This window comes from Chiloscyllium plagiosum, unplaced genomic scaffold (assembly GCF_037043375.1).
Source record: "Chiloscyllium plagiosum isolate Xiang-an unplaced genomic scaffold, Cpla_swu_hap1 HiC_scaffold_31, whole genome shotgun sequence".
NCBI lineage: Eukaryota > Metazoa > Chordata > Chondrichthyes > Orectolobiformes > Hemiscylliidae > Chiloscyllium > Chiloscyllium plagiosum.
In genome coordinates, this window is record NW_028270169.1 from 84,640,912 (window position 1) to 84,713,000 (window position 72,089).

At 42.7% G+C, this 72,089-nt stretch overlaps 1 protein-coding gene across 1 annotated transcript; it reads right to left on the reverse strand.

Annotated features, from left to right (window-relative positions):
* Window positions 1-22,821: 22,821 nt before the first annotated feature.
* LOC148142112 (putative G protein-coupled receptor 139) lies at window positions 22,822-50,868 on the reverse strand. The gene is made up of 2 exons (XM_087977046.1): window positions 50,736-50,868; window positions 22,822-23,777 (listed from the first exon to the last, which is right to left on the reverse strand). The coding sequence occupies exons 1-2, from the start codon at window positions 50,866-50,868 to the stop codon at window positions 22,822-22,824; spliced, it is 1,089 nt and encodes a 362-aa protein (XP_087833172.1).
* Window positions 50,869-72,089: the final 21,221 nt, after the last annotated feature.

A 72,089-nucleotide genomic window follows, 5' to 3' on the forward strand; every position in this document is an offset into this window, starting at 1 on the left:
TCGCGTAGTCGTCTCAGAAAGAAAGAAAGCAAGAAAGAAGGAAGGAAGGAAGAAAAGAAGGACGTAAGAAAGAAACAAAGGAAGAAAGGAATAAAAACGAAATGAAAAAAAGAAACAAAGAAATAAGGAAAGAAAAAAAAGAAGAAAAAAAAGAGTGAAAGAAGGAGAAAGAAAGAAACCAATAACAAACAAGCAAAGGAAGGGAGAAATCAGTAAATAAAGAAATAAAGCAAGAAAGAAAGTAAGAAAGAAAAGAAGAAAGAAAAAAGAAAGAAAGAGTGAAAGAAGGAGAAAAAATGAAACGAATAAACAAACAAGCAAAGGAAGGAATAAAGAAATAAAGATATAAATTAATAAAGAAATAAAGATAGACAGAAAGAAAGAAAGAAAGAAAGAAAGAAAGAAAGAAAGAAAGAAAGAAAGAAAGATAGAAAGAAAGAAAGAAAGAAAGAAAGAAAGAAAGAAAGAAAGAAAGAAAGAAAGAAAGAAAGAAAGAAAGACAGAAAGAAATAAAGGAAGGAAGAAAGGAAGGAAGAAAGAAAAGAAGAAAGGAAGGAAGAAAGGAAGGAAGGAAGGAAGCAAAAAATGAGGGAAGCAAAGGTTTCTTTATTTAATTCTTCCATTCTTTCTCCTTCTTTCTCTCTTCAATTATTTCTTCCTTTTTTTCCTTTCTTCATTGAATACAACTTCTGATATTGCATTCCACGCACCCAACACTCCCTTTGTAAACAACCGACAAGTTGACTGTCTTGTGCAAACACACACGCTCTCGTGTGCACTTCCATTTTCTCTCACGCACGCAATTTCTATGGCACACACTCTTGTGCACACAAACTCTTTCACTCACACACATATATGGTTAAATAAATGTACACGTATTCCTTCACGCGGAAACACTCTCACAAGCTCTCTGACAGACAAGATGAAATGCATACACGTCTGTGCACTTTTGAGCTATGCAATCCCAGAAAAAAAGCACATCTAAGATCTGCAGTTCTGCTACATTCAGTCATGAATGTTATTGGACGATAAAACAACTCATTGGAGCAGCATGCTCCACGATGATCTTCAGTCTCAATAATGGAGGAGCCCAGCACGTAAGTGCAAAAGATAAGGTTGATGCATTTTCAACAATCTTCAGTCAGAACTGCTGAGTGCTTGATTCATCTTGGTCTCCTCCAGGGGTCCCCAACATCACAGGTGCCAGTGTCCAGCCAATTTGGTTCACTCCAAGTGAAATTAGGAATCAACAAAAGCAAGCAGATACGACAAAGACAATGGGCCCTGATAACATGCTGGCGATTGTATTTACGATGTGTGCTCCAGACCATTCTGCTTCCCCCAGCCAAGCTCTTCTCGTGCCGTGATTAGACTGGCACGACGTGACATGTGGAAATTTGCCCAGTTATGCCACATAGACAGAAAGCAGGACAAATCTAACTCAACCAATTAATGTCCACGCAGACTCCTCTCCATCATCATTAAAATGATCGGAGGGATCGTCAAGAGTGTTATTGAGCAACACCTCGTCAGCAACATCCTGCTTGGTGACGCCCCCTTTGGAGTTTGGCCAGGGTCACTGAGCTCATGATCTCATTACAGTCTTGGTTCAAACATGGACAAAGAGCAGAATTATTGTTTTGAAGCGAGAATGACAGTCCTTGGTATTATTGCCGCAAGTGACTGAGTTTGGCATCAAGGAACCCAGGCAAAACTGGAATCACTGGATATCAGAACAAAATACTCTGCTGGTTATATTCATTCCAGGTACCATGGAAGAGCTTGGCTGTTTTCCCTCTGTCATAAGCTCAGAAGTGTTGATGATCGCCGATGCTTGTACAGTGACTCGCACCAATCGCGAGTCTGCAGATAATGCAGCAGTCCGTGCTCAAATGAAACACTTTCTGCACAGGTTCCAGGATTGGACCAACAATGGCAAGTTAGATTTGTATCGAATAAATGCCAGGCCATCGCTATCACCAATAAGAGACACTCTAACCATCGCGTCTTGACACTCAACAGTATGATCATCAGTAAGTCCCTCACTGTCAACATGCTTGGGGTTAGTATTGACGAGAAACACAATTCAACTCACATATTATTGCGTATTGCCTCTCTCACGTGCACTCTTTGTCTCACGTGCACTTTGTCTGGTGCACGCACTCGTTCTCTTATTTAAACTGTCTCTTTCACGTGTTCGATTTTAGGCACACACTCCATCGCATGCACACTCTCTCACAAACTCTCTTCCAAACCTGACTTTTGTTGTGCACACTGTCTATCATTCGTATTCTCTCCAACATGCACTCACTCGCATGCGTACTCTGTTATTCACGTGCACAGTCTCTCTCACACACACTCTCTCTCATTCGTTCTCTCTACCACACACTTTCTTTTGTTTACTCCCTCTCTAACTGAGTTGGGTTTGATTGTTTTGTGTAAATATTTGCTTATGACGACTTTTATTCTCCCGTTTTCCCCATTTACTGAGGACATTGAGGCCCTTTTTATATTCCAACTGTACACTGCATCGAATGCGTCTCATTAATCCTCATTCGTGGGTTAGTCGAATGAACTCAGTGCGCACAGAATCTCACACTAATTCAAAGTCAGTTTATACACTCATATACTCTAACAAACTTTCTACACTTTAATAAACTGCTTACACTCTCACACAATCACATAGACACTCTCTCACTCATGCACACGTACACTGACAGTCACTCTCATTCACTGGCACACTGTGTCACACAACCTCTCTCATGTTCCCTCTTTCTCTGTCACACTCACACTAAAATACTCGTTGTTTCTTACATACACATACACACACTCGAAGATGCTCACGCTGTTTCTCATATACACAAATACACAAATCTGTCGGCTCAATCATTCTGTCCAATGCTTTTCTTCTATTAAAGATACATTTTATTTTGTACAAGTAAAAAAAAAACTAAACTTGTGTCGCAGTGGGTTAGTGTAGCATTTTGCAAATTCCCAATTTTGAAATAAAACCAGCCTGATACCAATTTTAAATTGTGAGGAAAATTCTGAACACTTCCTCAACTGAGAATTCAGAGTGTGACATGTCACCTTCTATACATTCCTATTTCTCTGCCTGATGGAAGTTTGGAAAATTAGTAAGACCAATGCTGGAAACATTTAATTATCTCAGGGCACTCACCTCAGATGGTTTCTGGAATTTGTATCTTAATCAATTGAAAATTGCAAATCCTTTTTAACAGAGTTCTCCATATGCTGCTACTACAATGTTTACAATGCAGGCATGTATGAATGATGAAAAATGGAACACGAGTCAATATTTCGACCATTTTAGTTATTTTTTCGATGCAGCCAATTCCAGTAAGCACAGCAATGATATTGACTTCATAAGTAGGGAAATTCAAAAAAGAGTGAAGACTTCACAGTGCGTGTCATTGCGTCACTCTCAATGCCATATCTATTCTGCCCCTCTTATCCATTGTATCTCCAGTGACTCCAGTCTGCCATCACAATTCACGCCACACTATCCATTTTCCCAGCTAACTACAGTGGACGACATCGAAGATTCAAAGTGAACAAACTGTCTGATGTAAACCTCGTCGAGGAGGTGAAGAATGGAGTTGGATACAAAGTAAACATGTCTCTTCAGCATGCATGTCAGAAACTCCCAGTGCGGAGATATCTCTCAATAGTGTCACAACCAAGATTTGAAGGATAGGCGTCATCCAAACAGAGATGAAGCGTTTAACCAAAGCTGAACTCTCTCCATCTCACCCCCAAATACAGATACACGCATACAACGGCTCAATGTTCAATTTCAACTGTGACACAAAAGGGTCCACATGTCGCTGGCTAAACATCTAGAAAAGAATTAAACTTTACCATAATTCAAGTTCTTAGTTTGATTCTCCCTGATCTGATCCCCTGTAAGTTTCCTTTGTGTTATCATCCAACGAACGGTCGTCCAAACACCACCTGTCAGGTCCAATTCTCTAAGGTGGCATCTGATTCCAATATCGTTATACCGTAGCCTCTCAGTGTCTGCAGGAGGTAGACTCTTTCATATACAACCTCAATATTTCTCTCATGTCCGACCGTGGTTCCATTATTGTGTCAAAAGAAACCAAACAATACTGAGATGGTAAGGATTCCGGGGTATGGGTGGGTGTGATTAAGGAAATTGTTAAATGATGATCCTTGATCATATTGAAAGCGGGAGCAGCCTCAAGGTGCTGCACAGACTACATAACTTCTGTCTTCTGTACTTCTATGTAATGTCACCCGTTTCACTGACAACACAGAAGCTGAGTGGGAGAGAAGGGAGGAACAAAGAGGCTGTCGAGATATATGGGCACCTTCACTCATTGGGGGCAAGTATTCGCTGATGGATTATAATGTGGGGATTTGACCATTTGGAGCAGTCAACTGGCTCACCGACGGTCACACTCGTTCCCAATCTATCATTCACATACTTTCACTGTCACTGTCACTTTCACACAGACCGGCTCACATCCTTACTTTCCCACCCACCCGCTCGCAGTCTCAGTCGCTCCACTGCAGTTGATCTCTCGCTCTCACAAAGTAACACTGACTCACCGGTATTCACACTATTTTCATTGCAGTCACACTCGCATCCCCACCCCCACAGTCACACTCGTTTAATAAAATTCACACTCACTCCCTCATAGTCACAACCACTTTCTCATAGTCAGGCTGATTCTCCCTCGTTCACAGGCACACACTCGCTTTCACATCCACAACTTCACTTTCACACTCACTCCCCGCATCCAAAGTCACCCCGAAGTCATATTCACTCGCCCACAGTTGCACTCGCACCACAAAATTCACACTCGCACTCTCATAGTCACACGCACTACTGCACAGATGCACCGTCTCATCCACTGTCACACTCACTCCCCATGGTCACAATCACTGCTCACTGTTGCGCTCACTTCCCCACTGTCACGCACACTCCCTCACAGTTAGAGTCGTTCCGGCAAATTCACACATACTCCCTCACATTCACTCTCACTCCCTTACAGTAACACGCACTCCCCCACTTTCACACAACCTCTACTGTTGTCATACTCAGTCTCTGTCACACTCACCTCTCCACTATCACACCGTTCCCCACGTTCACACTGAGGGTCCCACTGTCAGGCTTGCTCCCGCTGAGTTACACTCGCGTATTCACAGTCACACTCAGACAATCACAATCATACTCGCTCCCGCATTCAGACTCGCTCACCCCACTGACACATTTGCTCCCCCATGATCACACTCTCTCACCACACCCCCCCCCCCACTGCCACGCTCACTCCCAAAATGTCACACCCTCTCCCACAATGTCACACCCACTCCCGCTACGGTCACACTTTCTCCCCCACTATTACACTCGCTCCCCGACTTTCACAATCGGTTGCCCCACTTGTCACATTCACGCTGACACAGGCACATTGAAACATGTAACGCACGTGCAGCAGACGGCCATTTGGCCTTCTAAGTCTGCACCACCATTCAACATGTCAGATATGAAAGTATTATTATTATTATTGTTATTATTATTATTCTGTGACTCCTTGTTATCGAGTTGCCCACCAACATGAACAATCTTCCCACATCTACCTTACCCCATCCCATCAGGATTTTATATATTTCTATGAGGTCCACCCCACACACTGAATACTTCTAACTTCTAGAAAATATGATGCCAGTCAATCTTTTCTCGTATGTCATTCGTGCCATCCCTGGAATTATTTCCAATTCAGCCATATATGTAAGTATCTGCTGAGAACTGATTTCTGTTCGAACAAAGAACCATCATATTTTCCTGATGCCTTTGAGTCTAATTTAGCCTTTCTGTCCCTGTGGGCTTCCGCCGAATACGAAACTCCGCTTTTTTTATTCTTAAAAGAAAGATTTCTAAGGAACATGACATATACTCACGAAATAGTATTTGAAAATGCATTACTTTGCCTCGCCTATGTAAAAGATAAACCCAAAAGCGTGTTATCACTCAACTCACCGTTTTCAAAGTTCATGTTATCACTGAGTGTGAAATTATTGAAAGTCCATTAAACAGATTAAGGTTCTTCATGGTGAAATCGGAATGTTTGCTCTTTTGACGTGCAATGTATTCATTCAGGCTTCTTTGCCCTAGGACTTCCATGGCTGATTGTGTTGTCAGGAGAACTTGATACAGACCTTCCCACTTGGCACCCAGTAGTTCTTTGCAAATTTTTAAAATATAGATCCAGCTGCCAGGGACTATGTCGTGTCCACCTTCGGGATGGTGATCCCACCGCTAACGTTTTTTGCAGACATAACTAACAGCACTTCTCAGATCGTAAGTTATTTCACATTCTCCTGCTGAATTTTCTGCCTGACATATACTATCTCATCTTGGAGAAATATTGCCTTCTTAATGATTGTTTTTTGGCCACTACAATGGAAAATCGAGTCCGTCACTGAATCGTCAGTATGCTAGATTTGCACCGTTGTCTCATAGAAAATCGATTTCCTTATTGGCCACACCCATCACAACATACCAGCTGTTAAGACGGCTTACTAGCGCAGCTGAAAATATGGTTAAAAATTGGCTGATTAGTTTTTTTGCGAGATTTTTAAGTTCTTTTGGCTGAGATTCTTATACAGCCCTGGAGCTGCTCCAACAGTGTAATAACCCCCTTTAAAGACAATGTACCCTATCCAGTCACTTCCTTATCTGACTCGGGAGCTGGTTTTCTACTCAGAATTTGTTTTTGAATCGATAGTTTGTGAACAATGGCACTCCCTTCCACAAATGTATCACTTCCGAGAGGGTTTTTCACTATTGGGAGCACTTACAAGCTGTATAATTCTGAGGTTCAATTTTGCATTTCCCTCTCAGTGCTTTGCCTCCCGTATCACATTACTAAAAGTGCACGAACTTCTTTTAAAATTGTTCTGTCTTTAACATTTGTTACCAGTTTGTGCTTCAAGACTGCTATGAACGTCTGTTTTTTTTTTAATCGAGCAAAGGTTTGACCTTCTAATTCTTTTGGACTGCATGAAGAGCTCGGTCAAATTGCTCGATCCAGACCTCACCGAATCATTCTGCAAAGTTTCTAACTGCTTCAATCACCTTCTGTTGCCATGCCATTAGAGGAAGTCAATCAATTTTAAATGGGCCGTATTCATGAAGCCAAGTCTGGATTGCCAGCCATCAATCTTTTAAATCCTACCTGACCTCTGCTCTACGGACCTTAACTCTGAAACGTAACTTTTCTGCAGCATTGCCATCCACGATGGCAGACAGCATTTGAACTCCATCCATACGGTGTAACGTTAGATGTTTTCGAGTTATTTTTCTAACTCATTACATGCTCTTATACCTCCCTACTATAGCTGGGGAAATTATGTGGACGATTGTTTAAGTAATTGTGGGTCGGGGGACTCATGGATTTCCCATGAGATTATTCAGATCTGGCTACCGTGGTCCCTTTGTTCACCTTCTTTTCAGCCTTTTCAGTTTTAATGTTCTCATGGCAGCAAAGGGACCCTCATCACCTTCTAAGCTGCTGTAGGTCTTCGTGCAACACTACGCGAATTGAGTCCTACTTGTAACTCGGATTCTACCGGTCCCACATCTCGAGGTGCTGTGTCAAGTACAGAAATAGGATACAACTGGTCATTCGTATACGGAGCTGCAAAGGGTGATGCATTTTTGAGATGTTATACTTCCTTCGTAGCCTTATGCAATTCCTCCTTAGTAGTTTTCAGTTCTGCGTGAACTGTTTTAAGTTGTACGTTTAGGTTGTTGACTTCTCAATAATGATTCGTTTTGTAACATTTTTACCTCAGCTGTTACATTAGACGCAGAGAGCATTGAATACTTTATTTCGCTTTGAGACAAATACTTTTTGTCCAAACTCTTCTTGTATCATCCAGGCACAACTATCCCGTGGATATTCCATACTTGCGACGAATTTTGCTAAGGGTGTTAAAGAGATCAAATTGATTCTCAACACGATTTTTAAAATTTCTGCAAGACTTGATCGTCTAAAACGGCAGGTGTCCGTTGCCTACATTGGACTGTGGTAGGTAATTACGATATAGACATTCTGCTTGGCTTTCCATCCAGATTTGAAGCGAAATAGACATGCTAAGAGTGGTAGACAAAGAACCCGCTCCTGTTCTTAGCCGTCACAGTTGTGTGTGCACGTTTCAATTCAAAAAGAAATCGTTTAGCATTTTAAGACAGTGGAAATTTTCGGACTGTCAGTTCCACTCGAGGACTTTTAATCCAACAGTAGCCATTTGTCTCTAGACACCGATTAAAGTGGTTTCCTTCCACTTGGTCTACTTGCAATCCTGCCGCCTATACCAGAATGGTTGGGTACTCGATTTAGTCCCGTTAATAGGAAACTCCACGAAATCTTCTTTCAGTCATTAGTGCAGAAGTATAACAGTTACATGGATAGTACAAAAGTAAAATACGTGACAACTGAGAAACAGGTAATTGGCAGCTGCACTGATGTCATAAGGCAGATGCTCTGATGTTAAAAGTCAGATGAACAAGCGGAATAGGGTTTAATTTTCTGTGCAATTGTGGCTCAAATTCCGATACCATTGCGCCTTTTTTGTGGTTTTATACGGAACTCTATACGTTCGGTCCACAGAAATTTCAATTTATAAACAAACGTCAATTTCTATAACAATGGAAATTTGTGTAGCAATAGCAAATTCTATACCAAAAAGAAAACCCACTTTTCCTGTCTGAACAACAACCGCTTAGAGCTCCTTACTGACCAACTGAAGTTTGATTATGTTTCCCAATGCACAACAACTATTCCTTTACCTGTGACCATCTGGTAAGAACTCATTGTTATCTAATCACGTCTCATTATGCTTTCTGTGATTTTGTTAAGTCCAATTTAACATTTTCTTGTTCTGTGAGCTTCTATACATTTTAGCGCACACACATGGTTGAAATTCGTATCTAATGAAAGATGTGCTGCTGTTAGAGGTGTCCAAAGTCGTTTTCGAAGATTGATTGAAGGGATGCAGTGCTTATCTTATGAAAATTTTAAAGACCTTATGTGATAGAAACAATTGCGTTCATCTGTTTTTTTTTATCATTATGAAGATTGTCGAGGCATTCATAACAAGGAGATCAGGAAGGAAAAGAGATGATATGAGATAGTCGTGGAAAAGAAATTGTGGATAATTCATATGATCTCTAAAAGTACATTAGGAGCAAGAGAGCAATTAGTGATCGAGGCCGCGAAAAGGTAAAAGAGGTCATCATTGCATCGAACCTCAGAAGGTGAGTGAGGTATTAGATGAATATTTAATTTCAGCTTTCACAGTGGCGGAATAAAATGTATGCTAGAGAAGTCACGGAAATCAATATTGATGTTTTGGAAACAGTTGACACTGTGGAAGCAGTGCAGAACGCCTTCCAAAATATAAAGGTGCACAAACTTCAAGGTTCTGATCCAGTGTCCCCCAGGACTTTGTGAGAATGTTGCAGGGAACTTGGAAGGGCTCTTGCAGAAATATTTGTAGAATCCATGAGGTGCCAGACATTTTTAGCATGGCATTTGTTTAAAAAGAAATGTAAGGCGAAACCCTGGCACGAAAGTCCTGTGACTCTATATCTTTTTATTAGCTACGTTATTGAAAGTGATTCTGAAAGATTAGTTTAATATGCATTTCAGGACGCAACAAATTATTAGTGATATAGAGCATGGTTTTGAGCAAGAGAAATCATGACTCACTAATTTAGTTGAGTTTCATTTCTGAGTAAGCACCTAAGAAAGTTGATGATGGCAGAGCAATACATATTGTTTACTTGGGGTTTATTAAAGCCTTTAAAAAGTTTCGAAATGGGAGGCAAATTAGTAAAGTTAGATTATTTGGACATCAGGTTGCGTGCTCCAACCTCCCCGGTGCAGGTCGGCGCAACATCGAGAGCCGATGGACCTGTACTGCGCTGTAATATTCTATGTTCTACAAATCCCACCTTAGCCTTCTTCTTTCCAATGAGAACAGATCCAAGTCCCTCAGCCTTTCCTCATAAGACGTTCCCTCCAGAAGAGGCAACATACTGGTAAATCTCCTCTGCATCTTTTCCAATGCTTCCACATCCTTTCTGTAATGGGGCGACCAGAACTGTACAAAATATTTCAAGTGTGGCCGCACCAGCGTTTTGTATAATTGCAGCATGATATTGCGGTTCTGGAACTCAATCCCTCTACCAATGAAACCTAAGACACCGTATGCCTGCTTAACAGCACTATCCACCTGGGTGGCAACTTTTAGGGATCTATGTACATGGTCTCCAAGATCCCTCTGCATATCCACACCTCCAAGAATCTTTCCATTGAGCAAGTACTCTGCCATCCTGTTTTTCTTCCCAAAGTGCATCACCTCACATTTAGCTGCATTGAACTCCATTTTCCACCTCTCAGCCCAATTCTGCAGTTTATCCAAATCCCCTTGCAACCTGTAACATTCTTCCAAACTGTCCACGACTCCACAGACTTTAGAGTCAACTGCAAATTTACTAATCGATCACCCGATGTATGTGTCTCAGTCACTTATACAAATGACAAACAGCAGTGGTCCGAGCACTGATTCTTGTGGAACACCACTAGTAACTGGACTCCAGACTAAATATTTTCCATCAACCACCACTCGCTGTCTTCTTCCAGAAAGCCAGTTTCTAATCCAAACTGAAGAATCACCCTCAATTCCATGCCTTTGCATTTTCCCCAACAGCCTACCATATGGAACATAATCAAAGGCTTTACTGAAATCCAAGTATACCACGTGAACTGCGCTACTGTCATCTACGCGTTTGGCCACCTTCTCAAAAAACTCAATGAGGTTTGTGAAACACGACCTGCCCTTGACGAAACCATGTTGAGTATCTGAAATCATATTGTTGCATGCTAGATGATTATAAATCTTATCTCTCATAATCCTTTCCAAAACCATTCCTACAATAGAAGGAAGGCTCTCTGGTCTATAATTACCTGGGTCATCTCTGGTATCCTTCTTGAACAAGGGCACAACATTTGCAACACTCCAATCCTCAGTTCCTAAACCCGTAGACAATGATGACTCAAATATCAAAGCCACAGTTTTTGCTATTTCCTCACGACCTTCCCAGAGAATTCTCGGATACATCACATCTGGTCCAGGGGACTTGTCTACTTTCACTCCTTCTGGAATTGATAGCACCTGTGCGTCACTAACCTCAATCCTTTTTAGTCTAATAACTCGTACCTCATTCGTCTCCTCCACAATATTCCCCTGTTTCTGAGTGAACATCGATGAGAAATGTTCATTTAACATCTCTCCGATCTCTGCAGGGTCCACACTCAACTTCCCACTTTTGTCTTTCACTGGCCCTATTACTATTCTAATCATCCTTAATTTCTCACAGACCTACACAAAGCTTTATGGTTGTCCTTTATTCTATTTGCTAAAGACTGCTTGTGTCCTCTCTTTGCTCTGTTGACTCTCTCTTTAAATCCTTCCTCGATGATCTGTAACTCTCCATCGCATCATCTGTACCATCTTACCTCATCAACACATATGCCACTTTCTACTTCTTAACAAGAGATGTAATTTCTCTTGTAAACCACGGTTCCCTTACCTTATCACTTCCTCCCTGCCTGACAGGGACCGAACTATCAAGGACACGCAATATCTGTTCCTTCAACTAGCTCCACATTTCGATTGTCTGCATACCCTGCATTTTGCTACCCCATTCAATGCATCTTAATTCTTGCTAAATCGCATTATAATTGCGCCTGCCCCATCGAGAATTTTGACCTGTGGCATGTACCGATCCCTTTCCATCGCTAAACTAAACGTAACTGAATTATGGTCACTCTGTCCAAAGTGTATCCCCTTCAACTAAATCAAACACCTAGCCTGGTTCATTACCAAGCACCAGATCCAGTGTGGCCTCCTCTCTTGCCAGCCATTCGACATACTGTGTCAGGAAACACTCCTGTACACATTGGACAAAAACTGATCCATCTGACGTACGAGAGCTATAATATTTCCAATGAATGTTGGGGCAGTTAAAGTCCCCCGTGATGACCACCCTGTTCCTTTCACTCCTACCCAGGAAAAGGTTGCTAATCCTCTGTTCCACCTCCCTGGAACTCTGCGGAGGTCTATAAAAAACTTCAAGAAGTGAGAACTCTCCTCTCCTGTCTGTAAGCTCAGCCCACACTTCTTCAGTCGACGAGTCCTCATTAAAGTCCTCTCAGCCACCATTATACGATCTTTGAATAACAAGGCCACTCCTCCCCCTCTTTTACCGCCTCGCCTGCTTTAATGAAAGATCTAAACCCTGGAACCTGCAACATCAATTCCTCACCCTACGCTATCCATGTCTCTGAAATGGCCACAACTTCGGGGTACCAGGTATCTATCCATACCGCAAGATCACATACCTTATTTCGGATAGTTCTGGCGTTGAAATAGACACACTTCAAACCACTTCGCTGTCTGCAAACGTATTCCTGTGACCCTGAAATCCTGTCCCTGTCCTTCCTACTCTCATCCTCCTGTACACTGTAGCTACACCTCCTGTTCCCATTCCCCTGCTGAGATAGGTTAAATCCACCTGAATAGGACCAGCAAATTTCCCACCCAGGATATTAGTACCACTCTGGTTCAAGTGAAGACGGCCCTTTTTGTACAATTCACACCTTCCCAAGAATGAGCCCCAAATATCCAAAAACCTGAAACTCTCCCTCCTGCACCATCCTTGCAGCCAAGTGTTTACCTGATATCTCTCCCTTTTCCTTGCCTCTCTATCACGTGGCACGGGTAACAATCCAAAGGTAACAACTCTGTTTGTTCGAGCTCTCAACTTCCACCCTAGCTCCCTGAAATCCTGCCTTACATCCCTATTCCTCTTTCTACCGATGCTGTTCCCTACATGGGCAACGACTTGAGGCTGGTCACCATGTCCCTTCAGGACCCCAAAGTTACGATTCGAGACATCACGGACCCTGGCACTTGGGAGGCAACAATCCAAATGCGAGTCTCGTTCGTTTCCTACAAACCATCTATCTGAGCCTCTAACTATTGAGTCCCCAATGACTAACACTCTCCTCCTTTTCCTCATTCCCTTCTGCAACAGGGACAGGCTCTGTGCCAGAGACCTGGGCCACACTGCTTGCCCCGGTAAGTCGTCCACCTCAACAGTATCCAAAACGGTATGCATGTTTTTCAGTGGAACGACCACAGGTGATCCCTCCACTGACTGTTTTTCCACCTTTCGAACAGTCACCGAAATTTCTTCTTGCCTAGGAGGGGTACGACATCCCTGTAACTTCTATCTATGACAGCCTCAGCCTCCCGAATGATCCGACGTTCATCCAGCTCCCGCTCCAGTTCCCAAACACGGTCTTGGAGGAGCGAGAGTTTACTGCACTTCCTGCAGTTGCACTTGGATGGGGCACTATTGACATCCCTGATCTCAATCATCCTGCAGGAGGCACATTGCTCTCCCTGCTACTCCCCTAGTCACAAAGTAAAAAAAGAGACGCTTACCTGATATGTCCCTGATCTTCAAGGCTAGAGGAGGTGGTTGGGTGCGAGGCCCTACAAAGGTAAGGTCTCGGGTTGAGAAGACACTGACTAAGACAGCAGGACGGAAATAAAAATAACAAGTCCCTCCTTTCCCAGAAACCGCTGCTCTCTGATTTTCAATGGAAAAACACAAATCAGTGACTCACCGCTCTCGGCAGTCCCCTGGTGCAAGCTCCTGCCCTTCGAGTTGCTGCTGCTGCTGAAAAACAGGAATGGAGGACTCCAGAACATTGGGACTACAGTATCGGGGAAAGTATCCTTGGCTATTTTAATCTGAAGCAAAATCTCTTTCTGCAAGACAGATGCTTGTAGATTCAGGGAGGATCTGTTCAAGTGAAACGTTCCAATTATCAAGAAAAATGCTGCAAATATTCAACTCATGAAGGCGCATCTGCACAGAGAGAAACGTAAGTACTAGTTTAGATTGTGACCTTTCTTATAAGGCTGAAACTGCATTGAATTAAATTGCAAAAACGGCTTTTATCTCATTATATGTTATTCAATTGCTTGCAAACACACACACGCCATACAGTAATCTAAAACTCTGATATTTACCGGTAATATATGACATTGTGATCAGGCTCGAGTTTATCTCGAGTAATAAGGCAAAAGCAGGGAAGTGGATTGAGGTTTAACAGATCAGCGGTGATACCATTGAATAGCTAAACAGAGGCGATGGGCTGAACATCCTCCTACTGTTCTTCCGTGATTTAATGTTCTCTTCTGGTGGGTATGATAAATTTGACCGCAGCAATAGTGACATCAGCAGAACACGGAGAACGGTGGCAATGTCAATCCTGCAGTGGATGCTGCGCCTTCTCTGCAGTCATCTCGTCAATCCCTCAGAAATTGTCCGAGAGTCACCTGCACTTTCCTATGTAACTGCAAATTGCACATTCCCTCATGCAGGCTGCTCTTGAGGTTGTTTCACATCACCTCTCTGAAGCTGAAGGAAGGTAAACAGAATATTCCTGAAATGATCAGTAGGCCAGCAGCACTTCCAGCTCTGATAACATGTTAAAGCTTACACCTAAACTCTGCTTTTCTTCTCTGCAAATGCTGCAAGGTCTGCTGTGTTTTGTGGGATTTTTTTTTTCCGAAATCTCACATAACCGGCTTCTTCAGTCTCTTGTCTTTGAATGATGCTCGGGGACATCTGAAGACATATTGAAACTAAAGCTGAGAGAGTTTGTGCAGAGACAGAACGGAGAACCGATCTGACCTTCACTGTGTCCCAACGACAAATGCTTTCATAAGGGTTTTATTCCAATTTTGGGTGATTTTCATATTTCTGATTTAGAGTCTTGTTCTGTTGTTCTGGCAATACACCCGCATGATATTTAATCCCTGGAGACTTTGTCGGTAATTCCGAGAACAAACAGGAAGCGGACAGCATCAAACAACATTGGAACTGAATTGATATCCGCCAATGGATTTTACCAATGCCGTTATAAATTCACCCTCGTCATTAATATGAAGAGGGGCCGTGGGACTGCAGTTTCCTTTCATGTTGTTGAATAAAGATCATGCCACCCGTGAGACGAAAGTAATTGTTGTTGATTAGGAACATTTCTTTTCGAACTCACTCTCAGCTGCTTTAACAGGCGGAGCTGGAAACTCCGGATAGATTGAAACATAAAGTTGTGTGTTTACAGACAAAGTGGAACAATACGAATATAATGTTGGCATCACGGCGCTGTCACCAACTGAACGCCATGACGAACAGTTTGTGTTTGGGCCTGCCACCTCACAGCAATACTGATTCGAATGAAAACTGACAGAATAGCGTCACATGTACCTGAAAGCTGCTGACCAGTTAGCAGCCCAGAGAGCAAGCTCTGTAATGATAAAAGCCAAGAGCGATATACTGGCGCCATACACAATTAATCTGACACAATTTGATCACGAAACTTGTGGAGATGCCGTGAACACGTTACCATTACGCGCAAGCTTGCAGCCGACGGTCATTGCTGTGTAGGATGAAGGGAAGTGAGAAATTATGACTGACAAAGGAAGGCCAAAAATCATGTACGTCCTGTCTCTCTCCTCCCCGTGCTTTCTGCCTCTCTCCAATTCTCTTCTTTCTCTCTCCACCTTGTTACTTGTCCCTTTGTCTCCCTCACGCCGCCCTTTTCCACTTCAATGTTTCAGCATCTCATTTCTCGCCCTCTGTCTTTCTCGTTCATACATCCTGGAATGAACTGGGGAGATTGAGTCCCGTCCGTATGTCACAGGAAGGAACCAGGAATTATGCTCGCCCCTTCTACAGACACAACGAAAGACAGACAATTTGGTTCTTGGTTGGGGTGTGTGGAATAGATTCCAATCTAGATATGCTTAGGCATCTCACAACAAAATTCTTGCAAACTCATTGGCAGAACAAGTGACTGACTGTGTTACTGCACTTAGATCATTAGCAACTTAATGTTTTCTCTTACAACCAAGCCTGCTTCACTTCTCTCAGCTCCGTATGGGGTAGTGCATTGGATAACACGTCTGACTGGCACACTCGAGCTTCTGGGTTAATCTCTGACTGAAGTGCAATTTACAACTTGTTTATACTTCTAAATTAACCTTTCCCATTGCCCTGAACCATTGATGAAGGTTGAATTCTTGTTCTGCAGAAATGATATTCATTTCACTGTTTCACATCGGTGAATGTCCCCGAGAGCATCAGAGGCCATGTCACAGCTCTGTCAGCGGAGGGGACACTGAAATATTTCCACCCGCTGCTCAAAGGTACTGTTCCATTCCCCAAACCCACCCACCCAATGACTGAGTCGCCGAGGAATGGAAAGGAGACAAAAAATAAAACCGTGTCGCCAGCTTTGTGCACCTTTCGAAACATTTTACGAAAAGGAATTGGTGGGGAATGAAAGGTGAACAATCCGACTGTACAGGGACTGTGGAGGCACCTTCCCTTCCTTTTAGACGCCGGGGCACTTTCTCTGATGTTTTTGCTGTGATTAACTGATCCGAGACATTGAAAGGATTCCTGTCAGAGCTGCTCTGTTTCTGCTGTTGTCACTATCAGGAACAATATTTCCTGATTCCCTGACGGAAATTCGAAGCCAGGCTGTGGCGGTGAACGCGCCGAATCGTCACCACGAGCCGAAAGGATTAATTTGCCATTCAATGATTATTTCTTCTGATTAAATTTTATCAAACTTCCGCTCTTTCATATGTCTCCGTTGTAAGTTAGAATAGTAAATCCGATCATCCAACCACTCGGAAAAAGAACGAAAATGTAACTCCAGCGAAATTCGAGTTCATAACATTGGACTACCACTTCGAAAATGGGCTAGAACTCCACCGCGCTCTTTGTTGTGCCACAGAGCCGCGCACAACATGCCGAACTGTCCCTTAGAGCAAAGCAAGCTGTCCCTCGGCCGATTGTTTTCACAGTTTCCATCGTTTGCCCTTGCCCAAACTTTCAGCATTGAATCAGCTATGCCGATTCAATTCATCATCTGAAAACTTCTGATATATTCGGATAGTTGACCGCTTTACCACACATTGAGCAGAGAGTTTCAGATTCAATACTGACTGTGATTAAGAAGTATTCCATTGATTGCAACGCTCATTAGAATCTCTTGCGTTTGTGACAATTCTTGGAATGGAAACATTCATTTATTTTTCGAGAAGTTGTGCACAATGTAGAGTTGTCCCTTTCCCTCTCTTTCCCACTCTGCTGCACACGGTTCAGTCTGATCTCAAGGGTTAATATTTAGGAGTTTACAGTCTGTCTACCACAGAGCGAGTAAGAACCCATTTCCTGCTCCTGTTAACCACCTTCACGGAACACAAGAACAAAACCCTGTGGATGCTGGAAATATGCAAAACAGGCAGAGAGTGTTGGGCTGACTAAGGCTCCACAGTCTCTGGGGCAACAAATTCCAAAGTTTCACCCCACACTATGTTCCCTCATCGAAGTTCGATCTTTGGCAAGTGCTTCTGTTGTGGGCGATCCAGATTTCTGTGAATGTGGTGCTAACCCTGGTGTGCACTCTGGCGCTGCAGTCATTACCCCTTTTGACACTTGCTGCTGAGAAAAACCGAGGTTTGGAAACGCAAGCCGACAGAGTTTTCATGGTGGATTTCTTGGATGAGATCAAAAAGTATTAAATGGACTCACAATCTTGTAAAAGATGGTCAATTTGTTCCGGCACTGGTAAGAGAATGGAATTGCATCTCCGAGAGATGGTTTGCTTCGTAATTGTTAGGGTATAACTTTCATTTCCAACTAAAACAAATCTCGGTTCCATTGACAATGCTACATAGTGAATAATTTGCTGCACGTTTCCAAACCATGTGACCTTTGTCGTCGATGCTCTTCAGCTGCACGTGTTCACGAAATTTACTTCCGTCTAAATTGCCTCTATTTTTTTAAAAAAACAAGTCTTGATCTGTTGCTTCGCAGTTTACAATGGGCTTCACTTTGCATAGTAAGCTGCATTTCTCAAAACCATAAATGATTTCATACTCAGTTTTAATCATCTGTTCAGGAAGTAACTTTGCACATTAAGTCATTCCAAATCCAATTTGGTTTCCCCGCCCTGCCCATCTCTGCACTGCTCTGCCGTCCACCGTCCCTCCCAGTCAGACCCTTCCACAAACGCTCTTCCCCAATTACGTTCACTCCCTGTTTGCCCAGTCATATATCATTAAAACATTCTTGAATCAGTTTCTACATTTGTTTCTGGGAAATCGATCATTTGGAATCTCTGATCTTGTTTCACTCGAAAGGGGGAAATTTCTTCCTACTTAGACATTCTGAACCTCTCATCTTCTCGAAAATCTCTGTTAGTTCACCTCCCAAACTTCCAGAGCTCAGGTGCAGCTTTTCCAATTTTTCCAGCATCTCATGAATATAATCCTGCATACTTTCCACCGTCCTGATAAATTATTATGTGCCCTTTCCAATTTGGTGCAGTGAGGGCAAGGATTACGTACAATGCTCCATGAGTTCGACTGGGACAACACTACTATTATAGGACAAGCCAAACAGAGAACAGCCAGGGAATTCCTAGAAGCATGGCACTCATACACAGATTCAATCAATAAGCACATTGACGTGGAGCCAATATACCGACCACTGCAACGGACAGCTGGAACTGACAACCAGAAGCGGCAGATTCAAACCACGACAAATGCCGGAGGAAAGATCAAAGATCACTGTCGTCTCCCAAAAACTGAGGATGTCACCTAGACAGTGTATGAAACGTCTGCAACACAATTTCCCAGCTCGCCGAACACAAATACAACATGTACCACAACACCCACATTTCCCTGCACATCAATTTTCCACAGAGCTTTTCCATTCACCGTATAGTTCGCTCTTGAAATGGATATCCCAAAATGCATTTCGTCGCATTTGCCTGGATTGAACTCCATCTGCCTATCCTCCGCCAAACTGTCCAATGTACTTATACTCTGCTGCATTCTCTAAAAGTTCTGTACACTTTCTGCAACTCCACCAATATTAGTGTCATCTGCAAACTTGCTAATCAGACCACCTATACCTTCCTTCAGATCTTTTATGCATTTCAGAAACAACGGTGGTCCCAGGACCGATCCCTGTGGAACACCACTGGTGATAGTTCTTCATTTTGAGAAACTCCCTTCTGCTACTACTCGCTTTCTCCTGTTACACAGCTATGTCTCTTCCAAGTAACTAGTACAAACTGGACGTCATGCGACTTCACTATCTCCATTAGCCTACCATGGCAAACTTTATCGCATGTCTTACTCATGTCCATGTATTTGACATCTGCAGCCTTATCAATCATATTTGCCACTTCTTCAAACAATTGTATTAATTTGGTGATATATGACCTTGCCTACACAAAATCATGTTGCCTGACGCTTATCATCCTGCTTTATTTCAGATGGGAACAGATCCTATCCCTCAGTATTTTTTTCCAGTAGCTTCCCTACCACTGAAGTCAGGCTCACCAGTCAATGATTACCTGGTATATCCCTGCTACAGTTTTTAAACAAGAGGACGACATTAGGAATTCTACAGGTCTTCCGGGACCACACTGCTGTTCAAGGATGCTGCAAAAGTATTTGTTAAGGTCCTATCTATTTCCTCTCCCACTGCCCTCAGTAGCCCAGGATAAATCCCATCCAACCTCGGACTAAATCCTTTCAGAATACCCAATACTTCCTCTCTCCTTCTGCTGACGTTACGCAGAGTAATCAAACATCTATACCTAACCTCAACAACCATCTTGTCCCTCTGCTCGAAGGATGCCAATGCAAAATTCTCAGTAAGATACTTACCAATTTTCTCTGACTCCAATCATAACTTTCCTCCTTTGCCTTGAGTGGGGAAACCCTTTCTCTTGTACTCCCCTTGCTTCTTATGTACGATTTTGAAGAAAAGGCATTGGAGAACTATTTAACTGTGTTTGCTAAAGATATTTCATAAACACTATTCGCCCTCTGAATTCTTCGATTCAATTGGTCTCACTTGCACAATATTCATCTAAAGCTTCGTCTGTTTTCTGTCGCTTGGACCATATGCATGCTTCCTTCGTCCTTTTAGCTAGTCTCACCATTACACCTCAGCGAAAGTGAGGACTGCAGATGCTAGAGATTAGAGTCAATATTAGAGTGGTGGTGCAGAAGCACAGCAGGTCAGGCAGAATCCGAGATGCAGGAAAATCGACGTTACGGGCAGGAGCCCTTCATCAGGAATCATCCTCCTTCTCCCCGGATGCTGCCTGACCTGCTGTGCCTTTCCAGCACCACTCTAAATTTGACTAACCATTACATGTATGTTTCATGGTTCTGTAATTTTGACAATTGTATCCGTCATTTTCAGAGGGACATGCCTGTCTGAACTCCAATCAACTTGTCTTTAAAAGCCTCCCACATATCCCCAATTTAGCACACTACCTTTGAGAACAGGCTTGTCTTTGTTCATGAATATTCAAAAGCTTACAGAATTGTTACTACGATTCCTGTGTGAAAACGCTTTTTCTCATTTGACTTTTGTTTATTTTCTTAATGACTTTACATCACTGACGAATATCTCTCTTTCGTTTCACTACCTTATTTCTCTGTCACGACCCGTCATGAATTGAAAAGATTCATTCAGAGGAGTTTTCAGTCCTTTGTTCTCCAAGGACAACTGTCGCAACTTTCCACTCTACCTCCAATGCTAACGTTCCTCATACACAATAACATTGATGTCAATATCGCCACGCTGTCTCCAATCGCTTCACTTCCCCACTTCCGTTGACGTCCGACACTGTGTACTGACGCAGATGGAGAATCCATTTAACGTCTGACTGTGTGGTTAAACATCATGAAACAGTTACTTTCGCTTTTAACATGTGCGCTGTTGTGCCATGCTCGCTGCAGTGACACCACTGTTCCCGGATCTCAATCTGACCTCAAGAGGCCACAGCAGTTTTTTTTTTTCCGGGAAAGCTGATCAGCCGATTTGGCAGTAATGAAGACAAAGAAAAAGAAACACGGCGTTTGTGTAGGGTTACAACCCAGGACCTCTCGCAGATATGCATGGTTTAATCCCCACAGTGAGCCATTACCGTAAACTCAGACTTGCTGAAAAATACTGTTTTTGAGATGCTGGATTTGACATCCTCAGGAATCATACGACACCAGGTTATGGTTTTCCGATTTATTTGAAATCACAAGCTTTCTGTGTGCTGCTCCTTCGTCAGGTGAAGTGTGGAGAAGCGCACAACACAGGCACACAATTTATATGAAGAGAGATCAAAATATCATGCTAAAGGTGTGCGTGGAGTATCCGCAGGCCGAACAAATACTCCCTTTGAATGGTAAAAGTATCAGACGGTGAGCGTAACGTGTCAACAGCTAAGTACCAACATCTGGTTAATTTCGGCAGAGAAGTTAATTCCAATAATAAGCATAGGGTGATGCTGGAGACAAACCAATTGCCTGGATTGGCACGATACGTATAACAGTCATATACAGAAAGTCTGACCAAAGTAACAAGTACTTTAAATCTGCACAAACTAACTAAGGTAGAGAGATTATAACAAGTTATCAAGTGATGGTGTTAAAGCGGGACAGTAAAGGAGAATTTACAGAATAGTATGACAGTTTTACATGGAGTGAGGCATGAAGCCAAGATCAGAGTTGAGGCTTTCTTCCTGTGTACAGAACTTGGCTATCAGCTTCTGCTCGGCGATTCTGCGTTGTTGTTTATCTGGAAGGTTGCCTTGGGGGACGCTAACCTGAAGATGGAACGCTGAATATCCATGACTGCTGAAGTTTTCTCCATTTGGGAAGGAATATTCCTGTCTGGTGATTTTGGCACTGTGTCCATTCATCAGTTGTCCTGGCGGCGGCATGGCCTCACCAATGTGCTCTGCCTCGGGGCATCATTGCCTGCAGCATATGAGATCAACAACATTTGCCGAGTCACATGAATATCTGCCGTACACCTTGTGCAGTGCCATCCCAGATTGTTGAATTGCAGTAATGTGCATGTAGTGATGCTACATCCGCGTTGTTCTCCTAATAATGACTTGCTGACCGACATCTGCAGTTTACATAAGAAATGATTTTGTTCTCACTGACACTATCGCCCCAATCAGCATCCTGAGACTTCACACCATCGTGTTACCTTAAAAATGGAAAGAGAACGAGGACTAGAGAAAGAGAGGCATGGAGAGTGTGATGAGTAGGTAAAGAGTGCAAGGGAGGAACAGAGGGACTGATGGAAAGTGGGGAGGGAGAGACATTGAAAAAAGCGAAAATAGGTGTGTGGGGAGGGAGAAGGACATTGTGAGAGTGCGAAAGAGATATGGAGCGAAAGAGAGCAAGGAAGAGAGATGATTCTTTTGAGGCTTGGTCGGAGGGTGCGGCCCGGATGTGAATGCAAGGACAGAGTGATTTAACCCCAACTCTGAACTCATGGCCCTGGTTCCTCCCTTCCCTGAGGACCATGACTTGGGGTCGACTCTCTCTGTTTCCAACCCAGATTCTTCAACACAAAGTCAAACAACAATAGAGTTCACTCTGCTGCTCGGCAATTTTCGATGAATATTTTTATTTTTTTAGAAGATGGCGTTACAGACACAATCATTACAATGGTGCCTGTTCTCACTGTACCCTGAGTTGTGAGAAACATTGCGATGTGTCCTTGTAATCGCCAGTGGGATAAAGCTTGGATCAACCAGGAATACCCTCAGTCTGCTCCCATAGCGAAAGGTTGCTTCATCGCTCAAATATTGAGCTGAAATGAGAAAATACTGGATGTATTAATAAATGAGTGAATTTGATTGACTGATGAATTTGGGTAAAGGGATATTTCAGCATATTCTTCAGCTGCTGTCTGAACTTAGTCTGGGTGATGGCATAAATTGCAGTGTTTGTGCAGCAACTGAGGAGCTGGAGCATGAAGCCCAATTCGCGCACAAAGTAATGTAGATAGACAGACTGGTATCCAATAAACCACATCTGGTACCATATAAAGTAAACCATTAACGTGGACCATAATATGATGAAATTGGCCGAGATCACAAACAATAAAATTATGGATTTTTTTCGATTTCTCATTTCTGCGTCACACTGATCATTCCCAATGGTACGAGCGTGGAGTCTCCTGCGGGCTCTGCTGGTCATTAAAATATGTCTCACGGTGAAAGCATTGAGCAGCAGAATCAGGAAAAATGGGCGTGTTGGGTTAAGAATGTGGTGGAGGAACTCAATTGTGACCCAAACACGAGAGTAATAAACATCTGTTGCTACATTACAAAACCAGGGGCGGTTCCACAGCGAATACCAAGCGGAGAGCATAAAATACCAGAAAATGTTCTTTAAACAGGTCAGCACAGTTATCGCTCCCAGAACCACAGCTGCAGTTTTCTCATTGCAATGTTTACTTTTCAACTTCTGGCAGCAAATGGCAACAAATCGATCGAAAGTGAAAGTGACAGTGAACCAGACAGAACAGTCAGTGGCTGCATAAAACAGGACAGCGTGGGTATTACACACGCGGATGGACTGCAGGAAATAAAACTGCTCCCGATAAACAATGGGAATGTGTCTCAATGTCAAATCAAGAATGATAACCAGTAGATCTGCCACTGCCATGGCCCCCAGGTAAAGTCTGACACATGGAGACAATCCACAATCTTTATAAAGCAGGACAAAGATCGTCACTAAGTTAACTGTGAGGAAGGAAAACAAACAAATTATATATTAGCCAGGAGGCAAAGTTACCAGTTTAATCGAAGACCCAATATGATAATCAAGTGTGTCACGTTATTCAGATACTCATTGAAGTATTAGAAGCAGAAAGAACAAACGACAATTAGTGAATTACTCACAAAACTGTGACATACAACAAAATAAATGATCACTTCCCAAATATGCAGGCATATATTCATAACAACAGATGATTTCGAGAACATTCCCACACACTCGTTCATTCGAGTACAGATGCAGTCGCTTCTTTGCATTTCCGAATACGAAGAGGGAAAACATTGCCCACCTGAAGAATTGTTCCCCAGTTCTTGAAAGCAACAAATAATTGGCCATTTCTGTCTTTTTTTTCTGAATTTCAGTGGATCGTCTGTCATCAAGAAAGGTAAACACAGGGAAAACATATTCACCAATTTAACTGCCGTCAAAGAAAGGTACTTCAGAACAAAATCTCTGTCTGTCTGGAACAGGATTTCTTCCCTCAGGAGCTTATCATATTCAAATTAATTAATATCCGCCGTTCACAAATGATGTCGGTTACAGAATGTTCCGCGGGTTTTGGTTTTAGAATGTTCTGGAAAATATTAAGTACAGAATGTGGTAGAGGCATAAACCCCACATCAAAAATGTCCTTCTGTCCAGTAAGTTTGTGGAGATTCACACGGCCTCACGGTGGAAATTTCTCCACAAACTCGATTCACTTGGCGCTTTTCATAATATAATCCACAAGATTTAGACAATCCCTTGATCATTTGATGCCAGGTCCTCTTTTACGGTTACACAGATACCATCTCTTACTCAGCGATCTCCCCCAATTCCTTTTCATTTTTAGATAACACTCATGAATATGAAATATCCGGAATATCTAATTCCGAACATAGATCATCCTGTCGTCATGTCTCTCTAATGCTGTTCAATCGTATCCATTTCCGACAATGTACAAAGTGAATTCCTGATGCTTTGTTGAGAAGACAGTACACATTCACATAGAGTGTCTTTTATTCAGTTTTTTTAAACTGTTATTCCTGCTCCATTTTTACTTTTATTCCCAAATGTGACTGGTCAGGAAACAGTCTGACATCATCGTATTCACAGAATCGGACCTGATTTGTAATGTTTCATGAAGAATGGTCACCATCCCTGTGTTAATCTTGTTGTCCCACCTTGTCCCCGAAATGACAAGTGATTTTATCTGGGCGAGGGTAGTCCAGAACGAAAGGACATTGGTTCAAGGTGAGGGAAAAGTTTTAAAAGGGACTTAAAGGATACAATTTTCATGCAGAGATTGGTGCATGCATTGAATGAGCTGCCAGAGGAAGTGGTGGAGGGGGCCCAATTACAACATGAATAAAATATGTTGGGATGGATATGGGCCATGTGCGGGAAAATGGGGCTGGATTAAGTTCGGAAATCTGGTAAGCATGGCCAAGTTGGACAAAAGGACCTATTTCCGTGCTGTACATCTCTGTGACTCTGAAACAGAACCACAAATGTTGCTGGCACCGTTGTACACAGTCAGGACAGGAGTGACCTTGGAATTTCCAATACTGCTTCCAGAAAGCAAGAAATCACCTGATAACAGGTCACAGATGGTCAGGAAATCGCCTAATGGCCTTCTACTGGCCTTCACACCATGCCTCCATGATAGGTCATTTCTCCTCAATGTTGAAAACAACGGAAGGAAGCAATGAAGTTGACACGTACACAGAGCACACAAGTAATTCTCATATAAAACATATTTCAGCAGTGCGATTTGGCTTTAAAATCAATGAAAAATTAGGGAAGAGTATGTTTGAAGACATTTCTCTATGTGTGCAATAGCGTGAATCCAGTAGCAAATGTTTGGCGCACTTCTTTTGGTGCATGTGCCAAAGTCTCCACACAATTCTGTGCACGTAGCAATATGTGCAACAATCGATGCTAACAGTGACGTCTCCGCACTTTTCTGTAAATGCGCCAATGTCAACAGCGAAGTCCTCTGCACTATTCTCTGCAAATGTGCCAATGTCAAAGGCAAAGCCTCCTCACAGTTCTGTGAAAGTTCCGATGTCAACGGTGTAATATCTGCACTGATCTCTGCAAATGCACTGATGTGAATGGCAAAATATCTACACCATTCTGCACATGCGCTGGTTCCATCGCCTATGTCTCCGACCTGTTCTGCACAGGCAATGATGTCAGCTGCCATCAGAGGATATGAGAGGTACTGAATTTCACTTCAGGACTGAAACAGAGGAAAAGAGAGCGGAGAATAATCTGGGAATGGAAGAGATTCTGGTTGAAACAGGTTTCGACTGAGACGAAACTGCAAAGTGATGTCACAGGAGTACTGTGATTTGATTGGCTAATATGGAGTCCGCCAAATATGAACCTGTGCTGAATTGCATCTTGTTAATTTATTGTTTAAAACGTGCATTCAGACTGAGAAAACAAGTAGAGAAACAAAAGAATTACAAGTTAAAATAAGAATAAATACAAAACAGATCTAAAAATGATGGAGGGTCAGGTGATGTGTTGTTTCTGCATGATGTGAGAGCTGCTGTCGCCTCTTCTGTTTAGCAATGACCATATGTGTAACAAATATTGGTTGCTGGCAGAGTCCCGGCTTAGAGTCGATGAGTTGGAGACTGAACTTCAAACATTGCGACACATCAGAGAGGGGGAGAGCTACCTGGACAATGGTCAGGATCAGGAAGTTGTTGCTGTGAGTGTGGCAGGTAGAGTGGTCCAGGAGGTAGTTACTTGTCCAACAGGTTCAAGTACATTGCACACAGTGCAGACGGGAAAGGCCATTGCAGGGATGATGAGTCCAATGACTACAGCACCATGGTGCAGGGAAGTGGGAGAAGAGAAGTGAAATGTTGTTATAATTGGGGTCATTATAGTTAGAGGCCGAGACACTGTTCTCTGTGCCTCCGATCGAGAGACCCGAAAGGTTTGTTGCGTGCCTGGTGCCTTGATTCTGGATATTTCATCTGGGCTGCAGAGGATCTTGGAGTGGGATTGAAACAATCCAGTGGCCGTAGTACACATGGGTACCAACGACAGAGCTAAACCTCTGGCAGAACTTCTGCAAAGAGAGCATGAACAGCTCGGAGCTAAGTTAAAAATCAGAACCAAAAAGGTAACTATCTCTGTATTACTACCTGTGCCACGAGCTACTTGACACAGGGTCAAGGAGATTAAGCAGATAAATTCTTGGTGGGACAAATGGGTTTGAATTCATGGAAACTTGGCATCAACACTGGGGAAGAAGGGACATGTTCAAGTCGAACGGTCTTCATCTGAACCATGCTGGGAACAGAGCCCTAATTATTTGAATACCTCGGGCTGAAGACAGGGCTATAAAGTAAACGTTGGAGGGGGAAGCGTTAACTTATAGGGGAAATTAGAAAATCCAAATTAAATGAGGAGGGAAGACTGCAGACCTCAGAAGAGTTTAGTAACGTTTACAGCACAGACACAAATAGAAAAGAATGTTTGGAACGAGTTCACAGTCAAGCTTCAACCTCACTGGATAAACGGCTGCCACTGAGAAGTGGGTCGGTGAACACAGCACTGAAGGTGTTATATCTGATTGCACGAAGTATAAGGAATAAAGTAAATGAGCTTGTATAAAAAAATAAAATTGGCAGGTCTGACGTGACAGGCATCACAGATGCGTGGCTGCAATGGGATCACGATCGGGAGCTGAGTATTCAAGGATATACATCCATTCTAAATGGTCGACAAGTGTGCAGAGAGGTTCGTATGTCTGATGATAAGAAATGAAATTAAGCCGATAATAAGAAACAAAGTATGGTCAGATGGTGTAGAACGTGCGTGGGTAAAATTGAGGAATTGCAAAGGTGGAGTTCTGGAAAGGACTTCAAACTGTAGTCTGGAGTTGAGGCACACGATAGACTAAGAAAGAGAGAATATGTGTAGGAAAGACAAAGTTATAATGATCGTTTGGGAATTTCAATATGCACATAAACTTGGAAAATCAGGTTGAGAATGGATTGCAAAAAAATGAATTCGTAAAGTGTCTATGAGATTGCTTTTTGAAGCAGCTTTTGGTGGCGCCCACTAGGGACCAAACAATACTGGATTTAGTGCTGTGCAATGAGGTAGAATTGATGAGGAACCACACAGTGGAGGAAGCCTTGGGAAGCAGTGATCGTACCATGACTGAATGAACCTGCGATTTGAGAGGGACAAGATGTAATCAGATGTTACCGTATGACAACTGCATAAAATCTACTTCAGAGACATGAGGGAGATGATGGATATACTTGACTGAGTGAGGGGACGAGCAGGAAAGATAGTGGTTAAGCAATGGTAGGAGTTTCTTGGAGAAATTCAGGAGATTCATCCCGAGAAAATAAATAACTATTCTCCAAGGAGGATGCAGCAAACATGGCTGAGTAAGGAAATAAGGATGAACATTTAAAAAAAGGAGAAAGACTGCAATGTGGCGAAGGGTAGTGGGAAACCAGCGAATTGGGAAGCTTACAAAGACCAACAGAGTCCTGCAAAAAATAAAAGAAATAAGGAGAAAGAAGATCAAATATGCAGCTAAGCTAGCCCGTAATATAAAGCAAGCCTGCTAATGAGACGGAAGATTGTATAAAGGAGAAAAAAGATCTGCAGTCCTCACTTTCTCCTTAAAGGGGAAAACAAGGCAAAAGTGGAGATCAGACCGCTGTAACATGCCTCTGGATTGATAATATTTTGGAACAAGAAAGTGGCTGAGGAACTGAGTAATCAGGGCATATCAGTCTTCACGACGGAAGTTATGAGAAATATCCCAAAATTCAAGAGAGTGAGGGGGCACAGATGAGTATGGTGGCAATACAGAGGAGAAAGTGCTGCAAAAACTGTATGGCTTGAGGTGAATACATCATCTGTAACGGATGGACTGCACGCCAGCGTTCGAAGAGTTATCACTGAAAACAAAGTGGAGGCGTTAATGGGATCTTCCCAGTATCGTTAGAGTCATGGAGGGTCCCAAAGGACTGCAAAATAGCTAAGGTGGCACCCCTTTTTTAAAGGGAGTAAGGAAAAGGAGGGAAAATTACAGACTGATTACCTTAACCTCTGTCATGTTGAAGATCCTGGAATCCATTGTTAACGCTGACATTTCTGAATACTGCAACATATATGGTTAAGTAGGGTGAAGTCTGCATGGTTTCAACAACACGAGGTCATTTCGCTTAAATCTACTTGAATACTTTGAGGAAGTAATGAGCATGTTAAACGAAGGAGAACCAATAGATGTTATTACCTGGACCTCAAGAATGCTTTGACAAGGTTTCACACTGGAAACTTCTGAGTTAGACAAGGGCCCATGGTGACAGACGCAAAGTACGAGCATGTACGGAAGCTTGGCCGCCTGGCAGAAAGCAGAAAATGGGGATGAACGGGTCCTTTTCAGTGTGGCAACAAGTGGTGTTCCGCAGAACTAGATGTTGACACGACAACTTTTCATTTTGTACATTAATGAACTCAAGGCATTCTCGCTAGGTTGGCAGACTACACAAATTTATTAAGAGGGACAGGCAGCACTGGGGAGGCGGGCACGCTGCAGAACGATTTGGAAAAATTAGGAGACTGGACAAAAATGTGGCAATTGAAGATCAACGTTGGAAAGTCTGAGGTCATTCACTTCGGTAGGAAGAATATAGGCATTGACGGTTTTCTAAATGCGGAGAAAATTCAGAGGGATGAAGTACAAAAAGGCTTCAGTGTTCTTCTCCAGGATTCTGTCGAGGGAACCTTGCATTTGGAGTCAGAAGTGAAAAAGGCAAATATTATGTTGCTATTTATTTTGAGAGGAATGGAATAGAGAAAAACAAGGAGGTTCTTCTGAGGATCAATAAGACTCCGATCTGGCCATATTTGGAGTATTGATCGCAGTTTCCTGGCTCATGTCTCTGGGAGAGAGCACTGCCCTTGGAGCGTATTCAGAGGAGATTCACAAGAATGTCGATTAGAACGAGCATCTTAACACCTGAGGAAGTTTTCAAGAGCTTGAGTCTATATTGGATGTGGTTGACGAGGAAGAGCGGGCTTCTAATGGAAACTTACAGAATATTAAATAGACTGGACAGGCCATTCTAGAGTAACGGGAGGATATCAGAAACATAGGTAAGGATAAACGTCTTCAGCCAGAGAATGGTGAATCTATGGAATTCATTGCCACAGAAGGGTGTGGCGGCTAGGACATTGAATAAATTTAAGACTGAGATAGATAGGTTGTTGAGTAACAGAAAGACAGATGAAATTACACGAGCCACCACGAGCGCCACCGTTCCATCCATGGACTTGATTTGCTCAGCTCGCTGCCACGGGAAGGCTGTCAAAATCATTAAAGACCAATCACACTCTACTACTTACGTCCTACAACATCTTACGTCGGGAAGATATACAGCAGCCATAATACACACAACAGCAGGTTCGGGAACAGCTTTTTTCTCAATAGCTATTTAACTGCAGAACGGATTCTCCAGCCTGAAATAATACTGATCTAGCCAGCGTTGGTCTCACTTGTACTGCCTGTGCAATGTAACCTGTGTGCCTACGTCCAAATCGTTTGCTCGGTATATCCTATTGTACATGCAGACAGCCTTGGTACGCCTGAGGGCCACACACGACCAGACCTGCAAGGGACTTCTGCTGTTATATATCCTTTGAAGAATTCAGACGCAGAACAAAATGAACTTTATCCATCATGGCGGACATAAAAGAACGTAAATTAAGCAAACTTGCATATGTTTACCTCAATACTTGGGGCTCCTGGCCCCTGGCTTCTGAAGCCTGGCCCGTGGCCTCTGAAATTGCTCAGATGGCGTTAGCCACGTGGCCACTTATTGCTACACTCCCGCAGTGAATTTTCCAGTTACTTCCGTCCTCGCCACCCCACGGACCTCAGCCACTGCCGAACGCATCATTTCTGTGATCGCTGTCCAGAAAGCCACTTCAGCGATTGCCAGGAAAACGAATGCATGAATTCAGTGCCTCCAGCACAGACAGGATACATACTCTGTACGTCACCTCCGCTTCCACATTCGCCACCGCCCCAGCCACTTACATCCCAACACATCAGTCACCTGGAAATCGCTGATTCCATCAACTGGGTCCTCTCCTCAGTCAGGGGCGTCACAGGCAAAACCAGTCGGCAATTTCACGGCCACTGCACTTGACGTCACTTCTGCCATCACAGGCACAACTGTTTGCCCAGCTTTCCACTCCATTGTGGTTGTCACTTCTGCTGATGACGCCATTTTTGATCAGATAATTGCATTCAGTCAAGAGGCAGTTTCTGCCAACACACAGCTCCAGTCCTTCCCAAGGTTATTGCTCCTAGCCTCGCTGTGTATTCCCTGTTCCCCCGACTTCTCCCAAAGTGGGGTTTAGTCGTCAGCAAAGATCTCACCTCCATCCCTCTACGCTCCTGGATTAATGAGTTTGAAATGCCTCACAACCTTTGAGTATTTCTTCCGCTGCCTCGACCCCGGGCTCACTTTTTAAATCAAGTCTCCCGCTTACTCAATGAGGATCCCTTGTCTCACCTCCAACACAAACCATAAAGCTGGGCTCCCGTCGTCTGTTCCGCCATCGCTAAACGGTACCCACCACCAAGTATATATTTCCCTCCCCTCCCCTATCAGCCTTCGGAAAAGCCCACTCCCTCCGTGACTCCCTCGTCAGGTCCACACTCCCACCAACCCAACCTCCACTCCCGGCACCTTCCACTGCAACCGCAAGAAATGCAAAACCTGCGCCCACACCTACCCCCTTACTTCCCTCCAAGGCCCCAAGGGATAATTCCATATCCGCCACAAATTCACCTGCATCTCCACACACATCGTTTAAAGCATCCGCTGCACACGATGTGGCCTCCTCTATATTGGGGAGACAGGCTGCCTACTTACATAACGTTTCAGAGAACACCTCTGGGACATCCAGACCAACCAACCCAACCATCCCGTGGCTCAACACTTCAACTCCCCCTCCCGCTCCACCAAGGACATGCAGGTCCTTGGACTCCTCCATCGCCAGACCATAGCAACACGACGGTTGGAGGAAGAGCGCCTCATCTTCCGCCTAGGAACCCTCCAACCACAAGGGATGAACTCAGATTTCTCCAGTTTCTTCTTTTCCCCTCCCCCCACCTTGTCTCTGTCAAATCCCTCGAACTCAGCACCGCCTTCCTAACCTGCAATCTTCTTCCTGACCTCTCCGACCCCACCCCTACTCCGGCCTATCACCCTCACCTTGACCTCCTTCCACCTATCACATTTCCAACGCCCCTCCCCCAAGTCCCTCCTCCCTATCTTTTATCTTAGCCTGCTGGACACACTTTCCTCATTCCTAAAAAAGGGCTCATGCCCGAAACGTCGATTCTCCTGCTCCTTGGATGCTGCCTGACCTGCTGTGCTTTTCCAGCAACACATTTTCAGCTCTGATCTCCAGCATCTGCAGTCCTCACTTTCTCCTCCCCTGTTACATGCCTGTTACCCACCCTTGACCTCATCATTTGTAACTGCCACTGCGTCATTAACCGTCTCAACCTGTCCACCCCACCAACCTGCTGCCCTCACAAAGCGCAGACATCCCCTCTCTCCTCTCAAACCCCAACCTCACCATCCAAGTCACAGGTGGGCGCAGTGGTAGTTTGGCTAAGTGACGTCTACACCACTGAAGCCAGGCGCCAAGACATCCTCCTGCTGCCCCGTTGAGGACATCCTCACCTGCCATCACCAAACCATCATTTCCAAGACAATTCACAATCTCATCATCTGTGGAAATCCCGCAGCAAAAGCGTCCAACCTGATCGTTCATGCACCCTTCATTGCCAGATTCTACCTTCTACTGAAGATTAACAAACCTGAATTCCCTGATCGACCCATTGTTTCAGACTTCCTATTCCACTGAGTTCATCTCTGCATTTCCTGACACTTTCCTGTCCCCCTTAATCCAGGTGTTCACTGCCTACTTTTGAGACACCGGCCACACTCTTCACCTCCTCCAAGAAATTGATTTCCCTGGTCCCTGACTCCTGAGCTTCACCATCGACATCCAATCCCTGTAAACATCTATCTGCCAGGACGAATGCCTCCTCACACTCCTTTTCTTACTGTCACGCTGCCTCAAACGATGCCCTTTCACTGAGATACCCATCTGCCTGGCTGAACTCGTCCTCACTCTTAAAAACTTCCTCTTCCAATCCACTGATTTCCTCCAAACCAATTGAGTATCAACAGCTACATGGGCTTCAGCTATGTCCTTCGCTTGTTCTATCACAGATACACCGGCACCGCCCCCAACTGTTATTCCACTTGATTGATGAAGGTATCGGAACTAACTCGTGCTCACACGAGGAGGCTGAACAATTCATCAACTTCACGAAGAGCTTTCATGGAGACCTCAACTTCACCTGGAACATCTTGGTCACTTCCCCACCCTTCTGGGATTTCTCCATTTCTATATCCGACGACCGACCAATTGCAGACATCTACAACAAACTCTCCAACTCCCAGAGCTACACCACCTTGCACCCGATGTCTTTTAAACTGCCATCCCTCATTCCCAATTCCTCAGCTTCTGCCGCACCTGTTCCCAGGATGACCAATAGCAACACAGAAAATCCTAGATTTCCCTCTTCCAAGATCTGAATTTTCCTTCCCACGTCATCGCAGATGCCCTCCAGAGCATATCCTTTATATCTGCCCTTGAAGCACACTAATCCCAACGCAACCAGGGCATATCGTCTGGTTCTAATCATCTACCCTCAGCAACCTCTGTGTACGTTTCGTCATCCTCCAATACTTCCACCATGTACAACCGGACCACCTCACCCCTCACAGTGGTCCGAAGGGACCACTCTCTCCATGACTCCCTCATAAGATCCATACCCACCACCACCCTATACCCCACTCCCGATAACTTCACTTGCCACCGCTGGAAGTGGAAAACCTGCGCCCACACCTCTCCACTAACTACCGTCCAAGGGCCCGAATATCCTTCCACATTGAACAGAATTATACCTGTACCTCCACCAATGTCACACACACTATCTTTCGTACACAATGTAATCTCCTCCAAATTAGGGAGGCAGGGCCCCAACTTGCAGATCATTTCTGAGAACATCTCTGGGACAACTGCACCAACCAACCCCACCGCCCTGTGGCTGAACAATTCTATTCCCTCTCCCACTCCACCCACACAAACAGGTCCTGGGCCTCCTCCAGTGCAAAACTCTTACCAGTCGACACCTGGAGGAAGAACGCATCATATTCCGAAATGTAACTCTGCAACCACACGTTAACAACTTGGATTTCACCATTTTCATCATTCCAATCGCCACCATATGTTCCCAATCCCAAGCCTCCAGCTTGGCACAACCCTCTTGATCGGTCCATCCTCTTTCCCATCTATCCGCTCTCCCTACCTCCAACAAACACCTTCCACCCCACATTCATCTACCGAGCACAGCCACAGCTACTTTTCCCACAGCCTCACCTCCTCACTTTTCTCTCGCAGCTCCCAGCTCACAAACCAATTCCTGATGAAGAGATTATTTCTGAAAAGTTAATGCTCTCGCTCCTTGGATGGTTCCTGCCCTGCTGTGCACTTCCAGCACCACACTCTCGACTCTTATCTGCAGCATCTGCAGTCCTCCCTTTCTCTTTGGGTACATTTTTGCTTCCTATGATTCGCCTGTACTGCTCATAAACACAGCTTTTAACTTTGCTGAGGTACGCATGAAAATCAATCGATCGATCGATCAATCAGCATAGAGGGACACAAAGGCATGTACAGACGCATAGAGGCGAACGCAGAGGAAAACAGAGATACACACACACCCACATACACACACACATACACACACATACACACTCATACACACACACACACACACACACACGCACACACACACACACACACACACACACACACACGTGTTCCAGGCAGAAGGCAGGAGATTGATTTTGAGAAACATCAACCATAATTAATTAGCACAGCAAACTTGTCAGACCAAATGTTCGAAATTTTTAATGCTCTTATGTTGTTAATTTATCTTGAAATCTGTGCCGATAATCAAATGTGGCATATCGTTGCTAATTATTAGATTGGAGTGTCTTTGTTAATGTGGGCCAAATTTGAGGGGCTGAATAATCTATGTCCGTTCGTAACTGTTGTCCTTGTAACTCAGACGAGGTAAAAACAATGACTGCAGATGCTGGAAACCAGAGTCTAGATTAGAATGGTGCTGGAAAAGCACAGCAGTTCGAGCTGCATCCGAGGAGCAGTAAAATCTGATTCGGTATCAGTTTGATGTGCTTTGATGATAAAATGCTTCAGCATTGAGTAAGATGTCCCTTTCTCCTTCAGGGTGTGCTATCGTGGTCTCCTCATCCCACGGAGCAGTGACCACTGAGTTATCGACGACCTTCAAGGCTGAGCTCGACTGACCTTTGATGGATATCTGACTCAATGGTTACTTGCAATAAATAGGCTAGTGGCATTTAGCTGCAATCAGAACAGTTATGAGGGGCCAAAAGGCCAACTGATGCCCATAACCGTTGTGTTGTTCACTCACTCAATTCCTCAATACTGTTACACGCTGAGTGAATACCTTCTCGACTCACCTGTCCATTAACATTCAGGGATCTGTGGTGAACACCCGTCTGAGCTTCATAGTGCGTTATCATTCATTGACGACACCCTTGTCTGGTTACGTCTTCACAAAATCACTGCATATCAGTCAGGTTTGACTCGCATCTGCCATTGATTTGCTATCTGATCATTCCTTCATCAGAATTCTGTAACATAAGGCCTTCCTCCTCATTGCCAACCACGCGACCAATCTTTATGTCTGACACAAAAGTAATTACACACTCCTCCAACGCCAAACCGCCACCTCCACCCCCTCCACCCCCCACTTTCACATCGGCACCATTTATGGATACCACAAATAAGCAGAGCAACAACACTGATCCCCGTGATACAGCACCGGACAGTCACACAAATAACTTGCTACCACTACCCTCTCTCTCCGGCCACTGTAACAATCTTGGGTGCAACTTGCAAAGCTACCATTGATGCAATGATATTTTTTATTGGCTATCAGATCCTGATGTGGGTTTCTGTCAAAGGCCGTGCTGAAAATCCATATAAACGACTTCCTGAAAAAAGTTTAATAAAATTCGTTAAGTGCAACATCCCTCTAATAAAGGCATGCTGACCATTCCTGAATAAGCCATGCCTCGATATGAAGATTTTCTACTGTCTCATTTTCTCTAATAACTTATTTTACACAGAATGTATACTCACCAATCTACAGTTTTCTGCTTATTCACCTTCATGTAAAGCGGAATCACATTATCTGTTCTCAAATCCTTTGGAACCTCACCTGTGGCCAGATTCTGCCACCAAACTTGGATCATTGCTTTTCCTTTGTAATTTCCCACAGGAGCCAGATATACAAATCATCCATTCCTGAGGATTTGTCCAATGTTGTCGAAACCTGTTCACATCTTATATCAATCTGCTCAAGAACTTCACAGTCATCGGCTAGGATTATGTCATTGTATCTCGCTTCTACCAAGTGAATGAGATACCAAACACTGACGTAACAACTTACCAATTTTCTCTTGTTCCACACATTTATTTCCTCCTATGTTACCAACGGGTCCTAACTGCTCCTGGTTATTGTATTCCACACTGATGCACTCACAGAATATCTTGGGATTCTTCCCAATCTTGACTGCTCGCACTTCTCCATGCACCTGCGTTTGTCGGTCCCCTCTATGAGAACTTTCTAAGTTTCACTGCGATCATTGCTCATTCCTTGAATCTCACGATAACCCAGTCTGAATTTATTCATCAGCCAATCTTGCTATCTGAGGAATTAAGCTGGAGAATGCATTTTGCATTACCTCCGTGGCGAGTATATTCTTTCGTAGATTGGGACACCGAGATTGTACTCAATTCCTACAATAGTCTCTCACCAACATTCTGTCTTACTTGCACAGGATCCATTTCGTAATATCTACAGATTTCGTTTCAATGAAGGTCAAACTAATTTCTTCCATTCCTTTGCATATATACCTCGCAATATCCTTTGCTTTAATTTTGCTTATTAACTCACTGAGTGAGTTCGGGAAAAAACATCCTACTGATTCTCCAGCGAGACCATATCCTGCGTTTCTCCATTACCTGTGGCTACAAGACACATCTTCAAAGCATTGTAAAAAAAGTTTTGTAAATTATGATTTTCCTTTCATAAATGCGTTATTATTCTCTCGAAATTTGCTGATACCCTCTAAATATCTGATATCATGTTCTTTATAATGCAATCCAACAAGTACCGTACAATGAATGAGAACTTACCTGGTCTGTGGTTGTCTACTCCCCCTCTTTCTAACTTTCAACCATCGGTTTGCATTTGTAATCTTTCAGATGTCCTGCCTTTGCAAACTGTGTTGGAACGTGACATATTGATCCCCAAAGTAGCCAATATGTGGATTGCTCCTTTTTCTGAAATTCCTTTAAAAAGTACTTTAGGTCTGTCAGACTTACCACCGCTCAATCCAGCTGTGCTCCAAATACTACCTCGTTACTCTTATGAATGACTTCAATCTTTAATTACACATGGCCCATGGTAACTTGGTCTTTCCGGGAAAATTTCCTGATCTTACTCCTTGAAGACAGTCACAAAATAGCTGTTTAGCTTCCTTGTAATTTATCTATTCTCTACAATTCATTATCTTTTCTGCACATTTATTGTGTCACATTTGACCTCGCTTTCGTTTTCCTTTAAGATATTGATAGAAAGTTTACTTTGCAGCCTTTGTGCTTCTTGTTAGTTTTCGTTCCTGTTCTCATTTTGATTTTCATATCAGTTTCGTGGTTCTAAATTGCTGGGTACTATGTTTCCCTGATTATCCGCTTTAACAAAATATTTGGCATTTTTCTGAGCCAGACCCAGCGATCAAATGTGATCATCACACTCTTCTGTTCACCATCATAGAGTCACTTTTGTTGTGGAATTTTCAACTTGAAGGTGTAGATGGATATTTTTCACCTTAAAGTGTTTCTATAACTGATAAACATCGTCTACCTTCCTTTAAATTTTTTTTTCACATAGATTTCCAGCTCACTGAGGATGACTTGCCCCAAATAATGTAATGGCTTGCCTGACTCAGATGTATCGCCGGAAATTCATAACAAATCCTCTTGTTTTCAGACATCATATAAGCATTAATATATCACTATCACGGCTATAAAAATCTCCTTCACAACAAGATATTCAGTTAGCTCTTCTGATCACACAACACCAATTCAAAACAGCCTGATATTTAGCTCGATGTTCAACTTTCTGCGAAAATATCTCATACATGCTCATGAAATCCACTTTTCACAACGGTTACTTGTTTAACACTGTTCAGATGCAACTTGAGTTTGTCCATTTTTTCTGCAGTTCATACAACATTGGATATATGATTTCCTGTTTTATAACACGCCCAACATTTGTATTGCAGTTTTCATTTGAAGTATAATTCCCATCAAAAGTTGATTTTCCTTGCCATTTCCAACCTCCACTTTACCAGATACAGTATATTCTGAGCAATGAGGGCCCTGGATATATTAATGGCAGATTCAGACGAGATCTTTCACGAGACCTATTTCAATATTGAGATCATTCATTCCTCTCACCATTTGGACATTTCTACTCGTCATGGTAGTGGAGTAAAAAAGGCAGTGAGCTTTTAACAATGTTGTGTATTCCTCCAGACAGCAGAGACTGATCTAACCCGGATGGGACCCTCATAGCAGGTTGGCAAAGTATGTATGCCACTGTTCAGGACTCAGTGAGATCACATCTGACGCAGTGCGTACGAATGTAGTCTCCTTAATGCAGAAAGTACACTGTCAATTTGGAAGAAGCTCAGTGATGGGTCCGCGAAAGATGACTGCAATAAGGATGTCAGCTTATAAGCAACGCGTTGTCAGGTTGATGCAATATCCATTGTCCTTTACAGGAATGAAAGATGATCTTTCATTGAAATAGCAGAGAGAAAGGAGGGTCAGCAACAGAAGCCATTAACACTGCAAATGGAGTAATCCATTCTGCTTCTCCAGCCTGTTACACAGACCTTTCGCCCTGTTGCACCTGAAAAGGACGAGACAATTCAGTCCCTGTAGCTTGATATACAGAAACAAGAGGAGGCCAATCAGCCCATGAAGCCGTGATTTCAGGACCCAAAGTTGGCTATGTAGCATTGGTATTCAGTTGCACAGCAAGAAGATCAGCCTATTTAGGCTCCTCATGTCTGCAGCACAGGAACTGGAAGAGGGCACAAAGTGACTGGAGATTGGTATACTGGAATAAAAGAAGGTTTGACAACCCATCGAGCCCGTTGCACAGAAATTGAAGAAGGATAAAAATACATTGAGATATTCTTGTAGGAAAGCAGGTGTTAATTCAGTTCACTTGTCTGATGTAGTGGAACGGGTGAAGACAAGGCACTTTTTCAATCCCATTTCCGCGATGCAGGAGTAGACCATTCAACATCTCGAGCGTTTATCAAAGAAAAGGAGGAGGTGTTTTCGCCCCTCAAACTATTTTACAATAACAGGACGATTCCATGATCCCTCAAACGCCTTACACAGTAATAAGAGGGGGTCAAGCAGACCTTGAGCCTCTTACGAACAGCAGCAGAACAACAGCTGGATGATCAAGCCATTTAGTCTCTAATAGTCTCGGTTCAGAATATTACCATTCAGTGGTTCATGCCCCTTACATGAGAATCGGAGCAGATATTTTAAAGCCTTGTGCTTGTTACACATGAATTGAAAGTGAACGTAGTGATTATAGAAGGAGAAGGACTTGGAATGATCATCTGCACTGGGAAATAAAAATAGCAAGCAAACTATTAGGGTGCATTTTCAAGGAACTAATAACAGGAGATTTGCATGGTCAAATCAAAATTAATCAGAGTATGCATGGTTTTATGAAGAATAAATTGTATTTGAATTATTTGTTCAATCTCGTGACAGAAGTAAGAAACAAGTTTGACAATGGGGATCCTGGAGATTTAATATATCTGGATATCCAGAAGAAATTGCAGAAGGAGAAAAGACTAATCTGTCAAATAAGAGCACCTGGTATGCCAAGTAACTTAATATCTTGGATGGAGATTTGGTCCAAAACAAAATGAAAAAAAGAATAGATCGGCCGTTTTCTAGTTGGCAACTTTTGGGAGTCATACAGCTCGCTCCTCAGGCACCAACAATTTGCAATCTACATTGTTACCTAGTTACAGGTTTGTAAAATAATGGAGACAAATTTTCAGATGACACGAACACAGTTAGACATGTAAGTTTCAATGAAGGTGGATGAAGTTTCCAAATGAATATGTGTAGCTTGGGCGAATTGAGCCAAAATTTGACAGAAGAATTTGATCGTGAATAATTATCAGTTGTGTCTACTTAATGAGAGAAATAGACAGACAACATATGATCGAAATGGTGAGAAACGTGAGCGTGCTGAGGTACAGAGGAATCTGTGCGACCTTATTTGACGAGTGTGATCTCTGTGCATATCACAGTTTGACAGCATGAAACCAGGGCTATCATGCAGTGATCAGTGCTGAGTCTTCAACTATTTACAATCGAGACCAATGATTTGGAGGAGTGGAACAAAGGTACTCTAATTCAGGTTGGTGATGACAAAAAGATAAACAGCAAATTTAATTAACAGGAGGAGGGGGAGAGATTGCAAATGCTTATAAACAGATGTAGTCATTGAATAATTGTTTGGCAGATGGGATATAACGGGATACATAAGATGTTATGTATTGTTTTCAGGACGAAAGGAACGTAGTAAGTTACTGAAATGGAGAGTGATGGCAGGACGTAATGACACAGTGAGTACTGGAGGGTTTGCTCTGACTCGTTGAGACATCAGAACTGTTCTTCCATCTCCATCGTTGGCTTAGTTAGGTACTTAGGCTCACAGCGCCAGGGAACCAGGTTCAATTCCAACACCAAGCAACTGGCACTGCGGAGTTTTCACATTATCCCTGTGTCTGTGATGGCTTCCTCCATGTGTTCCAATGTCCTGCCACAACGCAAATATGTGCAGGTTAGGTTGGCCATTCTGAACCCGAGCATCATCCCAGGTTTTTCTCTGTCCCCTTGGCCTGACCGAATGGATCATCTTGCTTCCCACCTATCCACTCCAGCCTTCACATCGACCAATTACTTCCCTCCTGCATCCACCTGACATCATTCATCTATCTTTCCCTGGGTGCCACTCCGCCCTCTATATATTTTGTAGCCCCTTCCCGTTCACCATTGTTGATGATAGTTTCTCACCTGAAACATCGTACCCACTGCTGCTTTACCTGCTGTGTTTTTGTCTACCAGTTCCACACTTGATAGACTCATGCCAAATCGCCCATCGTGTCGAAGGGGTGTTAAGGCTGGATGTGTTAGCCATGAGAAAATGTCGGACTACGAGGATAAAATCGGGGATTCTGGGTGGAAAGCTGTTTCGAGGATTAGTGTGGACTCGATGGGCGAACGGTCTGCTTCCACACTGTCGGGATTCTATGATAATCTCTCTTATGGCGTGCTAACTAATGGTCCAAGTCGCTCCATTACTCACAGAACACAAGGGATGTTTTGTTGTGGTTGGTTGGGTGAGGTGGAGGGCAGGGTGTGTTGAGCCTTTTACCAAAGGGGAAGCCTTTATTCAAGATTGTCCAATAAATCCTGCACTGCATGTTCATGTGTCAGATTTACTGAAACTTTGACAGTTTCCTCTTGACTCGGTGTGGATACGGCAGATTTCTCTCTCCCACCCAATTCACACACTCCAACACAGATCCTCACGCTGTTTTCAGAGTTTCCCCTTTCTGAAGCCTCGTCTCCATTGGTTGTTCATGTTTCAGACCCAGATGCTGTAATGAAGTCCCCGTATTCCGTTCAGACTTGGTCATCGAATCCCCTTGTCTCCCTGAATGGCTGAGGCAAATCACAGCACAACCTCCAGCAAACCGTCAACAGCGCCTCCACTACTTTTTTCAATAAGGAGTCAGTCAGAAGCCCCTCAGATACATGTTAAATGTCTGGTCTTTTGAGCAATTCACAAGGGACCACCTCGTGTTGTTGACCACCCATCCAGCTGAGAGGAACAAGCACATGTGTTCAGTTGTTCGGCATAGACCAAGTTCAAAGGCGTGAGTGAAAGCGACAGAAAACCCATATAAATGGAACATGACATAGGAAAAAACGTGAAAGTGAACAAGAACGTCGGCCACATATTTTTTCCTAAATTGTTTTTGATCTTCAAAAGGATGGAACCTGAAAATCGAGGGAAACCAATAGCAAAGGCTCTGATAAGATTCAGTAGGGCTGATTATTGTCTTAAAAGTGGATAATTAAGCAAAGGGGAACAAGCTGCAGAAATGTTGAAGATTTAGAAGGAATGTGATTAGTTGGAGTAGTGAAGGTTTGAAGGTCTCATACACACGATTGAGAACATGCTGTAAAGCTAATGCAGCATCAGCTAATGTGGTTCGTTATATGATATTCTCAATCCATCTCACAGAACCAATCTAGACACCGTAAATCCAGATGAGAAACACTGTACAGCCCAGGTTCACGCACTGATCAGTACAACATCAATCTCTACAGAATGGAACACTATGCAGGATTCACTATTGAATTGATTTATAAACTCGGAGCAGATAGCTGTTCAGCGCGTGGAGCAGTGCAGGGAACCTTATTGAAGTGATCTGTAAACCTGGAACAGTTTTTATTCGAACATAAATCGATGTGCAGAAAACCCCAGTGCATTGCTCGGTGACACTGTGTTAGATTCATGATGGATGTGACAGGATGTGCAGTTAACATCCATTTACAGTTCTATAAATCCATTGTGCCATGACAGGGGTTGCTGGGGTGTGAAACTCACTGTCAGAGAGAGAGAGATGACGGTGGAAAGAGTTTCAATATCAACAAATGGGAGGGGCTTGAGAAAATAATAGGGAAGTAGAGACTGAGGTAAAGTTTCATGATAGGACGTGTTCGCAGCTTTCAGGATGCTGAAATTAAGACAGTTGGATTGCATTTTGCAACATGGGCCAGTGTTTCAAGGAATGGCAGGTAATTGGGATCTTAATGTGTGTTCGGATGATGGAGATTTTTCTGCAGATTTGTAACTGGGGTCAAATGGTAGATAAGTGGCAATTACACCACGATAGCAGGTGCACGATGGTCGTGGTGGATGGGCTAGTACAGAGGAAGACCATTGTCTTCCCAGACAAGTCCACGCCAGCAGACACCCTGAGCGTGGTCTGCGCTCACTACCCAGATCAGTGTAGCAACTGTGGTTTGTCAAAATCTCCAACAATACAGGACAAGCGTGAATAACCTTCCCGACTCAGCCAGGATAAATGCCAGCGTATTGCCTCTGCTCTCTCACATTCACTGTAAATCTGTCTTATCACCTGACCCGAACAAGCCACATGTCCCATCGGTCTCAGGACTTCATCCAGCGCCTGTCCCCGTCGACTAAGTTTATAGCTTAATCTGAAATATAGCATTTTTGTCAGTACAGCGTTCTACTAATGTGTTAGTCCATATTCTGTTATTTTCCTTTAAATTCTCAAGAATAAGGATCATTGACAGCACTGCGTCTAGCAAATGATCTGACAACAACTGACCCTACTGGAGTATTGCTAAACTCAGAATATAAGAACATAAGAACACGAGAACAAGAAACAGGAGGCGGACGTCTGTCTCTTCAAGCCTGATCCTCAATGTAATGAGATCATGGGTAATCTTTTCGTGTCCTCAGCTCCACTTTTCCACCCTCTCACAATATTTCTTAATTCCTTGATTCATTATAAATTTATCTGTGTTAGTTTGAAAAGTATTCAATGAGGACGCCTCAACTATTTCACTTGGCAGTGAATTTCTCAGCTTCACAACACTTTGAGTGAATACCTTCCTCCTCCATTTGGTGCTCACCCTGCTACTCTTAAAAGTTAGGCTATCCACTCTTGTTCTAGTTTCATCCGCCTGTGGAAATATCCACCCTGCTTCTGTCTTATCCATTCGTTTATTAACGTATTTTTTTTAATATTTCTATGAGATCCGCTTCCTTCTGCTGAATTCCGATGAATATAATCACTGACTACTCAGTCTCCCCTCATCAGCTGAACCTCTCAATTCCGAAATCAACCCAGTTAATCTCATCTGCACATCCTCCACTGCCAATACATTATTTCACAAAGTGACGGGATAAACGCTAAACACAATACTCCACAGTGGTCTGGCCAGCTACTTATACAGCTGCAACTTGCACTAAATCCCTTTAGTAATGAAGTACAAAAGTCCATTTGCCTATTTTAGTTACATGCTGCACCAACAGACTAAAATTCTGTGACTCGGGCACAAGGACATCCAGGTCCCTTGCACAGGAGCACACATTGACAAGCAGCAACAAAGCACTGGACTCTACTCTACTACGCAAGAACAGTGTAGACCTGGTTGCCTAACAGTGAAGAGATAAATACAGTGAAGAGGAACTTGCTTAAATTCATATTGAAAAATGTTACTAATGGAATTTAGAAGGGATCAGTCTGAGATCTTCAACAATTTATAATCGAGATTAACGACTTGGACAAAGGCGCTGAGTGGCTTGGTGCTCGGTTTCCTAGGACAACAAGGTAGTCATGCAATTAGACGTCAACTGGATACAGAATGTTTGCAATGGGATTTAGACAGAGGAGGATCATGAGCAAACTTCTTGTAAAAGAATAATAGCAATGTGGGTTGTGTGTAGGCTTTGCTTTCAGAAAGGCAAAAACAAAAGTAAATTATGCACCTGGAGAAAGATTGCACTATTCAATGATACGGAGGGATTTGTGCATCCAGTACATAAATGACACCCAGTTAGTCTGAAGATGCATAAAGTGATTCGGAAAGGGAATGGAGTTATACCACTTCATGCAAAGGGTATCTTCTATGATATTAAGGATGTTTTTCTGCCTCTGTACATGGCATTGCTGAGACTCAATCTGATGCATTGTGTGAAGTAATCAAGCACTGAAACGAAAAACGTATCAGCGGCATGATTAATCGGTTTGCTGGTGATATCAAAATAGATGGTGTAGTGGATAGAGATGAAGGTCGCCTCAACATAAAACGGGACCATCATCAGATGGGCCAATGAGCCGAGGAGTGGCAGAATGAGATTAATTTTGATAAATGTGAGCTTTGGATATTTGAGAAGATGAATTGGAGCAGGACCCACACATATAATCGTGCTACTCTTGGAATTGTTGCCGCAAAAAGAACCCTACGTGTGCAATTGCATTGTTCCATGAAAGTGGGGTCGCAGATACAGAGGCTGGTGAAGAACACGTTTGGTCTTGTTGCCGTCAGAGCATTCAACATAATAATTAGGATGTCATGATGCGGCTGTGCAGGTCATTTGTGAGGCCACGTTCAGACGACTGTGTACAATTTGGGATGATCTGCTAAAGGAACAATGTTGTTAAACTTGAGATGGTGCAGAAAATATTTACAAGGGTGTTGCTATGATTGGAGGATTTGAGATAAATGTGGATCCTGAATAAGCTGTGGCTGTTTTTCCTGGAACATTGGAGGTGCTGGAGTGTCATCATTGAGGTGCACACAATCATGACGGACATGGATAAGGTGAATAGCCATGGCCTTATTCCCAAGGAACACGAGTCCAAAATTCGAGCACATAGATTGAAGCTGAAAGGGGAAAGATTTTAAAGGGACCTTCTGGGCAAATTTCTTATGCAAAAGATGTTGCCTCTACTGAATGCGCTGCCATGCAAGTGGCGGCGTTTGGTACAATTAGACATTTAAAAGCCTTCTGAATGTGTACAGTAACAGGAAGGATTGAGTTATATGGGCCAAATGCAGGCATATGGGGTAACATCCGTTTAGGATATCTGGTCAGCGTGGACAAGTTGGACAAAAATGGTCTATTTACATACGATTTGACATCTCCAATTTGATAAGAAGGATGAGGAGAGATGCTAAAATGCAATTTCGAGTCGGAATTTTTGTCACGGGAAGTCTGTGATGCCTCTATGTTTACATTCATTCACAGCTCAGTTAGTTAGACATTTGACATAGAAACGAATTAAAGATAATGGGATTCAGACGGAAAAGTGATTCGGAGTACTCTACCAGATCAGCTATGATCTTAATGCCTGGTGCGGAACTCAATGTATCTAATGCGTCATCCCTGCTCCTCAGTCCTATGTTCCATTCAGCCCTTCAAAACTGGTAGACACGAGCAGTTGGATGCTACTTATATGTGTGACCCGATGCACAGAAACAGATGAGACCTATCACTTCCTGAAGACTGTTGCACACGTTTTGGATAGATTAGAAAAGGCAATTAGAGAACCACGCTGCTAAAAAAAGAGGTCCCTCATCTCTCTTTACAAATTGTAGTTTACTTGATGGTTATACTATTCACCCAGGTTAACTGTGAATAAAGCCCCCATGCCTCAGGAAATGATGAGTCACAGAATCCTCTGCTTTCCCGATTGCAGCATTCAAAAACTGAACGAGCATGTAAATACTATCCACTAACCTTCCAATAGCAGAATGTGAGAACATCAGAAAGAGCAACAGTGCATTCAGCCCCCACAAGCTTGCCGTGCCCTTCAATAACATCATGGCTGATTGGTCTAGGTCTCAAATCCTCTTTAATGCCCAATTATTCATCACCCTCAACTCTCTGATAGGTCAAAAGCCACGTAGCTCTTACGTAAATACTTTTAGTAATCTAACTCTTCTCACTCTTGGAAGCGAGAATTCCTGACATTCAATAATCTGAGGTTGAAGAAAACATTTCCTGTTCCCACACCAGCACCTATTGCCGTGAACAAAACAGCTACAAATCAGGGTAAAGAATGCCTTGCCACGTTCCAACGCAGTATTTATCTGAGGATCGTATCAAGGATACCGAACAATTAATGGGAATCAGTGTAAATGTCCCATTGGTTGAAGTGATTGAAGTACAAAAGAAGATGGTTGTGTTCAGGAGGCATCAATCCTCTCAGTCTCAGGACATCTCAGCAGGTTTTCCTCAAGGTAGCTTCCTCGGCAAAAACATCTTCAGCTGCTTCTTCAATGTCTTTCCCCCATCATAACATCAGAAGTGTGCGCGTTCACTGAACATCACACACAAAATTCTCAGAACAAATGGTTACTCTACAGCTCCTGAAGTACTCTATGTCCACGTACAGCAAACCTGGGACAATATTCACGCTTGTGCTGTTCAAGATTACGTAACATCCGTGCAAACGTAATAAAAGACATGGCACATGTTCAAAGTTAAAAAAAATGATTTCATTCAGCAACTCACATTGGTTTCACAGGAACATGAGAGATTCATTCAGCCCATTGAAACTTCTGGACAAGAAGAGGAAAAAGCCAATTCAGTCGCTCCAGGCTACTAAACACGATCAAAAGGGGTGTAGTATTGTGGACAAGACCAGAACCCCTCAAAATTGTTTTCAAACGTACACTCGACCTTACCGTTTTCTAATTTTAACGACAGATGTAAAATGTCTGAGCCAGATGAAATACGAATGGTCAAACTGCTTGATATGTAGCAAAACGTGATTATTTTAATACATTAGATAAATTAAAATCAATGACAGGGGAATCGAGGATTACCTAATTGTATTAGAAAACTTAACAAATAATTGATGCAGTAACTATTAGTAATTATTTCTTCCAATAAAATTACATCCTATAAAGAAACATCTTGGCAATAAGGAAAATTCAGACACAAATTCTCACAAGCAGTTCTCCAATCCAGGAGGAAAATAATATCCATAGAAAATTCAGAGATAGTAGCATCCAGGAGACATTCAATGAAGCTTACAACTCTGTTGAAAACCCAATCGCCTCTGATGCTAATGAGAAACCAAATGTCAGGAAGCCTAATCTATGAGAGCTGGCCACACTATTCAAGCTGCTTTAAAACAATCTCAAGGCCTCTCAATTTGTTTATTCAAGTGGCCTTAATTAGCCAATTTGGTAGTTCACATTCAATCCCTTTCTTAAAAGAAACAAGTGTAAACCAACCTCCTAAAACGACAGCATCCTCACATGAGGCAGGGTATCAAGTTGTTAATTAGGCACAAGGATTAGCCCATTCAGACCCTCGACTTACTTGCACAGGGACAGAATATTTCAACATGACAAAGAAATTGAGCACATTATGCAAAGATAGACTGCTCCACGTTGTTCCTCGTGCTTCTATTGCGCATGGTACACATGTGCTACTTTAGCAGTGTTTTCGAACAGTCAGGAAGGAAGCCAAACGTCTTGTGCAAAGTCTGAATTACGCAGATTCCATCTCCGAGAAGGCAGGCTGGTCTTCTCTATGGAGGTCAGACCACTGTGAGATGAGATTCTCTACCGTGTGTAAACAGGCTCTTCGGCCCAACAAGTCCAACTCGGCCGATCCGAAAAGTGATCCACCCAAACCCATTCCCCGACCTTATATTTAACCCTGACTTACCCTCCGAACACTGTTGGTAATTAAAGAATGCATGACTGTTTCAGAAGGGAAATATTGCAGTTGATCTCAGGGATCGTCAACAACGTGCAGAGTCGCACAGCGATTGCACATTAACTTTAAGTATTCATTCAGAGGTGTACCTCTCTCTCAATCGTCCTGGGATGCCGCAGAGGCATACAGAGAATGAGGAAAGCTCTATTAGACTGCTGAATAGACTCTGTAGCTTGAAATAACGCTTATCTTCAAAATAATTATCTTGTCTGGTGCATATGGTCTGCATATCCTTGGTCTGCCTGTACTGCTCGCAAACAAATATTTCTATTGTATATCGTTACACGTGACAATAAATCAAATATACCAGTCCTGGTTAAGTACCGAATTTCTCCTCTTGTCAATGTCCCTTTTGCAAATAACTGATCACCACCAACTGTTGAGCTTCACCTATTCTTCTCTCACAGCGCTACAAATTATACATTCAGTTTCTTCATTATCTCTTTATGGTAACACCATATGGTTTTGTGGTATTCCTTACAAAGCAGATCAAATCTGTACACAGTAATTCAAATACTCTCTCAGCAAGGCTCGTGTCCTTTCTTACATATTTGAATCAGCTTACAATGAAGGATATTATACCGTTTCGTATCCCCATTATTGATTCCCCTCGGTGTAATATTGTTGGTGACTCATGATAAAGGACATTGGTTGTGCGTTTGGAAAACAAGATTTACAAACCTTGCTACATTTAATCAGTCCAAAAAGAGATCATGCTAGTTGTTCCTTATATCGAAATCATTTATCTGCCTTGACAATTGCTATGCTCCAACCACGAATACATGTGATACATGAGCAGGACAGAAGGGAATTATTTATGCTCTCTGCGTTGCCATCATGCAATCCAAGTATTATATTACTCTTTACACGTGGACATTTGCATAACTGTCAACAAAAATGTAAAATTAATCTGCATATTCAAATACACCGCTCCCACTTGTTCCTAATTATGAATTCCTCAACTAACACAGACTCCATAGACTTCTCAAAGAAGGTGTCTTCGTCCTGGAGCTCGGCTGACTCTGCCATGTCATATCACGATTCCACAAATGTCTCGTTATCACATTTCTGATAAAAGGTTTCTCTTTTTTTCCCTCAGCACTGACATATTGTTGTCACATTTTTTTTGTTTACCCTCCCAATACTGTTTTAAATATGCAGGGTTACCTTAGCTCATTACCAGTTTTCAGAATCCTAAGAATTTTGAAGTATTTTCAATAATTCTTTCTTATAGTTACAACGTTGAAAATAGCATTATACATGTAAATAAATTGGAAACGTTTCCAGTAAGATGGGTCAAGCGCTGACAGGTCTGACGAGGCTAGTTTGGGATTATTGTTGGCAAAGACGTATTGGACCAAAGGGACTGTTTCCATGCTCTTTTCACTCCATAAATCTTTCACTAGCTCCATTGCCACCTCCACGAATACTTTGGGTTGGATTTCTTCTGATTCAGCAAATTACCAACCTTCACACAGTTAGTTAACCAATTAATATTTCATTACGAATTCTTATCACCCATAGTTTCTCATTTGCAGTAGACATTTCATTCTGCCCTGCAGTATTTCTGGAAGATTTTCTGTATGTTCCTCCCTGGAAGCAGAACTAAACTACTCCCGTCTGCAGTTTGCAAAGATGGCCTGTCATTGAGTGAATACATCGGAGGACTGAAGTTGGAATATGTTGGACGAGGCACCCATTCCCGTTCTGAATGTTCTCGAATCAAAACAATTCAATTCATCTGTTTCTTCATGATCATTAAATACACAATCCTCTGCCTCGTGTGTCTTTGCAGGCTATCCGGAAAGAGCTGACACAAACTGTGATCACTTAATCTTAGAATCAAACTAGCTTCACATTTTGCACGTGGAAACAGTCCAGTTGGAGACAAGAATAAGTTTTTGATCAATATATTTGTAACTGGAAGAGTGGTCCGAAGGTAACTGCAACTGGAAAGGTGGATATGATGGTTTATTTAGAAATAGCACTCAGATAGAACTGAAGACTGGGGAAATTATGGAGGTGGCAATCGACAGGTTTGGTGACAGAGGAAATATTGATGAACAAATTAAGTGGGAGATAACTGAGCCAATCATGTTTATGTGCACGTTTGTTCCTCCTCAGATGTTTGTAAATAATGAAGGTTATGAAAGTCGTGGAACAGGAATGGAGTTTGAGATAGGAAGCAATTACAATATTTTGTATCTTTGCCAAATATTGACAACAATAGTCACAACAATCAAAATGGTTTGCAGACTAAATGAATGGGCACAGATATGCTTACCCGGAACACCAACAAGAGCGAGGATTGGATAATAACCCGCCTGAATAATCATCAATACACATTCTATCCGTTTTTCGAACCATTTCCCATCGACAGAAATATAATAAAGAGCCGAAAATAAACTCCTGTCCATTGTTGGAACATTCAAATCTGATGTTCTCAGATTCTGATTCATTGTTCTCTCATTTCCATTAAGATTTCTCAGATTCTCATCCATTAATGTAAGATCCCAGTCTATGATTCTAAGATTCCGATCACAACTTCTCTCTTGAACTGCCTTTCCCTATCATTGACGCTGCCGCAGATACAATGTGATGACACACTGAAGGAAGACCCTTATGAATAGAACAAGGAAACTCTCCAGTGACATGATTAGTATCCACAGAGACTGACATCAATCATAGCCACTGAGAAAACATTTCCAGTCAACGCCTTTCACAACAACAACTTTAAAATCGCCTGCTATTGGTCTTGTTACCCATCTCTAAATGCTCTAACAATGTTAGAAATAATGGAGAAAGGTGGTGTTTTTACTTCACAGGTTCATTAATTTTCTTGCTTTATGCACCCACAAAATTGCATGCACCAAACGTCCAAAGAGCCAATAGAGAGGTGTACTTCACTGAAGCACCTTTAACCATAACAACTGCCAAACTAACAAAAACTTTCTCTGCGCACAATTTCCCATAACACAAACAGGAAATGCGTATTTCTTCAAACTTTTCTCTAGCTGCTCTGGCAATGCAACATTTTGTCTTTAAAGCGACACACTTCAATAATTTTTTTTCTGAAACTGCAAACATCTTATTGCACAGATTATACACCCTTTCGTTTTCAGATTTTTTGGCCTGAACCAAAAAATAAATGTCACATCTACGATTGTTTTGATTCTTGGTATTGAAAGATCAGAAACAGGATCGATAAGACAACCTGAAGAAAAATGAATGAATAGTGGACAATGGCTGCTGAGACTGGAGAAGAATAAAGTGACATATCCTAGAGAAATAAAAGAAACATTTGGAAGAAGTAATGTCGAGTGACATTGAAAACATGATAGAATAACTTGAAATGGAATTGACAACAGCTGTTTGTATCCATATTGTTTAGTGTGTGTGTGCAGACAGGTACGTTTGCTCGGATGCGCACAAGGCATTCAGAATGCACCACGTAGAAACATTTATCAAAATATGATGCACATGACGCATAATCTTCATAAAACATAATGTGATATTCAGCAGAGATGTTATGTTAATCTTATGTCAAGGATTCCCCCTCTCTGGGAGTCCCTGATCTAGTTTGTCGAACTTATTACTATGTGTGTTATCCATTTCTGCCATTGGTCTCCCATCTTACTTCAGTTCATCAACTTTCTACCTCGACATCATTATGTTGGCCTTCTGGATTCTGCCAACAGTGGATGTCTGCCATATTATTGGAGATTGAATTTCTGGCATCAGACCAAGCATGAAAACTAGCATTTGAACATATTATTCTGTTGTACATACAGCACATAGAGATTGCCAAAACAAATAGAGAAGGACATCTACTTATGTCAAAAATCTTGTTTTCCCTATTTTCCCATCTGGGCGTCTGACTTCTATCTCTCTCTCTTTATATCTTGTTCATCAATCTTGCAATCGTTCTCCGAATTACAACACTCAACGCCATCCCCCTCCACCCCATCAACTTAGGTCTGTTGCTCACGTTTGGATGTGAAACGATTATGATTGAATTATGTAACGACAAAGACATGAGAGAGGAATACACCAGAGTTGATGCGGAGGGCAGCCCAGGACAGAAGGTTGTGCAACAGCAAAGGCAGTAGTTTCTGGGGATAATTCAGAGGCACAGCTGATGCTCATTTCAATTAATAAGAAACATACTCAGGGGAAGACAAGGTGGATAATGTAAGTCATGGGCAGCATGAAAGCAAAGAGAACGCACACAGTGTGGTAAAGATTATTGGGAATGCATAGGATTGAGAAGATTAAAAAAAAACAACCCACGATAACAGAAAACGTCATCGGGGTGGTGGGGGGGAGGAGATGAAATTAGACAGTCGGATTGTTAGCAATAATAAAGAAGATTGCAAGATGTTTTTTGATATATAAAAGATAAAAGAGGGAGACAAATGCATGTGGAAATAAAAGATATTCAATGAAGAATATTCACATTCACTATCTTGTCCTTTCCTCCCCCCAATTTGCCTTTTCCACCTTAATAGCAAAAATCAGTTGATCTCAGCCTCCCGTAAATACAAAGAGTTTGTCACCATACATCTCTGCGGCAAGGTGATTGTACCTCACATGTAAGAAACATGTCTGAATGCTTTCAAAAAATAAAGATTTCCACACTGACATCCTGGCCTTAAACATGGACACCTCCTTAACAAATGGATTAGTGTGGCTTGTGTGGACATGAAACCATAGTCTAAATATTAAGACATTTACACCTAATCCAAAGGGAAACTAACTTTACAGCAATGACAATGAGCTGTAGACACAGGGAGAAGACAAAAAAGTGATATCCTATTGCTTTGCAGAACTGTCTGGAGCTTGACTATTTACTCGAGGCAGAGGGCTCTCACGGTGTTGTTATTAGCTCCAACTGTTGCACTTACATACCGGATGTTTCGGACAATATACTTACATCGCGGATAACAGAAACCTGGCGGCCAATATAATCCGGCAGGTGTGTGTAATCCGCTAAATTAGAATGAAAGTAAAGCTCCTTCAACATTACTAGCATGATAGAGACAGCAAGGGTTTAGACAACCTGCGGTGCTCTCTCTTCAGTTTTTAACTGAAAGTAAACTTAAAACAAAGCTACGAGAATATTGGCTCCATCACAAAAAAGCACGCAGGATGCCGATATGATCGGTTTATATAAAGAGAAAACATAACTCTTCTCTTTAAATCTGAATGTAAATGTCTCTCTACAATCTCTCCATAAAACAATCTCAGGACAGGCAAAGCACAGCACGAAATATTGACCAAAGCTGTCTCTGCTATCTCCCTCAGCAAAACTCTCAGGACAGTTACAGAATATCGTGAGACAGAGGGTAAAGCTTACCCTGTACTTTGCTCATCTACCACTCCAGGGACCGGTGCAGCAAATCATTGGGTACGGAATAAAGATTACTCTATCCAAAAAAGGGAAGAAAACTGCACATGCTGAAAATCAGACACAAAGTCAGAAGCTGATCAATCACGCAGGCAGCATGTTGGCTCATTACCTCGCACTGTTCCCTGACAGCGCTAGGGACTTCATTCGATTCAACCTCACATGATTGTGTGAAGTTTGTACATTCGGCCCATGTCTGTGTGCGTGTCTTCCAGCTTCCCTCCACAATCCAAAGATGTACAGGTTAGGTGAATTGGCGACGGTTAATTTCACGTTATGTCCAGGGATGTCGTTTGCGTGCATTAGAAATATGTAAATGCAGAGTAATAGGGAAGGGGAATCGGTCTGGGTGGGTTACTCTTTGGAGGGCTGTTTTAGACTTTTTTGGGGCGAATGGCCTTGTTCACCACTGCAGGGATTCCAAGAATCTCAGCTGGTCTGCCAGCGACTGTGAAGAGAAATCAGAGTAACTGTTTCGAGTCCAGTGACCCCTCTTCAGAACACTTCTGAAGAAAATATTAAGTCTGTTTTTCTCTGCACCATGCTGAAAGATCACTGTAGACTGTTCCGATCTATCATTCAAGGAGAAGTAACACAAAAGGTTACATTCGGATTAAAGATCCCCCGACACAGGCCCTTGTCACATAAACAGGCGATGTTCAGCATGCTAGTTAGATTATGATTAAACCACATTTTTACATTGTCTGAAACAAACTCTCCCAGGACATGTACAGCATGGCGTGAGACGTGAAGTGATGATCCTCGGACACTAGCCATTTGTAAATGCATAGAACATATTAAGTATGGAAATATTGATTAAATCAGACCCAACACTGTCCTCATCAAATACCGAAGGAGAGGTATATCAAAGGTTTCTAAAAAGACTCATATCTCGCTCCACACTGCCCCCATCAACCAATCTCAGGACAGATTCAGCACAGACCCAGATACAAATTAAAGCATTATATTTCCTATTCCCAGAAAATGTTCCCAGCGGAACGACAGATCTGTTCAGTTATAAACTGAAACTCCACTTACATTGGTTCTTGTCAAAAGACAGGCAATGAGAACCATTGTTGTGACACTAATTCAATGATGTGTTTCAAACCACTCACCCCCCCGCATATTATCACCATCAAACATTCCCAGGAAAAGAACAGCCTGGGATTGGATACAGAATGAAGCTGCACCTGTCTCCAATCAAAGACTGATGCGTGCTCGACCCGCCCACTCCACGTTTCTAAATGAATGCCTGCTGGACAGACCTGTTCATGTTCGATGAGAAATGTACTGGTTAGGTCTGCACAATGATCCCCGGTGGACACATTATCTGGTTGCATTGAGCAGTGCATTAGTCTAGTCTGTACAGTTCACCATGGTGAACAGATATATCATTAGGGTTTATAACGCCTGGGCTGGTTCTGTCTGTTGGATCCAGAACGTGAGTTAAAAAGTGTTTCTGTTGATTTGGCAATGCATTTAGACATATTGTCATTCCTTTGATTGAACTCGCACAAGTCTGACTCCTTAACCAATACCCTTCCTCTATCGACATTAATATTTCAGCAACTTGTTCTCCATGAAGAAATTGTCCTATTATAACAGGAATAACTTCCCTGTATCTTTCCCTGATCAGAAGAGCAAAGGGGTTAGGAGCAGAAGTAGACCATCCAGCCCTTCGATTCCACTCCGCCATTCAATAAGATTTGAGCTAATCTTTTCGTGGACTCAGCACCACTTAGGCACACTCTCACCACACACCTTAGTTCCTTTTTCTAAAAATCTACATTAGATTTAAAAGCGTTTACTGAAGTAGCATCAACTATTTCCCTGGGCAAGGAATTCCATGGATTAACATCCCTGTGGGTGAATAATTTCCTTCTTAATTCAGTCCGAAATTTGCTCCCTGTCATCTTGAGGCTAATCATTCTTTTCCGAGCGTCACCTGCGAGATGGAAACGTCCTATCTTCGATTTTATCGATTCCGTTCATAATTTCATAAGTTTCTTTAATATGCACCCCCTTCTGAATTCCAATGCATAGAATCCCATTCTACTCAGGGTCTCCTTTTAACTCAACCGTTTCAACTCCAGAATCAAATATTTGAACATCTTCTGCACCTGCTCAAGTGCAAATTCATCCTTTTTCAAGTAAGGTGACCGAAACTGCACACTTTACTCCAGGTGTGGTTTCACAGCTTATAAAGCTGCAAAATCACGTCACTGCTTTTGACTCAACCCCCTTAGCAATGATGTACAAAATTCCATTTGCATTCCTAATTACTTGTTGTACCTCCAAACCAACTTTCAGTGATTATTCGTGCAGGACACCCAGGTCTCTCTGCACAACAGCAGTTTGAAACGTTTTGCCATCGAATTAATATTTTTAAACAGATACTCCAACCAAAATGGATGAATTCACATTTATTCACATTATATTCCATATCCCAGACATTTGCCCACTCACTCAATACATCTATGTTCCTCAATAATGTTTCACAATCTTCTACACTCTGTATTCTGCCACTCATCTGCGTGTCATCTGCAAATTTGGACAAGGTACACGTGGTGCCCAACTCCAAATCACCCATCTAAAAGTATATAAATGCAGTCCCACCACTGAACCCTGAGGTATACTACTGGTCATTGATGGCCAGGCAGAATAACACTCATTTATCTACACTCTTTGCATCCTGTCAGTTAAACAATCATCTATCCATGCTAATATTTTATATTTCATGCCATGCATTCTTCCCTTATGCACCTGCCTTTTGTGCAGCACCTTGTCGAATGCCTTTTGCAAATGTAGGTAGTCCACATCCACTTGGACCCGTTGTCGACCTTTATCGACTTGTCTTCGTAGAATTCTAAAAGATTTTTTGTACCATGACCTACCTTTAATGAACTATTGTTGCGTCAGTCAATTGGGACACTTTATTTCGAGAAACTCTACTATTCCTTTCTTGATAATCGACTCAAGCATCTCCCCCACTACAGTGGTTAAACTAACTGATCTATAGTTCCCAATCTTTGTCGATGACCCTTTTAAACAATGGTGTCACATTTGCTGTTTGCCAATCTGATGCGACTGCCGAAGGCACCAACGAATTTTGGAAATTTGCTACCAGTGCACCGCTATTTCTCCCGCCATTTATTTTAGTACACTGGGATGCATTTCATCAGGGCCAGGAGACTTATCAATTCTTTGCTCCATTAGCTTGCCACACACGAGCTCTTCTGTGATAATGATTGTTTCCAGGTCCTCATCTACCCTGGTCTCTTTGTAATTTAATGGCATATTATTAGCGTCGTCCAATGTAAACACGAATTCAAAATACCTGTTCAGTGCCTCGGCCGTTTAATTACATAAAATACCTAAATTCTTCTTCTCATCCTCCAAACGACCAAAGTTTACTTCAGCCACTCTTTTTCGTTTAATTCATTTATAGAACTGTTGCTATCTGTCTTCATATTCTGTGCAAGTTTTTATCATGATGCTCTTTTTTATAGAATCCCATCAATGTGGAAACATGCCCTTTAACCATACAAGTCCACACCGACGCTTTGAAGGGAAACCCATCCAGTCCCCTTTCCCATACCCTATATTTACGGCTGCCTAATGCACTTAACCGACACATCCCTGAACACGGATGGACAATTTAGTATGGCCACTTCACCTCACCTGTACATGTCTGAACTTTGGAGAAAACCGGAGCCCAACCGGATGAAACCCACGCAGACACGGAGACACTGTGCAAACTCCACGCAGGCAGTCGCCAGATACTGAAATCGAACGTGGCTCTCCAGCAGCAGTGCTTCCCACTGAGCTACCGTTCCACCCATTAATCTTACTTTTCTTTATACCACCGTTTGTGACTTTCTGTTGACATTTAAAACTTCCCAGGCTTCCAGTTTCATTCCGTTTTTGCCTTCCACTTCAATTGGATAGCCTCCTTTTTTTCCTTACACACCCATCGCAGATTACCCGTCTTCTTGCAGTCCTTCTGTTACGGTCGTAACAGTCTTCCTGCTTAATTTAAACCGCCATCAGACACACGATTTAGCCCATGCAATAACGTGTGAAAATTCGAGAGGCCAAGAGTTAGTTAACACAATTGTAACAGCTTTATTTCTTAAAGTATAACAGAAAATAATTTGCTAAAAACTGGAAAGTACTCTTTCCTCGACCTATCATTTTTCTTCCCCTTCTACAATATTAGTCCGATAAAAACCCCAATTAATATTTACCAAAATTCAACTTTTGAAAAACCACCCGGATGTCGAATCTTCTTTTCTTCATCACAGCGATTGCTCCGTCACAGGTTACTGATCGATAAGGATACTTTGAAGAGAGCTATTCTCTGGACAGTCTGCTGATGTAATTGGCTTTGGAGTTCTCCTCCAAATGTTCTGTTTTCCCTGATCTTATGCCCGTAAAGCATCGGATTGTATCAGTGGCTTTTGTGGTTGTCAATTTAATCATACCCAATTGTATACGCAATTCAGAACTTGGTTGGAGCTTGGCATTTTTAGTGTTGTAATTTAAATTGATTAGTCGAATTCGAACCTGTTTCGTCGTTTCCAGGCAAGCAGCTGAAGAAGTTGTTCGACAAAATGATGCGTTTTAACTTTTTCAGAAGACTTGGTGCTGCGTCAGGACGTTCTGCTAGCTTTCAATACTCTTAGAGGGACAGTGCACTGACATCTTCATAAAACTTCTTTTTCATGAAAGACTTTTGTTGAGCAGTTTTCAGAAATTGGGTTGGAAGTCCTCTACTGCTCCTCAACTGTCCCACCATAAAATCTTCGTTTCCAGTCTACTTTAGCCAGCTCCTCCCTCATTTCATAGTAGTTCCCCTTGGTCATGAACAGGCCCCGATGTTAAATTTTAAATTTGCACTCTTCATCTGTATTCTAAATTGAACCACACTGTGCTCACACCTTCCAAGAGGATCCCTAACTGTGAGGTAATTAATTATTCCTGTTTCAATACACAGGACCAGATCTCGGACAGCTTGGTCGCTCGTCAGTTCGCTTACACACTATTCAAGAAAAATGTTATCGATACATTCAACGAACTCCTTCTCAAGGCTATCCTGACCGAAATGGTTCGACCCAACCTCCATGTGGATTAAAATCCCCTATGATATTGGCCGTACGATTTTATAGGCATCAGTTATTTCTTTGTTTATTGCCCGCCGCAATGTGATGATATTATTTGGTCTGCATTTTCTACGCCTGTCAGTGAATAGTTTCTCTTAGAATTTCTAATTTTCATCAAATTGGATTCAAACTTATTCTTCATCGAACCTATATTGTCTCCCTGGACATCGCTACATAGAAGAGCTACCTCCCTTACCTCCCTGTCGGTCCTTCTGAATAATCTGATATCCCTGGATATTTAACTCTCAGTCGTGACCATTCAGTAACCATGTCTCCATAATGGCTACCAACTCATGTTCGTTCACGATGATTTGTGATTCTAACTCATCAACCTTGCTACGAATACTCCAAACATTTAAGTAACGTGTCTGTCATACTGACATGATTCACATCTCTAATATCTGCTGAGTTATCCTCCTGTTTGTTTCTTTCATAGTCCGCCTTGACCATAAACCCTCCCACATACGTGCTAACCTGCTTTTTTTCTTTTTTGTATATATCATCATATTTCCTGTCGCTTTCCCTTTCCATTTGTCACCGTGCCCCCGCTTGCAAATTAATAGTCCCAGTGAACACCCTTTTTACACTTGTCTCTAAACTACTGGTTCCAGATCGTTCAGGTGGAAACTGTCCCATTGGTACAGATCCACGCGTTTCCAAAAATGATGCCAGTGCTGTATAAAATGGAACCTCTCTTTCACACACCATTTCCTTTTTCATCTGTTCACTTCCTTTTTTAATCCCTTTTCCAACTGCACTGAGCACAGGCAATATTCCAGAGATTGTCATTCTCCAGGTCATGTTCATTAATTTCCTTCCCCATGCTTGATAATCCCTAAACAGGTCCTTCATCCCAGACTTGCTTATGTTGCTAGTCCCACCGCGGACCACAAAAACTGGAACTTGCCCCTCCCGTTCCAATATCCTTTCAAGCCAGTCAGAGATGTCTGCATCCTGGCACCGGGCAAGCAACACATCATACAAGACTTCTGATCCAGCATACAAAGGATACTAATATCTAGTCCCCTTATAAATTATAAAGTCCTCTTGACTACTACTTGTCTTTTTGATTCGCCCCTTTTGAATGGCCTTGCGTACCACAGTGCTGTGGTCAGCTGGCACTTCTTCCCCATAGCCGTTTGATTGATCCATACAGGGAGCAAGAATCTCATAACTGTTGAATCAGGTCAAAAGCTGAGGCTGCTCTACTCCTGAACTCAGGATCGTCCTACCTGCCTCACTTGCCTGTTATCCCTGATGACGAACTGAATTTCACTTAATTAATCCACCAGGTGTAACCACCTCCTGAACAAAGCGCCCGAGTAACTCTCCCCCTCCTGCATTTGCCGCCGTGTTTGCAGCTCAGATTCTGGATCATCAACTCTTATTTTTGTTCGAGGATGATGGCGGGTTGGAGGCACTATAGGTGTTCAGCACGTTCAGCCACTGTCCAAATATATTCCCGGTAGTTCTTTGGTCCTTGTCCTCCCCTCTCCGGTTGTTCCTGTAAATACGTTAGTGATTCAACTTCACCGGCTGTTCCTGCTGCTGAAACAAAAAAAGTCCCAGACGCTCAAGGTAAGTTTTCAATCAGTGATTCACCTTCCGGACAACCCCCTAGTCTACGCTCCCCCCTTCCTGCTGCTGAAGCAATAATCTCTGATTCTCTCTGGTACCCTGCTGCTTTTACGTTTGATTGACTTGTTGGAATTTGTTTACATCAGACGAAAATGTTTTATTGCACAGAGAAAATTGCAATCAGGGTTCTAGCAACAATCTGCATCTTCTTCTCTTTAAATAACATTCCCTTCTACTTCCGACTTAAACCTGGAAAGAACAGGAACAATATTGCATTGTTTTGCTATTCAAGCGGCAGTTATTGTAATGACAATCGGAGGACAAGTTTCAAATATTTTGAAGTAGTTTTACCAGTACTTTTCCATTCATATGTATTCTCTATATCAACATTTCGACTGGCAGACATATATTAAGATATGTAAGGGACTGAGGGCTCAGAGAAAAATCAAAGAGGACTAAGAGATATAAAGCAGAAATAATTTTGTGACTATAGTCTTCGCCAAATCCGAAACATTTGTACTTCTGTAGATGGGGTATACTACACAGTTCATTGATGCCAATTATTCTATGGAATCCCCTGCTTCCGATCTCTTTAAAAAAGTCACATGAATGCTGCGGAACCTAAGTTGCCTTTATTTATCTGGTGACGAAGAAATCATTTAGAGACCAGTTAAAATATGTCGTGAAATATCTAGTTAATAAATGATTCAAGTGATGAACAAATCCAAGTAACTTCGAGACAACATGAAATGCAGCAAATGATGAACGAGGAGTCCACGTGTGGAATGCTCTGAAAGGAAATGGACGAGCAGCGACATGGTAGCCCTCGGTTTCACATGGGCAATAAATTGGTCCATTTGAAGAGCAAATTGTCAGAGAGTGGAAGAGCAATGCCAGTGGAAAGTGCTGTTAGCAATGAGCAGCAGTCAGGAGAAAAGCTGAGGAACAAGAAACAAACCGAAAGAGGAATTAGATATGCCAAGAAGAAAAAAAAATCATCCCAAGCAATCCGGTCTCTGAATGACCAGATACAAAAATAAATAACGTGGAGGAAAGTATTATTGTTCTCTGCAGGCCAGATTGTGAACAGCAACATCAGGATCTTGTTGAGTCTTCCTGACAGAGCTCTCTGATCCAAATATCTGGACAAAAGTGTAAAATAAAATGAAGTTATGCAGAGAACAAATTATGCTGTAAATATTGTGTCTTCTGATTACAAATGTGTGTTTAGCTGAATTCTATCTTTCAGCTTCCCCTGGCCCGATACTCATACCACTCCCTTTCTTTACTTTTTCTTTCGAAGAAGCAGCTTCTGTGTTGGCGGGTAATCCAAAGCCGAATCCGAGGACTCAGTGACAGACGGGATTTGAAGCTTGGGAATGGGGTCAGATGTGGAACCTGAGCCAGCATCCTCAGTGCTTCCATGAAAGCGTTTTGTGGCTTTCCCTGTATGCATTGAGCTCAGTGGAAACTGACCGGCTGGTGTGATGATGAAATAAATTACAGATTTCAGAGAAATAAGTTAAATATCATGGCTGGTAATAACGCCAGAAGCAAGAATAAATCTGACAATCTTGAGTCACTGAGCTGTGTACATTTCTGAACAGATCCCCTCTTCCACATTCAGTTCTTCTGACTAACCAGCTCTTTCTCCTATATTAGAGACTCAATAAAATTAATCTATTTGAATATTTTTTTTCTCACCTAGCGGTTTTTGAGAATATTTGTTGTTACTTTCGTCTGATGTACTGTCACCTTCAATGGGTCAGCTTTAACTCTATTTAATTTAATAGGATAAAAGTTGTTTTTATGCATTTTTCTAGAGACATGGAGTTATAAACCATGTAAATAGACCTTGAGTTCCAACCATCCATGTTAAACACGTATCCTCGTCTGATCTCATTCCATTTACCAGCATTTCGCCCATATTGGAGGAGAAAGTGAGGACTACAGATGCTGGAGATCGGAGCTGAAAATGTGCTGCTGGAAAAGCGCAGCAGGTCAGGCAGCATCCAAGGAACAGGGGAATCGACGTTTCGGGCATTCCTGAACAAGGGCTTATGCCCGAAACGTCGATTCTCCTGTTCCTTGGATGTTGCCTGACCTGCTGCGCTTTTCCAGCAACACATTTTCAGCTTTAGCCCATATTGCTCAACCTTCCTATTGACATATCTACCCAGATGCCTCATCAATGTTGTAACTGAACCAGCCTCCACCACTTCCTGTGCGAACTCATTCCATACACGCACCACTCTCTGCGTGAAAACGTTGGCCCTCGGGTCCTTTTAAATCTTTCATCTCACACCACACACTTATGCCATCGAGCTTTTCACTCCTTTTCACTTGAAAAACAAAGACCTTGCCTATTTACGGTATCTATACCCCTCACGATGTTATAAACTTCCATAAGGTCACCCCTCAGCCTTTGATTACGCACGGAAAATAGCCCCAGCTTATTAGCCTCTTTCCTGGTTTAAACCTCCAATCCAAGAAACATTCATTTGCACGTCCATTTGTGAATGGTGGTTGACAATTAAGCAACACACTTGAAAAAGAGGCTCCGCAAATGTCAGCATTCTCAAATCCTGAAGACCCCAGCTCTTCAGTGAAAAAGATAAGGCTGCTGTAATAGCAACAATTTTCAGTCAGACGTCCCCAGGGGATAATCCATTTCGGGATCCTCGAGCGTTCCCCAGCATCACAGACACCAGTTTCCAGCCAGTTCCATTCACTCCACACGATATCAAGAAACGGCTGGAGGCATTGGATACTGCAAAGGGAATGGCCCTGAAAACACTCCAGTAATTATACTGAAGACGTGTGCTCCACAAGTTGTTACTCCCCTCGTCATGCTCTTCCAGTACAATTACATTATTGACATGTATCAGATAATGTGGAAAATTGTTCACGTATGTCCGTCCACAAAAAGCTGGCCATAACCAAGCCAGCCAATTAGTGTCCAATCTATCCAGTCTCCATTATGACTAAGCTGATGGAAGAAGTCATCAACAGTGTTATGAAGCAGCACCTGCTCAACAACAACCTACTGAGTGATGCCCAGTTGTGTCACTAAGCTCCTCATCTCATTACAATCTTGGTTCAAATATGGAGAAAAAAAGCTGAATTCCAGAGTTGAGGTGAGACTGACAATCCTTGACATCAAGGCTGCATAGACCGAGTATTTGACCAAGGAGTCCAGGCAAAACTAAAATCAATGAGTATCAAGATTAAGGTCATACATGACACAAAGGAAAATTGTTGTGGTTGTGGAGGGTCAGTCACCGCAACCCACCACATTTCTGGCTAAGTCCCTCACGGTAATGCCCAACAATCTTCAACTGCTTCATCAATAAGCTTACATTTCTCATAATATCAGAAGTGGGGATCTTCACCGATAGTTGTAATTTTCGGCACCATGTGCGACTCCTCATATACTGAATCAATCGTGCTCAAAGGCAATACGATCTGGACAATATCTAGCCTTGGCCCACAAGTGGCAAGTAACATTTGCAAAACGCAAATGCCCGACAATAATAATCACTAATAAGAGACAATATAACCGCCGCCCCTTTATATTCAAGAGTATTGCCATCAACGTATCCTCCTTTGTTAACATCTTTGAGATTACCATTGGCCAGAAATTCAAGTGAACTCACCACATAAACACTGTGGCTGCAAGAGCAGGTCACAGATAAGAGATACTGCGATGAGCACCTCACCTCATAACACCCCATAGTCTCTCCACCATATACAAAAGACAAATTAGGAGCGTGATGGAATATTCCTCACTTGCCTGGATGCTTGCAGCTTCGACAACACTCAAGAAGCTTGACACCATCCAGTACAAAGCAATCTGCTTGATTCGTACGAAATCTACAAGCAGTCAATCGTCCACTACTGGAACACAGTAGTAACAGTGTGTACTATCTGCAAGATGCACTGATCAAATTCACGAAACAACATTAGACAGCACTTTCCAAAACCACGACCAGTTCCACCGAGAAGGACAAAGGCAGTGGGTACTTAGGCAAGTTCCCCATCTAGCCATTTACCACCATTACTTGGAAGCATACCACTGCTACTTCACAGTCTTTGGATAAAATGATGACTTCTTCCAGCAAATGGACCGCAGTGATTCAAGAAGGCACATCACCACCACCTTCTCAAGGGCAAATATGGATGAGCTATCAATGCTGGACAGCCCATGACGCTCCAGTCCCACAAATGAATATTTAAAAATAATACTACCTGAAATCTTTCTAATGTAACCATTCTGCTTTCCTGTCGCAGAGAGACCAAAATCTCTTCCGTGCGGAAACAGGCACTTCGGCTGAACAAGTCCACAACTGCACTCCTTCGAGTAACCCACCCACACCGATTCTCCTACTACACTATATTTACCCCAGACTAATGCACTTCCACATCATGAGCATTATGGGCAAATTATCGAGACTAATTCACCTAACATGCGCACCTTGCGATTGTAGGAGTAAATCTATATAGACACGAGTGGAATGCACAAGCTCCAAACAGACAGTCGCCTGCGGGAGGGACGAACCCGTTTTGCTGTCGCTGTGCTAACCACTGAGCCACTTTAACATCTGTCTTCAAATTTTTGCGTTGGTTTCCTCCATCAGCCAGAAGATGTGCAAGTTATGTGCATTGGCCATGCAAAATTGTTGCTCGTGTCCAGAGATGTGCAGGCTAAATGTGTTTGCCATAGGTAAGATTAGGTCGAGGGGTGGGATCCAGTTCCATGGTTTGGTGTGGACTCATTGGGCTGAATTACCTGTTTCCACGCCATAGGGATTCAGTGAAGTTCAGTTTTTGCTCCTTCTCTGAATGGAGCATTCACATTTTGATAGAGAAACTTTCTTGTAAACATTTAACAAGTTCTTCACCATCAAACGTTTAACATTATGGCAGTGTCAGGCAGTGTTTAGAAATTCAAAATCCCCTACTATTGAGATGTGCTTGAGATCTCTACATGATGGCTTCTTAATTCTTTCGACTGTTGTGTTAAATGTGAAAAAATGATGCAGAATTAACATGACACTTGTTATATTGAAGTGAACTGAAAAGAGAATCTTGCAGAATGAATCAGTAAAGACCTTCTGACTATTGGAATAAACTGCCAGAGAAAGTGGTAAGTGCAGGTGCAGTTACAATATTTCGAACCATACATTTCCAGTACGTTGTATGTCAGGATTGTCTACTCTATTTATTCATGTAATGCGTTCCTGAATCAAAAAAAAACGTCACACCTTCTCCCCTTTCACCCCTCTTCCATCCTTCCCATAACAGCGAAAAGGCGAACATTAGGATTCCAGTCCTGTCCTTCCCTCAGCCAAATTTCTGAAATAGCTATGACGTCCCAATCCTAGGTTTCCATCCATGTCCTGAGCTCATCCGACAGACCGGAAAGAGCTCTTGCATTGACATAAATGCAGTTGAATTTTTCAATGTGACTTTGTTCCCTGACTAGCTCTTGTCTGTCTTTTCTGCTTACCTTACTCTTTTTTTCTGAATTATAACCATCGTCACCTTTTTGTCTATTTTCACGTTAATTAGAAAGCACCCATTATATTTCTCAAAGATTACTTGCTCCCAAAATAGAACGAGTATATCTCCCTGCAAGGTTTTTGGTCGCTTTCTGGTTCAAGTGTAAACCTTCCTTTTTGAACAGGCCTTTTCTACCTCAAAGCTTTCATAACGATCCAAGAAACTGATTTCCTGCACATTGACCTGCCTTTTCTTCCATTGATTTAAATGCTCATCTTCGAACTTGGGAACAGACATAAACCAGAGGTTACTACATTTTCTGGTCTGCTTTTTAACCTTCGACATAATGTCTTGTATTCACTCTGTAAACCTGTGTCGCTTTCCCTGACCAAATCATTCCGCTCAATGCGTACAATTTCCAGCTTCTCACTCTCCCCATTGATAATATACTTAACACGTTTTGAGACGTCCACAATCTGACACCAGAAAAGCAACATACCTTGATAGAGTTTCGTTCACTGTCACAGAATCTCTGTCTGTACCTCTGACAGGAGAGTCCCAGTAACAATTATGCTTTTACATTTTTAGAAAACCCATTGCACGTTTCATTTTATTGCTTCAGATGTGACCTGCTCTTTTACATTCCTCTGAGAGTCTGCCTCTTTCAAAAAGTAACAAAATAAGATATGTATTTGAGATAAGAATAGCCACAGGACACTTCTGAACTACCTTCTTACCTTCACTAGCAGTCAATTATCTGTCTGACTGCTCCTGCTGTGTAATAACTTCTCTACATTTAGTAATAATAACACTCACTGCCTCTCATATGCCCTCAGTGACACAAGCATAAAAAGAACAGCTGTCAATATCGGCTTTCTTATGAAAATAAGTTTCCATTCCTTTCCAACAGATATAACATGAAGAATGCAAAAACTGAATAAAAATAAACTTACAAATCGTGAAACAAATCAAATAAAAAAAATTCAACTAAACATTATCCACCATTCATTCTTCAAACTCCGATGAAAATAGAATTCCTCCACAGTTGTCCGTCTGTCGGCCTATCCACAATTTCAGTATATATGCAAAAAAACAATTCTCCTTACCTGCATCTTTTTTACATAATTCCTTTTGTCAGAACTTCCCCACAATTTATGTCAGTCTCACGGGCCTATAGTTAAATGGCTTTTCAAAACATATTTTATAAGTAATACCAGAACATCAGCAACCCTCCAGTCCTCTGGAACGTAACCCAAGTACCTCGAATTTACAAATATCTCAGCAAGAGACCTAGCATTCTTCCTTGGCCTTCTCAGAGTCTGACCTTTTTGAAGTTTATGTGAATTGCTTAATGTCAGACTGTGTGTTGCGAAGGCTACAAACAGCACAGTCTCTGATCCGCTCTCAATCTGCAACATGGAGACCACAGCCAATGTCTTTTGGAGAGTCTGGACAAATCCTGGAGAGTCCTTTAAGAAGAGTTAGTCTCCCAGGAGCAATGACTCAATGATTTGTATTCGCCTGCATTCATTTTGATCAGCCATGAACCCGTCCATGGTCCGCCAGCGCATCACTCTGCCTGGCAGCATGTCCGAATACATGAGGAAAGGCATCAGCAGTCCTGTCCATAGGGGAGGGGAGCGGGCGGAGAGCAGGCTGACCACACTGTATCTCGGTCACTAAACCAGGCAAGAGCAAACGGACAACACTGTGTCTCTGTCACTGACTCAATGAAGAACAGTCGGACCCCAAGGTGTGTCTGTCACTGACCCAGGGGAGAACAGACAAATCCCAGTGTGTTTCTATCACTGATGAAACTTTATTGCTGGAACAGCACAGCAGGTCAGGCAGCATCCAGGGAACAGGAGATTCGACGTTTCGGGCACAGGCCCTTCTTCAGGAATGAGCAGAGAGTGTTCAGCAGGAGAAGATAAAAGGTAGGGAGGAGGGACTTGGAGGAGGGGCGTTGGAAATGTGATAGGTGGAAAGAGGTCAAGGTGAGGGTGATAGGTCGGAGTAGGATGGAGGCGGAGAGGTCAAGAAGAAGACTGCAGGTCAGGAAGGCGGTGCCGGGCTGGAGGGATCCGGCTGAGACAAGGTGGGGGGAGGGGGGATGAACTTGGACTTCACCAGTTTCTTCATCCTCCCTCCCCCCACCTTGTCTCAGCCGCACTTTACGAAGCATGCACACACGAAAACACGCACTCTCTCACGCAAACTCGCACTCTCACACACACATGCAACACTTGATCTCTCTCTCATTCACGCACATTGACATATAAGTCTACGGGGTGAAGAACAAAGAATAAAGGAAGATTCAGCATAGGAACAGTCTGCAATATTCTTCCCTCCAGTCTGCACTGAACCAGTCCCTCTATCTAAACCTGTCGCGTATTTTCTCAAGGGCTTTATTCTTTGCTCTGTGCCCACTCATCTATTTGTCGAGATACATCTTAAGGTCTGAAAACGTGACCGCCTCTAACACCTCCGATGGCACCGTGCTCCAGGCACCCACCAACCACTATGTACAGAACTTTCCAATGAAATCTCCACTTACCAGTTACACGCTGAATTTGATCTCGTGACCCCGAATAATTAACTCACCTCTCGAGGAAAAAGCTCCTTATATCCAAACTATCTATGTCTCTCATGGTTTGGTCGACCTCAATTAGGTCCCGCCTCAACCTCCGTCTTTCCAATGAAAGGAGTCCTAATCTAATCAAACTTTCTTCATAGCTTGCGCCCTCCGTACTAGGTAACGCATTAGTGAAACTCCTCAGCATCCTTGCCAAAGTATCCACATCCTTTTGGTGATGCGTGAAGAGAAAGTTAAGCAATCTTCCAAATGTGCCCAAACCAAAGTCTTATGCATCTGAAATGTGGCATGCCAACTCTTCTACTCAATACCCCTCCAATAAAGGAAAGAATGTTTTATGCCTTCTTGATTACTAGTCTGCTTTGCCACCTTCAGGGAACAATGGACCTGAACACCCAGATCTCTGTGTACATAAGATTTCCCATGGAGTTCCGTTTGTACTTTTTGGGATCAGAGATGCACCGACAGAATCGAACAAATTTAGTCAATTTGAATTAATTTTTGAGCGTGAATTGAACAGTTAAAATTGATTCAGGAGAAATTGATAAATCGGGATTCAGAGACCACGCGTTTGGACTATCTGTAGAGAAAGATAAAACAGAGCTGGAGAGTTGACGAGACAGCATTAGAAAGTACCACGGCATACAATAAAACAAGATGCGGATGAGTAATCACAAAAGCTCGATATTGCAATTGGGGATAAGGTATTTGTGTTATTTCCAGTAACACGTCGCCTTTAAAATCAATATTTTGTTGACCTTATTAAATTGATAAGAAATTGAAGGGGGTGAACTACTTGATAAGGACTCCAGAGAGGAAGAAATCTCACAGGGTGTGCCATGTGAATATGTTCAAACGACATTGTGATCGGGAAGGAAAGCAAGAGGTGAAGGTGTTAATGATTACAGCACATAAGGAAGAAGCATATTCAGAGGATTCTGAATTGGACATTCCTCAAATCATATTGGATATTGAGGACGTTATCAAAAATTGGGACACATTATTGACTTACCTTCCACAAGAAAATCAAAATTACCTAAAATAGTTAGTCCTTTCACATGGGGAGACATGCGGAAATAAACTGAGAAGTACTAATCTACTTATGCATGATGTAGTTGTAGGAGATGCTGTTCCAATTAAACAACATGCTGATAGGTATATCCCTCTAAAATTAGCACAGGTTCAGAAGGAGATAGAGCGCCTGATCCAAGATTCATAATTGAAGTGAGTTATAGTGACTCGAGCTCACCCACAGTCATGGTGCCAAAGCCAGATGCTACCCAACGGTAATGTGTGAACTGTTGCAAAGTCAACGCCGTTACGAAAACTGATGCATATCCAATTCCATGGTTGGAGAACTGTGTCAAAGAAGCGGGTAAAGCAACTTACATTTCTAAGTTGGACTTTCTCAGAGGCTACTAGCATCTTCCACTTTCAGCGAGAACAAAGGCAGTTTTGGTTTTTGTAACGCCAAATGGACGATATCAAATCAACGTCATGCCATTTGGTTTGTAAAACGCTCCAGCCACATTTCAGAGAGTGACTAATAAGCTCACTGCGAAATTACCCAACTTTGTGCTGTATATTGATGACGTGGTGATTTTTAGTCACTCATGGAACGAATATTTATAGCATCTGTCAGACTTCTTCATTCGACTAGGGAAGGCAGGCTTGGTTGGTAAACCTAGCTAAAGGTGAATTTGACAAAGTTCAAGTCATCTTCCTGTGCCATGTTACCGGACATGGACAAGTGAACACATGACATACAAAATAAAAGTAATTTGGGAATCTCCCACATCGTCGACAAAAAAAAAAACGGTACTACAGTTCCTGGGATTGAATGGATTTTACCGAACGTTTGTGCCGAAATTTAACAGTGTGGCTACTCCTCTCATCAAAATGGTTTAAAAAGGGCAAGAAGTAGCAGTGGACAGCGGACTGTCACAAGCTATTTGATAGCTAAGGTCTGTGTTAACCACTGCCAATTATTAGCCACACCGGATCACTCAAAGCCTTTCGAGTTGGCTATCGATGACAGTAATGTGGGTGTTGGGGCTGTGCTCTTGGAGGGGGATCACAAGGGAATAAAAAGACCCATCGCGTGGTTTTCCAAGAAGTTGAAAGTTCATCAACAGAAACATTCAAAGGTGGAAAAAGAGACTTTCAGCTTGTTGTTGTCATAACAAAAGTTCAGTGTTTATTTTATCAACAATGCATCTGACACAATTGTATACACTGATCGCAACTCATTGATATTTTCAAAAAAAAAATTAAGGACAAAGATTCCAGACAGTGTAGATGAATTTATTGTTGTTGCAACCATTCGATTTCACAATTGTGCATGTGACAAGTCGCAGAAATGTAATTGTTGTTGCGTTATCGACACGCAAATGAAACATGGTGTGGGAGTGCCTTGCCTTGACTTTCAATGTGGATATGCATGTTTGCATGTTTATAGTTAGCACAATGTATGTGTGCGTTTAGACTACGAAATGGGTTTTGAAGGTTTTAAAACGAAGTCATCTTTTGGAATTGGTAGTTCATTTTTTAAGGGGGTAGGAGACACAAAGATAGTCTCTGTTCGTAAAAGAAAAGGGTTTCCTGACTTACAGACACTTCGCCTCCACCGCTCTGCTCCGAAGAAGACCAGTTCCATTCCTGAACAACCCAGATAGCCTCCTTCTTCAAAGACCGCAATTTCCCCTCAGACGTGGTTGATGATGCTCTCCACCACATCTCCTCCACTTCCCGCATCTCCGCCCTTGAACCCCGCCCCTCCAATCTCCACCAGGACAGAACCCCATGGGTCCTCACCTACAAACCTACCAACCTCCAGATACATCGTATCATCCTTCGCCATTTCCGTCACATCTAAAGAGACCCCAACGCCAAGGATATATTTCCTTCCCCTCCCCTATCAGAGTTCCAGAAAGACCATGCCTCCGCTTCTCCCTCGTCAGGTCCACACCCTCCACCAACCCAACCTCCAGTGCCGGCACCTTCCCCTGCAACCGCAAGAAATGCAAAACTTGCGCCCACACCTCCCCCTCACTTCCCTCCAAGGCTCCAAGGGATCCTCTCCTATCCGTCACAAATTTACCTGCACCACAATACACATCATTTACTGCATCCGCTGCACCCAGTGTGGCCTCCTCTGCATTGGGGATTCAAGCCGCCTACTTGCGGAACGTTTCAGAGAACACCTCTGGTACACCCGCACGGACCAACCCAACCGCCCTGTGGCTGAACACATTAACTCCCCCTCCCACTCCGCCAAGGACATGTAGGTCCTTGGCCTCCTCCATTGCCAGACCATTGCAACACGACGCCTGGAGGAAGAGCGACTCATCTTCCGCCTAGGAACCCACCAACCACAAGGGATGAATGCAGATT

Excerpts from the sequence above, each read along its gene's own strand:
- LOC148142112 (XM_087977046.1), bottom strand. The coding sequence starts at position 50,868 with ATGGACAGGAGTTTATTTTCGGCTCTTTATTATATTTCTGTCGATGGG. Across the intron at positions 23,778-50,735 it reads CGCTCTTGTTGGTGTTCCGG|TTAACTTAGTGACGATCTTT; the intron begins GTAAGCATATCT and ends CCTTCCTCACAG.